General features: G+C 38.2%; 2 protein-coding genes across 3 annotated transcripts; both read right to left on the bottom strand.

Annotated features, from left to right (window-relative positions):
- Positions 1–28,715: 28,715 nt before the first annotated feature.
- On the bottom strand, positions 28,716–36,028 carry KCNRG (potassium channel regulator). Its single transcript, XM_058686181.1, has 2 exons — positions 33,750–36,028; positions 28,716–29,456 (listed from the first exon to the last, which is right to left on the bottom strand). Exons 1-2 carry the CDS (start codon positions 34,328–34,330, stop codon positions 29,216–29,218), a joined length of 822 nt encoding a protein of 273 aa, XP_058542164.1. The 5' UTR covers positions 34,331–36,028; the 3' UTR covers positions 28,716–29,215.
- A 128-nt stretch (positions 36,029–36,156) lies between these two features.
- Positions 36,157–49,786, bottom strand: TRIM13 (tripartite motif containing 13). 2 transcript variants are annotated; one of them, XM_058686167.1, is made up of 3 exons: positions 49,670–49,786; positions 48,957–49,073; positions 36,157–37,758 (listed from the first exon to the last, which is right to left on the bottom strand). In XM_058686167.1, the coding sequence occupies exon 3, from the start codon at positions 37,750–37,752 to the stop codon at positions 36,529–36,531; it is 1,224 nt and encodes a 407-aa protein (XP_058542150.1). In that variant the 5' UTR covers positions 37,753–37,758; positions 48,957–49,073; positions 49,670–49,786; the 3' UTR covers positions 36,157–36,528. The 2 variants fall into 2 exon arrangements, with proteins under 2 accessions (XP_058542150.1, XP_058542155.1); XM_058686172.1 differs by having other exon boundaries at positions 48,957–49,070.
- Between the last annotated feature and the right edge of the window lie 22,303 nt (positions 49,787–72,089).

Genomic DNA, 72,089 nt, shown 5'->3' with positions numbered 1-72,089 from the left:
AAAAAATTTTTTGTATCTTCAGGTGCTAATGTGTGTTTAAAAAACAAAACCTTGGAGTAAAGTAGCAGCACATAATGGTTTGTGGATTTTGAAAAGGTGCAGGCCATATTGTGCTGCCTCAAAAATACAAGGATCTGATCTTCTGAAAAAAAGATATTTCTTTTTATTCATAGCTCTTATGATAGTGATGTCAGCAGTGCCTTAGCAGCACGTAAATATTGGCGTTAAGATTCTAAAATTATCTCCAGTATTAACTGTGCTGCTGAAGTAAGGCTGGCCATGTTCTACAGTCTAATATGTTTTATATTTTAATATGTCTTAATATGTATTAACATCATTGATATATCTTCAGTTTTATTGATAATGTATTTTCAATATTATTGAGAATCTTGTTATCTTTAGTATGATTCTATAAAAATAAGTAGTAACTTTTAAGATGTATTTGTATTAACATGGTTGTGGGGTGCCTGGCTGGCTCAGTCAGTAGAGTGTGTAACGCTTGCTCTCGGAATTGTAAGTTCAAGTACCACATTGCGTGTAGAGATTACTTAAAATCTGTAAAAAAAAATAATAATAATATAAGTGCAATTTAATAATAGTGTTGAATGCCATCAAGAGTTTATTGAAAGAGCTTATACACAACCGAATTTACTTTAATGCATATTTATATTCATTGTAGATACTGAAATTTTTAAATACTCGTTTTTCCTTTGTTTCTCCAGTAAAATGAAGTTTAAAAATATTTGCTTATTTCACAGATAAGTGTGCATTATAAAATATACATTCTGAACAGAACTTACAAGACAATTTTTAGTAATGTTTCTAAATATTTCGTTAGAAGGGGGAAATTTCAAAACGTGTGAATTAAATCCCTGAAATCCTGGGTCTCAAAATGCTCTTAATCATAAACTCAAAGGTAGGAAAGACCTTACAGATGACCAGCCTATTTTTTGGGTGGCTCAGGAAACAAATTCAAATTAGGTAATTTGCCCCACGTGACAGATTAGAATCTGAATCCTATGCCTTCTGACTTTACACTATCATTGTTTTATCTTGTTTCTATTAAATCCTTAGCTGAAGATTTTTGACAAGTTGAAAATGTGACTTTGTTTGCTTTTTTATAGTCAATATTTAACTTCAGAGTAAAAGTAAAAATTTTTTTTTTTTTAATTTTTTTTTTTTTCAACATTTTTTATTTATTTTTGGGACAGAGAGAGACAGAGCATGAACGGGGGAGGGGCAGAGAGAGAGGGAGACACAGAATCGGAAACAGGCTCCAGGCTCCGAGCCATCAGCCCAGAGCCTGACGCGGGGCTCGAACTCACGGACCGCGAGATCGTGACCTGGCTGAAGTCGGACGCTTAACCGACTGCGCCACCCAGGCGCCCCTAAAAATTATTATTATAGTTACTAATTTTATAGATGTAACAGTTGAAATTTTTAATTTAAGATTTAAAGAAAAATGTTTTCTTTACCTTCTGTTTCTTTTTTTTTTTTTTTTTTTTTTAATTTTTTTTTTTTCAACGGTTTTTAATTTATTTTTGGGACAGAGAGAGACAGAGCATGAACGGGGGAGGGGCAGAGAGAGAGGGAGACATAGAATCGGAAACAGGCTCCAGGCTCCGAGCCATCAGCCCAGAGCCTGATGCGGGGCTCGAACTCACGGACCGCGAGATCGTGACCTGGCTGAAGTCGGACGCTTAACCGACTGCGCCACCCAGGCGCCCCTTTACCTTCTGTTTCTTATTTATTGTTTTATTAAGTCATTAAACTAAAAATTAATGTTCAGGACAAGATAGGTGTTTTTGTGTAGCATATCACACTTTTGGTCTTCTTTTCTACAAGGAATAGTTTACCCTTTTCAATTGCAGCCAAGCAGGAAATCTACAAAATAAAAGCACTTCTTAACAAATCATTTCCAATTATTATTGTCTTTTAGAAACCCTAAAAGTATTTCAGATGTAATTTAAGGAATTGTAATCAAGGATCTTCTTTTTAAAGTCTAATGTGAAGGTAAAGAAAATATGTAAGGCAAAGCTCTCATTTTTAAAAACAATTTTTCCCCAGCAAAAAAATTTTTTCCCCAAATTAGGAAGCAGTGTACCATATATACGGTAGCTAGAATTAAATGCCAGCTTTTACATTAAGTACAATTAAGCACTATTGACTTGGTGCTTTGAAAAATCATTCATCAAGCTGTTCACCTCTTTTCCTTTATTTCATTTCAACTATTTTATGAAAGACTAACAAATATAACTTTTGATTCCACTGAAAGTACTCCAAGATTTAACATCTAGATTCTTGGAAATATTTATTAAATGAATCACAAAGTTTGTCCACTATTTTCCAGAATAACTCAGGAATTAGATACCTTTTTTCCTGTTTTTGTTTTTCTAAGTATATTATGTTTAGTCTAATCTGCCTTCTAAATGAAAGAGAGAAAGCCTGGATTTTACATTTACTAGGTGAATTTTTATATCTAGGTCCTCCAGATGTGAAGAAGGAACACTTGGGGCTATTATTGCTAAATGAAAACTTTTCTTGTTTTAATCCTGAGAATAGATTAAAGGAAAATGAAAATATTGGTAAAGTGAGAAACTATAGAAAAACTGTTATAATGAAATTTATCATAACAGCATTCAGCTTCTTTCCAGTCTCTTAAGAGGAAGTAGCCTGTCAGTACCTAATGAAACACACACATTTAGGTAATTCAGCAGAACTGGAAGTTGTATTTGTACGAGTTAATACACTTTCATCTTTGTGTAATTTTGCACACATTAAAAGCAAATAGTAAAATAAAAGTACCTTTTAATGTTAACCTTAATTTGACTATTTTTACAAAGAAAAATAAGTATATACAGGTATGTGTTTTCATTTTTTCCATCATCTTTGGGGAAAAAATGCTCATCTTCTTTCGTTCAGGTTTCTTTTTAAGTTGATGCCAAATAATTTCAATATTGAGCATCTTAAATCTGTTACTTGGAATATGGATTGAGTTTGTTTGGAGCTAACTCAGAGGACTCAGGCAAGTATTCAGGAGGTAGCAAGAGGAATATTGTAATAGTTGAATAACTCAGTTCACATCCTGTATTTAAAGGCAGATCTCTTAAGGTCACACATATTGATATGTGATAGTAAATATGAAAATTTGGCCTTAGACTTAATTCTGTACTCAACAATGAAGATTTTCTTCAATCAATTATATATCCTTTTGGTTGTTAGAGAATTACATGTTGTTTTTAAGCCACTAAGTGTCATTATGGGTATATGCCCAGGTTAGCTGTATTGGATTAGCAAGATTATGCTTGCATAAACTGTGATCTCTGTTAATGATTTATCTATTTAGAAATTGACATTCTAAATCAATTTTTTTTCCTTTTACAGGTGGATATTACTATCCCTTATTCATCGAAAAAGTTTTATTCTCAGTGTTGTTTCTCATTGAGTATTAACAAAAAGAAAAATTAATGTTCCAAACTTTTCAGATAGATTTGGTTCTAGTAAGTATTTAGACATACTATTTGCATAGCTAGAAGAAGAAATGAGACCATCATCATTTCCAGCTAAAATTTTTTATTTTCATCTGTTATCAAAGGATTTCTTATAATTTCTGTCTTATTAATAGCTTGAGCCCCTTTAATGCAGAATTAACTCACACCAGAAATGTGAGAGTATATATTCTTGCCTTATTTATTTATAAATATATCTCACAAATTTCTGAATTTTTTTTAAAGCTATATATGAAGAAAAAAATAATTGACAAAATAAATATTAAGTTTAAACCTCTAATGTTAAAGTTACTGTGTGAGGTGACAAATTATTTGCTTTTTTTTTTTTTTTGTCTTTATTTTACTGAAATTAAATTCAACATTTATAATTTCTATTTGGGTCTATTTCTTGATTACTAATACATTGAATTCATGTAAAAACTTTATGAGTAATATACTGAAATTAGCATACTGATGATTACAGTTCTCCCTTAATTCTGTGGAACTTTGAATAATCTGGTATTACATTCTTGCAATTGAACTTTTGTGTTTTGAAGAAATGTAAACTGCCTGGAAAATGTTATTATTGTTTGTATTTATCATATGCCATAGGATTAGATTTTGTTTGAGAAATTTTTAGCTACCTATTTACACAAAATGCTACTCAATTTGATTAACTTGTTATTCAAAGGTATTCTCTTTGTTTTATAATTTAACCACTTACTACCATGGATTATTCTATTAAGGAATATCTTTAGGAAGTGATAGAAATTCTGAATCACCCTAAAGTTTGCTAATTTCCACATCTCATTATTTTATAATTTTGGGGAATGCTTGTATTATACCATTTCAGGAATATAAGTTTTTATTATACCACTAAAACTATTTCTTTTTGGACTTAATGCATATGATAGTAAATCACAGAATTTTTTTTAAGTTTCCATGTCCTCAATATTAAAAATGCTGTTTTAGCCTGAAGCAAGCAATGAAGAAGGGTATTTATTGTCCTACCGTGTAAGTCAAGAAAGTTGAATAAGTACATGATTTCTTAAGAGAATTTATAAATTTTAACATGGTCAATGCAGACTTTTATGTTAATTTGTTTATATTTTCATGAATGTCTTTTGTGGCAGTGTGGAAATGCAGATATTTGACAGGGAGCATTAAAAATAGATTTGAGGGGTGCCTGGGTGGTTCAGTCGGTTAAGCATCTGACTTCACCTCAAGTCATGATCTCGCAGTTTGTGAGTTCAAGCCCCACATCAGGCTCTGTGCTGACTGCTCAGAGCCTGGAGCCTGCTTCAGATTCTGTGTCTCCCTCTCTCTCTGCCCCTCCCCTGCTCATGCTCTGTCTCTCTCTGTCTCAAAAATAAATAAAACATTAAAAAATTAAAAATAATAATAAAAAAATAAAAATAGATTTGAAACATTTATAAAGAGAAGTACAAATTTATTCTACTCAAATGCTGAGGATCTGTAGAACAAAACAGATAAATTTCTGCCCTCATAGAGTGTATGATCTTGGAAGTGAGATGTGAGTAATAGACTAGACAAAAAAATTGATAGGTACTATATGTGGTGTGTCAGATGGTAGTACTTTGTAGAAAAATAATGCAAAGGAGGTGGAAAGGATGGAATAAAGGTGTTTGGAAGACAGGAGAGAGAAGTTTTTAAATACTGTAGAGAGAAAATGCTTGACAAATGATTATTTAGACAAAGATTTTTAAAACGATGAGCAAATTATTAGGTATCTGGGAAAAGAGCCTTTCGGGCAGGTGAAATAACAACCACAAAGATCTTCAGGCTGAACTACTTTTGGTGTGTACAAGAAACAGCAAGGAGATCTGGTTGGCTGCGATTAAATACACAAGAAGGGGACTCATAATTCATGGGATTGAAGAGTCTGTAAGGGCTAGATCTTATGGCTGTTTTCAGCTTTTAGCTTGTTCTACAGATTTAATTTTTCATACTTCCTTCAGAGAACTTTGACAGCAGTATGCGTCTCAGCCTATTTGACCTTTGTAGGTAGAACAGTATTTTTATAAATCTGACTCAAGGTTACAACCTCCATCAGACACTATTGTTTAAACATTTTATTTATTTTTTTTTAATTTTTTTTTTAACGTTTTATTTATTTTTGAGACAGAGAGAGACACAGCATGAACGGGGGAGGGGCAGAGAGAGAGGGAGACACAGAATGGGAAGCAGGCTCCAGGCTCTGAGCCATCAGCCCAGAGCCCGACGCGGGGCTCGAACTCACGGACCGTGAGATCGTGACCTGAGCCAAAGTCAGACGCCCAACCGACTGAGCCACCCAGGCGCCCCTAAACATTTTAAACAAAATGTTTAAATAGTTGGTTAATAGGTACATGTGTGATGATCAGATTTTTTACAAATTGTGCTTTGATGGCTCTGAATTTGTTTTCCACTTGATCAGTTTAGCTTGTCAAAGCTACCAGCTCCAGGAGACACTAAACTTACTCATGTTTGTCATTTACCCAAACAAATCACCGCCATTTGACGCCTCCATTCTGGAATTGATGTCATAATTAAGTATTTAATGATTTATCACCTGTTCTGTAGCATCTTAGCTGAAACGTTCTTTGCCTGGAATTGTTTCATTCGCTATGGTATATATCCCACTAACTTAATCTTCCTAAAACACTGCTTTTGTTTATAAGGTAAAATTCAAACTTGTTAGCTTTTGCATCATGATATTGCCCCAACTCTTCTTCAAGTGAACTAGTCTTGACCCATCCGTTTTTCTGTTTGCTTTTATTTATGCCATTTCACCACCCCAGCTCTCTGGGGTGCCAGTTCTCTCCCAGCTAATCCCTCCCTGTACGTGGTTAAAAATGAGCCAGACCTCTTGTGTGTGGTAAATGTTTCCTGACTTTAACCATGTGGTATTATCCCTCTTTCTTGTGGTATGAACAATTTATATCTCTAGTTCTTAGCCTTTTTTTTTCCTAACTTAACACACCTGAGGGACATAATACTTCATCATTAATTGTGCCTCATTTATTAATACATATTAACCTTTTAAATGCATTAACCATATGAATAAACATTTAAAATTTTATAAACAAAATGAAGAAAAAAGCAAGTGGACTAAAACACCCAGAACTTGAAAACATCAACCTAAATATCAGGTCCCAAAGTTTAAATACTAATTTTGTGCTGACGTTGATATAGTTGATTTTTTTCCTCAGTTACATGAGAATCTCTTCTCCCTCCCTCCTTCCTTCTGGCCCTCTTTCTCTACTTCCATTTCCTCCTTCCCTCTCTCTTTCTATATCTCATATACAATTGAGTATGAACCATCCATATATATTTTTAGGATTTTAGCACATTTAAAGGAATAAGTCATCATTTTAATTTTTCAATATTGTAAAAGTAATAAATACACTCTTAAGTAATGCATGTGTTTATTATGTTGCTTACAATAATAAAAATTTGTAAGAGTTTTTAAAGTGTCCAATATTAAAAGGCTAATTAAATAACATGCTGAGTGGAATACTGTGCAGCTACTTAAAATAATGTAATGAATATTTGATCAGCTAGAAAATTGTTCATGATAAATGTCAGACAGTATGAACAGACTCCTTAGAAGAATACATTTGCTGAACTGTTAATCACTGGTTTACTACAGGCGTGAGACAAATCTTATTAAGATGAGGAAGGTGGATCTTACTTTCATGATTATAAGTAAGCTTTATGGTTTTTGTGACTTGGGGAAAGTTTGTTTTTGAAAAGGAGAGAGAAAAATCCTTAAAAAATAAAAACAAATATTTGAAGCACCACCACATAATCATAACCCTTTTGGAAATTTTGCTGGGTTCAGGAAATTTAGAAGTGATAAAAATTAACTATCAGGGAAGAACTGAACAGGTAACTTCAAAAATCAGATAATTTAAAAATCAGCTGTAGGGGAGCAATCTCTGTGTTCTCAAAGGAGGGTTGAAAGGAATTCAAAAATCACATCTTGAATTCATTGTTGAGTGCTTTTGCTGTCATTTCCCCACTCTTCAAAACTTCAAAAGGTAAGTATAAAAGTGATAAATCTATTTTAATTTTGAAACTGCATTAATAAACTATGTAAAGAAAAACAAATCCAGTTTATTTTATAGTTACAGATAGCTTAACAGCAATGAAACTGACTTTCAGATCTAAAAATTAAGAATTTTCCTGCTTGGGGCACCTGGCTGGCTCAGTCGGTAGATTATGTGACTCTTGTTCTTGGGGTCATGAGTTCAAGTTCCACTTTGGGTGTAGAGCTTGCTTTAAAAAAATTTGAGGAGGGGGGAGGCACCTGGATGGCTCAGTTAAGCCTCCGACTTCAGCTCAGGTCATAATCTCACAGTTTGTGAGTTCGAGCCCCGCATCGGGCTCTGTACTGACAGCTCAGCCTGGAGCCTGCTTCAGATTCTGTGTCTCCCTATCTCTCTGCCCCTCCCCTTCTCATGCTCTGTCTCTCTCTCTCAAAAATAAACTTTAAAAAATACATAAATAAACTTTTTAATAGAAAAAATAATTTTCCTTGAAAAGATTTAATCTCTCCTAGCATAAAAGGAATACATAGGCATAGAAACCTTTGGAAAAGGCAAAAAATTCTATTTAAAAATCCTATTTTTACTATCCAGTAGCAACAATTATTAGCTTTATATTATTCCCTTCTAGTTGCATAGTTGAATTAACAAATTTTATTTCTTAATCCAATTCATAACTATTCCAGGGATCAAAATCTAGAACATCTCCCTCTAGAGAAGAGAGAGGGGATATGCTTTTAGCTAAGAAAATTTTTTCTTTACATTTATCTAAAGTATACCTTAAACTATTGTCTTTATAATTTGTTGCATAATATTTTACTGTAAAAATGCTTAAATTCTATTAACTTTTTTTCCTCAAGATTAGTAAATCTGAGTTTATGGGAAGATGCATCTTGTTTACCCATTGGCTTCTTCTACCACGCCTGCATGCCAGCCTCAACGGTACCTTTCCATTGTGTGAGAAGCATTCTGAGGCAAGGGAAGTCATTGAAGGTTTTTTAGCAGGAAAGAAAAAGAACTACTGAAATATGTATACTGGCCCAAGATTTGCTCAGAGAGAAATCTAAGACCGGTGTACTAAGTTATGAATTTGTTTCTTTTGTATCCCCATAACCACATCAAATTTACCAAAAACCTGAGCTGTTCTAAAATTGTGGAATTCATATTTGATATTCAAAAAACATTAATATGGACATTTCGTGCAAAACATGACTAAACTTACCAATATGTAAACCTAACACAAATGTATGAGTTCTAGTGTATGACCTTTCTGTTACTGTGACCCATTTAGAATGTAAGCAAAATATGGTATGTCTCAACTTGGTTTTTTCACATGCAAATATTTTATAATTTGAAACTCTTAAGAACAGTGGTAGTTTAATTTAGAAAAGCAGGTTTAGAACCTGAAAACACGTTGGCTAATACGGTAAAGAAAATACATTTGGGGGGAATCTAAAAATCTTTACCTGTGGAGAGGAATATTTGTCACCAGGACAGGCCTGTGGTGCAGATTTCAAGTCAGACCCTGTTGTGCCACTAGGGTCTGCATTTTAGTGGTTTATTGCATCCTCTGGGAAAAAAAAAAAAAAAAAAACCCAAAAGTAAAGCCTCTGGTTGATAATAAGCTATTGTACTGTTTTTTAAATTAGTAATTCTTAGATGTGTTTACCTCTAAAACTCAAGGTATTTGGACCTTTAAAAATTGATGACTTACTCATTTTAGAAAGTTTACATAGTCACACTCTTCAGGAAAATTTGTGATGGTTTTACTGTATTTCCCATATTGATTAAGGAACTAAATACCCCCTCACCCAAAAAAGAATTTCTTCTGTGTACTTACCCCCCCCCCCCAACAATACTAGGTAGCCTTGGTTTCTGGATAGCCAAGTTGGATTATTTAATTTGGAATTTAGGTAAACTTTGGACACATTTCAAAACTAGCATGAAAATTGATTTATTTAGGTTAACCTATTACATGCTAATAAACACTTGTTCCCCCAAACCATTGTTGATTGGAAGTCTTGGTATGTATGACTCATGTCAGGACACATGTAGAATATGGATGTGAACCAACTGGAGTGCGTTCAGAAAATTGAAAAATATGAGGTGCTCAGATCTCACAAGGAATGGTTGAAGGTATTGAGGAGCTTCCAAGCTTCCTTGAAAAAGAGAAGTAACAATCTGAGGCTTGTGCATTTTGTTTTCACCTGGAGGGCAAAACCGGGGAGATCGAGTTTCAGGGATGTGCAAGGGCTTTCTGCTGACTTTGGGTGCATTAGGGAAGTGGACTGCTTTGCCAAGACCCTCAAAAGTGATGAAATGGGGTTGGGGTAGTTAGTAAGATTTAAAGATACTGTTTGGAATGAAGAAAATGAGTACACATCTTCTTAAGTCCTTGCCTTTAAAATGTAAGACCATTTGTGCCAACAGGACAACTTTTGACTAAAGGAAATCATAGGGAAACATGGATTTTGTTTTGCTTTTGGACAGTTTTTACTGATAATGATCATTGTTTTAACAGACCTGGCAGCATCTAAGGAAGGTACTCTAAGAAGTTCAAGATCAAGGTTTCCAGAAACATATCACTTGTCCAAGAACTATGAAATAAAAATGTTAACTTACTTTCATTAAATACTGGAGTTAGAACATAATTTTTAAATATTAAAAGCTTTTATAAATTGGCATTTGTTTTCAAGAAGGATTACTTTTTGAAGGCTATTAGACAAATCCAGAATAGAAATGGATCATTAACTTTTCATTTTCCTCCTAAGACTTAACAGGAGAGTAAGGTTGAAAATATTAGATAAACAGGAAGGAATCCATTCTATAGAAATTTTTAATCTGTAGTTCTGATTTGAGATTTTAGTTATAGTGTCAGTACAGCATTCTTTGATGTTTATATTCTGTGGTGCTGGATGTTCATAAGACTGCAGGACAATAGCTTGGGCTTAGAATCACCACTCTTGGAATTCTTTCTGTAATTACATATAGGGGAATCCAGCTTCAGTTGGAACTTTTTCTATCTTGCCAGGCACATAGTAGGTGCTCAGTTACTTATTAAATGGAGTGTGCCCGGGAGGATCAATATCACTCTGGAATTGGCAGTGGAGTGTAGTTGATTCTGGCATCAGATGTGCAGGAAATAATAATTTTGTAGTATCTTTGCCAGTTCTTTTGAGGCCAAATCATTGTTGAGACAAACAATATTATGGCTTGGCTAAGAAAATAATTTTTATGACATCTTTTAAGGCAGGCTTCTTAGTTTTTACAGCTAAGTACTTTTTCAAACACTCTGGTTCTCTTCCAAGTTAGATACGAGATTATGGATAGGAGATAATAGTAAATATAATAATGGAACATCAGCTGCGGCACATTTTTTAGGTTTATTTGCCCCTCTGGGAGATAAGCCAGTAATTTTTTTATTGTTTGGTAATTTTAGTGAAAATGACCTAAATCAAAGTATTTTAATATCTACTAGGGTTGATTTAAGTGCATATAGAAACCACTCAAGCTTTAGGTGCTGCTTTTAGTGATAGAAATAACTGCTAACACATTGTCTTTTGCTAGAAACTGACATGTAATAAACCATTTAAGTCTCAACCTCCTTGTGAGGGAAGTATATCATTACCCCTGTGATACAGGTAAAGAAATGGAGTTGAAATAGTATGCCTAATGCCACATAACTAATAAGGGGGGGGGGGGGGGGGAAGGGTGAAATCACTATTCAAGCCCGGGTGGTTTGACTGCAGATCTGCTGTTAGTAATTAATATTTACAACCTCTGTCCTATAACTAATCAGAGGTAGAGGAGACAAAATACTAAACCTAAAACTGCTAAAAATAATACTGATACCTTAAAGATAGGTGTGTATGTGGAAGTATTCTATCAAACCAAATTCTCAAATATTCCATGATGGTACTATTGTCCTACCGCAAGGAGACCTGCTCTTAGAAGTGTGTTTTGGTAACATTTGTCATGGGATGTGTTTATGTGTCCATGACCTTCTGTATATTTATTTGCATGGTCCATGGATGTACATGCAGATATATGAATTGAGTCATCTTCATTGTGATAGCAACGTGATAGAGGACATTGAGAAAGCTGCACCCCCCCCCCCAACTGTCCAGAGTAAGTCTACACAATCAATAGGTCATACTTGGTTGTATTGTTTTTAAAGCATCAAACATCATTGTCCTCCCACTTAAGCATACTGTGTCTCTTTGAAAGCTCATCAAAATCCAAGAAAAATAGACCTTTTGTAACTGCAGACAAACTATACAAATTGTGACTTTTTTTGGATACTATCCCTAAGCTATCAGACATACCATTTTTCTTAGTAGTTCATATCAATTTAAGGAATTAAACTTCTGGCAGGGCTTAATTAGTATTAAACATTCTGTCTCATCAATTCCAGGCAGTGTAAAAAATCCTCACTCAGCACTTAGAAATGTTCTCAGGTATTACCTCAGAAGGGCAACCTCCTCTCAGCCTGTCCACATACACAGAAGATCACTCCCTTTCTGTACTATCATCCTTAACAATAGTTTCATTATTGCTTATGTTACATCATACTGTGATGATTTTTTTTTTCCTTCTTTTCTGTTGGCCTATAAGCCCAGAGACTGTATCTTAACAGCTCATTTGTGACTAATGTAGTAAGTAGAGCTGATGACCCCACAGCACTAAGTAGTATGTTAAGTTTTTTTTCCTTATTACATGATCTATTGATACCAGTATTAATATGGTTGCCCAAGACAACTCACTAGTCATTTAGCCAGAAATTATATCTTAACTTTACAGTGGAATTCTCCAGGCTCAGGTCAAATTTATTTATAGATCACCAGTATCGCAATTTCACCAAAGGATCAGAAGGAAAGAGAAATTAGAAAAGTGAAATAGTGTTTGCCAGTTAATACAGTTTTGTACGTGAAAGTCTTTGTAAGTGTTCATTTCTCATTGAGATGATGTACTAGTTAGGAATAAAGAATTTCACACAGCATATTTTATCCCCTAGGTAACCTAGACAAAAACTTTGACAATGTATCTGATGTAAGTCTTAAGAAAAATTGTCTCTAGCAGGCTGAAATGCATTCCCAGATGTTCTCAAATTTTACAAGAAAGCACTATGGAGGTCAGGAATTTCAGTTAACTTCTACTATCTTAAGATTCAGAGTTTTAAAAGTATTAAGTACTTTAAAAGGTATTAAAATTATTTAACAGCTTTTTTCCCCCACTTCGTCAGTCGTGTGATTGACCCAATAGTTGATTGCTTAAGACAGCTTTAAAATCCAAGTCAACCTTGCTTAGGCCAATGAATTCATACAAGCTTGTAAGAATCCAACCAAAGCAGCTCTTTGTAACTACTTTCTGTTTCTACCTCATCAAGAAATAGATGCTTTTTTCACTTGCATCTTTCCCTGATCCGGTTGTGACTCCTTTACCTAGCATTCCGTTTGTGATCTTGCTGACCTCCCAAACCCTGCATGCCTAAATCCGCAGTATCCAGCCTCTGAATCCTGTCTGCCTAAACCCAGGATATTCAGATGCTTTGCTCTGCATTGGGAAATCTGGCTTCTGGGCTCTACTTTTGGAGGGGGACCTAAGTATATTCCCAAATTAACTGAAGCTCTTAATACCCTGCTTACTGTATGTAGCCTCTTGGATAGATTTCACATGGTAGCCTCTGTTGCTCTTTGTAGTTAAGTCCTCCCAACTAGACATAACCTTACCTTGTCAAATATTTGGGTGTTTTATAGTTAACAAATGATTGATAATTTACCTGACACATTTGCTACTCTAAAATTCATTTTATTTTCTTTTAATTATTGATTTATTTTTTGAGAGAGAGAGCACAAGTTGGGTAGGGGCAGAGGGAGACAGAATCCCAAGCAGGCTCCTCACTGTCAGTACAGAGCCCAATGCAAGGCTCAATCTCGTGAACCGTGAGATCCTGACCTGGGTCAAAATGAGTCAGTTACTTAACCAACTGAGCCACCCTGGCACCTGAAAATTGCCTTTTATTTTTAATAACTTTTCTAAAATTAACTGCTCACTGCCATAGAATACTCCATATCCTCATTTTTAGACAAGAAAAAGCCTGAGATACCATTGCATTACAATAGGGTTCTGATATCAAGACATGACAGTGTTAACAGCTTGAGGTAGATAATTGCTCAATAGAATTACCAGAGACCTGTGAAAGGAAGCGTAAGAACCTCATCTTCAAAATGTATCCATACAATAGTCCTCCCCCCCCCTTATCTGTGAGGGATATGTTCCAAGATCCCCACTGGATGCCTGAAACTGCAGGTGGTACTGAACCCTGTATATACTGTGTTCTTCCTATACATATATGCCCATGGTAAAGTTTAATTTGTAAATGAAGCACAGTAAGAGATTTACAATAGCTAATAATAAAATGGAACTATTATAACAATATACTATTATAAAAGTTATGTGAACGTGCTCTCTCAAAATACCTTGTACTCAACTTTCTTGTGATGGTATGAGATGATAACGTTGCTGTGTCATGAGATTAAATGGAGTAAATGACGTAGGCATTGTGACGTAGCAGTAGGCTACTGTAGACCTTCTGACTATTCATCAGAAGGGAGTCATCTGCTTCCAGACTGTGGTTGACAGCAGTAACTGAAACCATGGGAAGTGAAACCAATGATAAGGGGGACTACTGTAATTATTAGCCATGGAGAAGTCTAAAGTGGTTGGAAATTACTTTTTCTAAGTTTACTTTTTATCCTGTTTCCTGTCAATATAATCTTTTTATGTGAAATTGTGCTGTTTACATTTTCATAGTTTTAATTTATTAATGTGTGGAATGTATAGTTCTACAATTTATGATATCTGATGTTATTTCAAGTAATACAGTTTCCTTACACATGTAAGGACATTAAAACGTATTTCACATGGTAGATAGTAAGCATTTAAATTAAAGTTGAATGAATAAATCTGATTTATTTAACATGGGGGTTTTAAAAGGTAAGTCAGATTTTTAGGATTCTGTTACCAGCAAATAATCTCATAAATTTAGAACTTTCTCTTTGTTTCCAACATGTTTACTTTTAGTAGTCAGTATTTTTGTGTGTAATTTCTCATAATTGAAAAGATGAAATTTCTCATAGAAATAGTAAAATTAATATTTTAGCTTAATTTTTTTAGACTATGCTTTTGGTTCTGTTACTTGCTTCTATGGAAAATAATATAAGCATCCCTAAATAAATAACTTAGTATTCACTCAAGAATTCAGGGGTGTCTGGGTGACTCGACTGAGCATCTGACTCTTGATTTCGGCTTGGGTCTTACTCTCACAGTTCATGGGATTGAGCTCTATGTTGGTCCAGGGCTGGCAGCAAGGAGCCTGCTTGGGATTCTCTCTCTCCCTCTCTTTCTGTCCCTCCCCTGCTTTGCATCTTGAACACATGCTTGCTCACTCACTCGCTGTCTCTCAAACTTTTAAAAAAGAATTCATACAAAATTAGGAATAACGCAGAAAATCAGGTAATACAAATTAGAAGTAAAAATGTTCATTAGATTAATTTGATGATTCTAGACGCACAAATCTGTAAATTATTTTCTGTGGTTTTGTCCTTTTAAGGTCTCAAACAATGAAACTTCCATCACTTCATTCTCATTCAGTAATGTGTGTACGGCTATTCATTCATCCAACAAGTCACTTTGTTCAAGGTACTTGCCTCAGATACCATTCTCTTCACTGTCATCAAGATGCCTCCTTTTTTTCTTTTTTTGAGATAGAAAAACAGAGTGTGAGCAGGGGAGAGGCAGAGGGAGGGAGACACAATCTGAAGCAGGCTCAAGGCTCCAAGCTGTTGGCGCAGAGTCCTACTCAGGACTCGAACTCTTGGACTGTGAGATCATGACCTGAGCTGAAGTCAGATGCTTAACCAACTGAGCCACCCAGGCGCCCCAAGATGCCATTTTATTAAGATACCAGTTGAGCATGTGAAAGAAGCTAACGGTTTCTCACTGGTTTAGATGACCATGAAATGAAGGAGAACAAAAGGTTATAATGCAGTATAATAAATTCATATTTGTGAACATTAGGCTAAAGAAGTGTTTAGGTAGGTTGTTACTTTGCCAGAGGAATGACAATGTAAACAGAAGCTTAAACTGTACTTAGAGAAGTTAAGTGTGGTGATACTCAAATACTTAAAATTGGCTCTGCGATTAGTTGTGTGACCTTAAGCAAGTTGCTATCTCTCTCCAAACCTCAGTTTAAAATTTAAAAGATTGAATTTGTCTCTGTCTTCTCCCAAATTTTTAAAAGCCTAAACAAAGTCAGCCTCCAATATATCCATTTTGCAAATACTTCTTTTTTTAAAATGCTTATTTATTTATTTTTGAGAGAGAGAGTGCATGTGAGCGGAGGAGGGGCAGAGAGAGAAAGACAGAGGGTCTGAAGCTGGCTCTGCACTGACAGCAGAGAGCCCAATGGGGCACTTGAACTCACGAACCACAAGATCATGACCTGAGCCGAAGTCAGAGGCTTACCTGACTGAGCCACCCAGGCACCCTGCAAATAATTCTTTATACTGACATATTACAAAAGCAAAGGAAAAAGTTAAATAATCTTGTAGATTTATGGGAGACTTTAATATCACCTTAGAATTTTGGAAATTACATGTTTAACTTTGCCATTATAGACAAAAAGATTTATTTTTCCTACCCTTTGTCAGACCAACACCTTGTCTGTAAGAGACACAGTCAAAACAAGAGAGAGAGGAAAAAAACAAAAAAAAAACCTGGAACCTAGAGAAGGAGAAACACTTGTAAATTTAAAATAATAAAATTTCGGAAAAAAATCAAATTTGGGGGATCCCTAGGCAGCTCAGTCGGTTAAGCATCCAGGTTGACTTCGGCTCAAGTCCTGATCTCACAGTCATGAGGTAGAGCCCCATGTTAGGCTCTGCACTGACAGCACAGAGCTTTCTTGGAATTGTCTCTCTCTGCCCCTATCTGTCCCCCCACACACATAAAAAAAAATAATTTTTTTAAGTTTATCACATAAAGCATTTAATTGAATTAATGGAACAGTATGGAGTACTAGATGATTTAGTTAACTGAAGTTTATAGTAATCCTAAACTTTTGAGTATTTTCTAAAACCTAAAAATTACAGTATGTCAGTATATTGTCATGTCTCAAAGCATGCTGAATATCACCAAACTTTATGAGTAAGGAATCTTACTATCAAGTAGTATAAAGTAATATGTAATTATAGGTATAGAAATTTTAAGAATTGTGTTCAATGTGTTTCATATAACCCAAAGAGTATTTGATTATAATTTTTTTCTTGAGGTAGAGCACAAGAGACTCATTCAGATTAAGGATTTGATTTGAAGAATTCCAATTGCCTTTAAGCAAAGTTTCGCTTTATTTCAAGCTGAGCATTAGTGTATTCATGATTTGATAATACACTTAAAGATGTACACTCTAAAGAATTTGAGTTACAAAACGCTCAGTTATAATCTGTTGGTTGTAAACAAGGCCAGTTACTTGTAGAAATTGGATCAGAAGGAATTGGATTATCACAAATGGCCACTGGTTTTCATCATGGTTATGTTATGTACATGTGATAGAGTAGGACAGTTTATTCATAATGCAAATTTATTTTGAACGGTGTGAAAATCTGAGTTGGTTGTAATTTGAGGCCTCAAATTCTATAACAAGAGTGAATATCATTTTATGTCATCAAAGATGGTTATTAAAAAACTACTTTAAAATTCTTTCACAATTTGGGATGCCTGGCTGGCTCAGTCAATACAGCATGCAAATGTTGGCCTCAGAGTCATGAGTTCAAACCCCATGTGTGGCATACAGTTTACTTAAAAAAATTTTTTTTAAGTTTTCTTTGCATTTTTCAAGTGAGCTTTAAGGGCCTATTCTATGTCTAGTACTTACTATAGTCCAAAAAGATGGTCACTGTCAGCAAAGAACTTTTAGCCATAATAGAAATATACTAACATACAAGAAACAACTAGAAAATAGTGGAGAGTAAATTTTGCCTTGTGGACTTGAAGTTTAGTAGAAGATCAAAGAAAATGTAGACTTAGACTCACCAAAAAAGACTTCTTAGGGGAGGTGGAAGGTGAGCTGGGCTTAAAGAAGAATAGGTAGAATTAATTCTTGGAAATGGGGGCGCCTGGGTGGCTCAGTCGGTTAAGCGTCCGACTTCAGCTCAGGTCACGATCTCATGGTCCGTGAGTTCGAGCCCCACGTCGGGCTCTGGGCCGATGGCTCGGAGCCTGGAGCCTGCTTCCGATTCTGTGTCTCCCTCTCTCTCTGCCCCTCCCCCGTTCATGCTCTCTCTCTGTCTCAAAAATATATAAATGTTAAAAAAAAAAAAAAAAAGTTTAATTCTTGGAAATGAAGATATTGGAGGCTTTCAAGTACAGGAAACATGAATCAAAGTATCAAGTTGGAAGGAGTAAAACAGATACACTAGATTGAAAATAGAGCAATAGGGAAATGAATGTAACCGTATTTGAGATTGCTTTGCTTTGCTTAAGGGGCCCTAATTTCTAATAGAAGAAAACGAGGATTTGGATTGCCTGCAACCCTTTTGAGAGCCAAAAAACAGTTGAAGAAAAAAAAAAAAGGGAAGGAAATCTAGGATTATATCAGACAAGTTTATTACCCTAAATATTAGGGAACCTATGGATTTTAGCTCAGCAAATCAAGTGAGAAATCTTTTTTTAATAATTTGTGTTTTTATGTTTTTATCGGAATTGAATTTTGTATATGAAGTTCTCAACACTGAACCTAACATTGTTTACTTAATAGCACATAACAGTTGCTGTACTTGCTCAGACTTGACACTTTTTAAAAAAAAATGTATTTTGAGAGAGAGTGTGAGCAGGGGAGAGGCAGAGAGAGGGAGACAGAAAATCCCAAGCAGGCTCCACACTGTCAGTGCCAAGCCCAACCAGGCACTCCTACTCACAAACTGTGAGATCACGACCTGAGCTGAAACCAAGAGTTGGATGCTTAATTAATTGAGCCACACAGGCACCCCTCAAGTGAGAAATCTTGAGAGGAAAGGGTTGCATAGCCAAAATTCTATCAGGCATATTTTTTGTTCTCCATAACATTGATCTTAACACTATGGGAATGATGGTGAATTAATACCAAAGTAATGTTGTTATGCCAAATAGAAATACTCCTTTTCCAAACCCCTCTCTAATTTGCATCTAAGTCTTAGCTCAAGTTATTTACTCTTAGAATATCCTTTCCCTCATCTTCACCTGTCTAAATCCTCCTAGGCTATCTACCTCTTGCATTAAATTTTACCAGTTCATTTTTCCTTCTCACCCAGAAATTCTCTCTTTTGAGCTCATATACATGGCTTAGAACAATTAATGTACCCTGCCTTATGGACAGGGATTATCTTACTCTTTATTATATACTCTGCAAGCTTAACAGAGTGGGTGCTTAGCAATTAAATGGTAATTAATTGCTGAAAATCAATAATACCTTTATGATAAATGTTTTCTGGAAAGGCTGAATACCAGCTAGATAAATACAGAAATGCCCGGGGTCTTTTCTGGTAATTTAAGAATTTTTCCACTTTTACTACTTTTATAGGGCTTCTTTGATTCTCTACTACCTATTAACATTCATGTCTCAAGTCTTATTTATCTTAAAATGTCCTTTAAAAAAAATTTCAGGGGTGCCTGGGTGGCTCAGTTGGTTGGGCGTCCGACTTCAGCCTAGGTCGTGATCTCACAGTTCTTGAGTTCGAGCCCTGCGTCTGGCTCTTTGCTGATGGCTTGGAACCTGGAACCTGCTTCGGATTCTGTGTGTGTCTCTCTCTCTGCCTCTCCCCTACTCATGCTCAGTCTCTCTCTCTCTCTCTCTCAAAAATAAAATAAACATTAAAAAAAAATTTTTTTAAGTCAAAACCTGTGGGTAGGTTTGTGAACAGTTAGAAGGTCTGTGAAATTTCAATATCCCTTTGGGAGGGCCATGAGTAATCCAACTGATAATCCTAAGCTTTTCAATGAAGTATAATTTAACTATTTTTTGTCAACCTTCCATCTGAGGAGATGGAAGATGATAGAATGAAAAGTACTTACGTTAAAAAATACTTTTTAAGAAACACCATTACCGTAATCATAAAAAACAAATGTACTGAGCACTGTTGAAGTTCTTTATACATCTCTAAAGTTAATGGTATGCTACTGGGGCACCTGGGTGGCTCAGTCGGTTAAGTATCTGACTCTTCGTTTCCACTCAGGTCATAATCTCGCATTTCGTGGGTTTGAGACCCACATCAGGCTCCACGCTGACACTTCAGAGCCTACTTGGGATTTCCTCTCTCTCTCTCTCTCTCTCTCTCTCTCTCTCTCTCTCTCTCTCCCCCCTTCCCTGCTCCCTCCGTCTCAAAATGAATAAATAAGATTTTTAATAAAGTTAATGGTATGCTTCTGAATCCCTCTGCTTACTGGAGCTACCTTGTTGAATGAAATTGGTTTTCTAACAAATTTTCTTGGACTATTGTATAAGAGACTATGCAAGTCACACCAAAGAAAGTTTTTTTTTTTAAAAGTAAGCTCTACACCCATTGTGCAGCTTGAACTGAGACCCCAAGATCAAGAGTCACATGCTCTACCGACTGAGCCAGCCAGGCACCCCAGAGAAAGCTTTTAGAAATCTAAGAAGACAAAATTGTGACACAAATATGTAGCATTTGTTTTCTGCTAGGACATTTAAGTCATAAGGATTTATTTTATGTACCCTTAGAGCTTTTATATAAAATCTATATGACATTTATGTTTGTTTTTCAGAACCTGTATATAAATTACATTTTTTAAAACATCTGTTGTTACTATTGGGTTTGGTTGGCTTTGAGGGTGGTTGACTTGTTATATTTTACATTTAACCAAAAATCAGGATTTCAGCCAGCAATTAAATAATGGTTTATAGGGCAAAGCAGTTTCCCCTTTGTAATGATTTTCTTTATGACCTGTTTTCTAGGCATGTATTTTGATAGCACTACTACGTCCCCTCCAAAAGGTGAGAACTGACTCTTCCATCTGTACCTGGATCATGTGGAGAAAGGACTGAGAATGGAAGCAGAAAACAGACATTGTCCATGTAGAGCAGACTGCCTGACAACAGCTCACTCTAATAAAGGGCAATAAATGCCACACGAGATGATCCTCTCATCACAAAACTGTAAGTAATTTTGGGGAATTACAGGGGAATTAGTTGTCTCTGCTGACTCAATAAAAAAAGGTCTTCATTTTGTAATTTGTGGCCTGTATGCTGTAAATTAAGATGCACTGAACTGTTAAACAGTGGACTTTCCTGGCTTGTGGGTGAGAATTTAAGGCAAAATAAAATACAGTATTCCCCACAAAGTAAACTTGGGACCTTTGCTCTAAGACCTGAGGCAAAGGTTACATGAATTTGGATAACTGGGTTAAAACTAAGTAATTGGGGTTTGCCTGGAAAACAAGCTTGAGAACTTAAGTCTTTTTTTTTTTTTTCAATGTTTATCTTTTGAGAGAAAGAGAGATGACAGAGCACAAGCTGGGGAGAGGCACAGAGAGAGGGAGACACAGAATCTGCAGCAGGCTCCAGGCTCTGAGCTGTCAGCACAGAGCCCAGCATGGGGCTCAAACTCACCAGCCATGAGATCATGACCTGAACTGAAGTCGGATGTTTAACTGACTGAGCCACCCAGGTGCCCTGGAGAACTTTAGTCTTGATATAGCATGGAATAGGGAGGCCATATGGCCTCTTGAAACAAAATAACGGAAGTTGACAAAGTAATAGAATTTTTGGAAATTAAATCTAGCAATACCATAGATAGATAGATAGATAGACAGACAGACAGACAGACAGACAGACAGACAGACTGGGGTGGGGGGGGGTGCGGCATAGCAGGCTGTATAGAGAAGGATTCTAAGATACAAAGTATGGTGAAAAAGAAACTGCGCATGTGACCATTGTAGTAATCTAGGAGTAAAGAAAACCTGAACAAAATAATGGCATTGAGAATGGAGATGAAATAATAAATTGAAGATATTTAAAAAAAAAAAATCGTAGAACATCATGATGAGTTGGATAAAAAGGGAGTTGTCAAAATTATATATTTTCTGTACTGGAAGGAAACAGTGATATCACTGCAAGAGGATGGTTAAGAGAAGCTAGTGTGAGAAAGATGTTGTATCCTATTTTTGTAATATTGCATTTAAGAAATCTAGGCATTCCATTTGAAATCCTTTAAAGATCACTGAATATACAGAAGGAGAATTCTCTGTAAAAGGCTAGAGAGGTAAAAATGTCAGTTATCCTCATAAAGCTGATAAGAATAGACAAGCTAACAAAAACTATTAAGGACAATAGACTTTCCTTTAAAAACAAATATGTAGGGGCGCCTGGGTGGCGCAGTCAGTTGAGCGTCCGACTTCAGCCAGGTCACGATCTCACGGTCCGTGAGTTCGAGCCCCGCGTCAGGCTCTGGGCTGATGGCTCGGAGCCTGGAGCCTGTTTCCGATTCTGTGGCTCCCTCTCTCTCTGCCCCTCCCCCGTTCATGCTCTGTCTCTCTCTGTCCCAAAAATAAATAAAAAACGTTGAAAAAAAAATTTTTTTTAAATAAAATAAAATTAAAAAAAAATGTGTAACATAAATTTATATAAATTAATTAGGTATATAATCTTAAATAAACATTTCCAAAATAAAAAACTATTTTCCTCAGAATGTCATGTCTCAAGCTTACACCTGTAAGAAAATCCCTATACTTATATTAGTTGTGAGAGTCAATGACTAATATGTGTTAATATTCTTGAACTTATCTTCGTGTCTATTAATAAAACAAAGACCTTTCCCCATATTAGATTGAGGGAATGAAATTGAGAACTTAAAGTTCACATGATTCAACCAGTTAAAACTTTATAAAATTGACATGGCTTTAATTTCTCAAATGGAAAGGCAGGTAATTGAATTGTGGGAAATGTGCTGGTCTCCAGTTTCAAGAAACAGTACAGCACAAAGACCTGGCATTCTGGCTGAAGAGCTGTAATAATAAACAAAAATTTGAAAACCAGGAAGCCAAATCTTCCAAATGTACAACTGTGGCATTTCAAAGGAGATATAACAAGAGATTCCAGAAGATGGTAAAAAATAGGTTTAGATAATTGAGATTCCTTATATGAATACTTGTGTTTGATGGAGAAACACTGTTAAGCAGAAATGAAGGTTCTAAGAAGCTGTGACTTTCTCCTTCTCACCCTAAATTAGGCTTGCTTCTGAGAAAAAAGTGTTAGCCCAAAAAATTCAAACAGGGATTCAATAAATTTTAGCCAGGAATTTAAACAGTGACCAAAGGGGCAGGGCCAGAATTTCATTGAAAGCAAATATTTTGGTTTTCTAGGAGCTAAACCTTGTTTTGTAGGATTCCTATTTAGAATGTCAAAGTATCTTGCTCTATTTACCTGGTCACTACTTGCTGTGGAAAACTGCCACCTTCATCAGACAGAAATCCCATATCATTCTACACCTTGAATTGTTATTTTAATATACTATTCCATTTTAATGATATGTAAGGAAACCTAAAATGTCAATCTGTGCTTCCAAAATAGCATTTAAAACACTCAGTAATATATCTTCTGGATATACCACATCTTTTGGACCATACTCAATCCTTAAACTGTTTGATTAAGCCAAGTTCAGTGAACCTATGACTTCAAATCAGGTTATCCAGAACTGCTAACATTTTTTTCTGTATTTCTGTCCTAGTTACATCTGACTTATATGCCTGGTCTGATAACTTCTATCTTTTTATGACTCCTAAATTGTGGAGGTAAGTCAAGATTTAATATCAGTTATAGTCATGTAAAGTTCATTCTGAATTTGTATTCCCTTAACCTTTATTTAATTACTAAGCATTCTTGTAGCATTGCATTTTTATTAGCAAATTATATACTATATTCCAACTTTGGCTGGGCTATTTTACTCTGATTAAATGTGTAATTTTCTGTAACTTTCAACTAGTTAGTATTCCTATAGGCATCTAATATTTTCGTCACACTTGGTATGTGATTACCCAAGTAAACTTCTAATGGAAAAATACCATGGGATTTTTTTTTCTGTAGTCTTTAGCTTAAATCACTTCTTTCAGACTCTGTACATAAAGTATCATCCATCTCTGATCTACTATAATTCTTGTTTATCCAAGTGCCTATTCACCGAGACTATAGTGTTCTAAATTTTTCAGTTCAGTTCAGTTGAGACCATTAGACATCCAGTACTATCGGGGAATATAAAGATCAGTATTAAACACAATCCCATTCCTCATCTTAAAAGATTTCATGGAAGCTCAGACATTTGCAGCCTGACTTTCTTGGGGTCTCTTATTACAAGGAGACCAAGACAAATCTCTCCTATTTGGCTTCCAAGTTGGGAACCCAAAGAAATTCAGATGCTTACCAGAGTGAGAAATAATGGATAGTAACATGAAATAGAAACACTTGTTTTGGGGTATGTTCTACTCCACTGATAAGAGTAAAAAGCCACTTTAAAACAATGATTCTGGATTTGAGGTGCTGGTGTGAAATTTGAAGGTGCAGAATGCTGCCTACCTAGAAGTTTGTATAATTAGACATGTCTTAAGCACATTTTAGTTTGGGAAGCAAAGTCCTATTTATTTTGCTGAATGTTTGTTGCTCTTTTATTCTGTGCCATGTAAGGTGTTAACTTTTTATCCTTTAAAAGATTTTTGTAGTTGGATCTCATAGTTTAGATAAATATTAAGGCATTTTATTTTCTAAGCTTAATAATTATGATATAATGAATTTTTTGTGAAATTTTTACATAAATTTTCATCTCTAATAGGTCTGATAGGCCTTATAATCCTTTTTTTTTTAAGTTTATTTATTTATTTTGAGACAGAGAGCACAAGCATGAGCCTGGGAGGGGCAGAGAGAAAGGGAGAGAGAGAATCCCAAGCAGGCTCTGGGCTGATGTGGGGCTCAAACTCACAAACCGTGAGATCATGACCTGGGCCGAAATCAAGAATTGGATGCTTAAACCAACTGAGCCACCCAGGTGCCTGGAAGGCCTAATAATTCTTGAAGTGCAGTTCTGTGGCAAAGCTGGTAAGTAATGATGGCTTTTACTAGGTCATTGGTATTCCAGAAATCTAAGTATTTTAGTAATATGTTTTCACATTAACTCTTTATTTCTTGAACTTTGTTTGAAATACTAAGTTTGATGTCACATTGTTCTCTTCCATGAGTTCTTTGGCTCTCTCTAAGTAACAAAATGTCCTAAATTTATTTTTAAAAATTTCCTCATAGTGGCTCTTCTGCATTGCTAAACTTACTGTTAACAGAGTCAACTTCCCCTGCACAGAGGAAAAATAACAGTAGAATATGGGAGATTTGGAGTGCTCTAATAAATATTTTGTCATCCCAACAAGGTTTCTGGTGATGTGACTATTTCTATTATTTGTGATAGAGAACCAGTACAAAAACTTATAAAGCAAAACTGAAGTTTGTCAGATGTAAACAATATAGAAGACAAATTAGAAATAGCTTATGATTCCCTAAACCATATATTATTTCTCTAGCTCCTTTCCCATGACCATTTTATGTTATTTGGGGCTCCTGATTTCAGATATATTTTCAAAGCAGCCCAAATCAATTCCAATTTTACCATGCCTAAGAACTCTTTATAGTTATGACTTGTATATTAAATTCAAGAGTAAAATTCAACATTTTACTCTTCAGAAAATTTTTTTAGGGACAACTTCCAATCACTTATAAGGCAAATTACTGAGTTTCAAGAATAAGGTCTTTAGTGCCTTGTCAGAAATGAAACTGTGGGTGGAAAAATAAAACACACATAACAGAATCGGGAGAACAGGGAAGGCGCAAGTCATTAAGAATGACAGACCTTGAGGCACCTGGATGGCTCAGTTGATTAAGCATTCAACTTCAGCTCAAGTCACGATCTCCCCGTTTGTGAGTTCAAGCCCTGCGTTCGAGCCCCCAGAGCCTATTCGATTTCTGTGTGTCCCTCTCTCTCTGCCCCTCCCCACCTTCTCAAAAATAAAAAATAAACATTAAAAAAAAAGAATGACAGACCTTAATGTGTCATTGTGATGATTCATCTTTGTATATATGAGATGGATTGATAGGTGTATATGATTTAATAGAACAAGGTTTTCAGCATGGTTGGCCAAGACCAGCTTCTGCCATTATTTTCTCATAATTTAAAATGGCCTGGGTGGCTCAGTTGGTTGAGCAGCTGACTTTGGCTCAGGTCATGATCTTAACGGTGTGTGAGCTCAAGCCCTATATCAGGCCCTCTGCTGTCAACACAGAGCCTGCTTTAGATCCTCTGTCCCCTTCTCTCTCTGCCCCTCCCCCACTCGTGCTCTCTCAAAATAAATAAACATTAAAAAAATTTTTTTAAATAAAACTGACAAATCCATTCAGTCCAGAAGAGTTAAGTGGTGTACCCATATGAAAATGTTAAAGCTTTTTTTTTTCTAAAGCAGGCAAGAGTTTTTAATTTGCATTGCATCTAATATATCCCTGTTTTCTTCAAACTACAGTTGCCTTGTCCCCCTTTCTGAAACAAGACTCAATGTTTTGCATGTCTTGACAACTTGATAGAGTTGTCCCACTCTATTTTAGAGTGAATACGAGAGGCTTACTGAGATGATCTTGACAGATACATCTCCAGATGAGATAATCTCTAAAGTATTTACTAAAATAAGAAACTCCGTCTACTCTGAAACTACACTTTCCTTAATAATATATATTTTTTTAATTGTGGTAATCTTTCTCCTTCCACAAACCTCTGCATCGTGAACTCATAACTTTTGAGAAACTATTTAATAAAAAGCTTGTCTTTCTAATTAAACCATCTGTCAATATTATGAATTGTTTTTGTAAAAAGTTCTAGGAGGGAAGGCATTATTTGTTCTCTGCAGTATCTCCAATGTCTAAAATAGTATTTGGCACACAGTAGATGTCACTAAAGATTTATTGAATGAATGAATGAAGGAACGAATGTCATATATATCTCCATTGGTAATATGTTTCTATTAGCACATTTTATTTCTCAATTCAAAGTAGTTTCCTGCAAATATGAATGACTAAGAACATATTAAACAGTAGTTTTAACATTTCCTGTCTTACTATTTGCCAACCTGTTACAATATTTTTTGTTTTAATGTTTTTAACCAGTTATCAGTTTTTAATAATCTTATCAACAAAGCAGTGTTGAGCAGTGTTGCATATATAACCATGTCAGCTATATCCAACAAGTTAAATCACATAAATGTCAAAAACTTAGCAGAATAGAAATATTGTGTCCTAGAATATGATAGTAGCAAGGGAAGCAAACACATCATCCCGAAAATTAAGTTGATATGCTAAAACAACTAAATTGGCTTTTCTGCAGAAAAGAGGGGATAACTGCCACCAAAAACAAAACACTTATTCATAGGGCTTTTTCTCTTATTTGGGTCATTACTTTCAAATACTAACCTTGACATTACTAATCTTGAAGTATTTTGCACTTCTACATTATACATAACCTTTGAAGTACTGTTAGAAAATTTTAAAAATATGTATTTCTTCCCTACAACCTAGTCCACAAATTTGTAATTACTAGAAGTTTCTGGATGCCAACTCTTTACTAAGTGGAGGGCCTTCACAGGAAAGGTGGTAAAGTAACATTTGTATCAGTGTAAGATAATAAGCCATACTTTGCCATAATAGTCCCCCTAACACTCATCTAACACCCATATCTTTGTTGAAAATTCCATGCATGGGGCGCCTGGGTGGCGCAGTCGGTTACGCGTCCGACTTCAGCCAGGTCATGATCTCGCGGTCTGTGAGTTCGAGCCCCGCGTCAGGCTCTGGGCTGATGGCTCGGAGCCTGGAGCCTGTTTCCGATTCTGTGGCTCCCTCTCTCTCTGCCCCTCCCCCGTTCATGCTCTGTCTCTCTCTGTCCCAAAAATAAATAAAAAACGTTGAAAAAAAAAAATTAAAAAAAAAAAAATTCCATGCATGTATAAGAAAATGAGTATGTTTCCACAATGGATATGGAGATATATATATATAGATAGATATATAGATATATAGATATATAGATATAGATATATATAGATATAGATATATATAGTGATATATATATCTATATATCTATAGATATATCACTATATATATAGATATCTATATATATAGATATAGATATATCTATAGATCTATAGATCGATCTATAGATTTATAGATATATCTATATCTATATATATAGTGGAAGTATTTTCACACTTTATATGTTGTTCTACACCTTGCTTTTTTTCCACTTAGAAATATTTGACATTCTTTCCCTAGTTTATAAACTCTTGCCCCATCCTTAAGGACTACATAGTATTTCACTGTATGAACCATAATTTACCCATCCCCTGTTGATCAGCTTTGAGTTTATTTCTCAGCTTTTGCTGTTACCATGATGTCCTTTCTCCCTTGAATGTGAGCTGAGAATAAGGATTTTTGTCTTACTCATTTTTTAATCTTAATAACTTAGTATGGTGTCTAACAAATGTTTAATATATGTTTTTGAATGAATTAATTGTACTTTTTAAAATGATACTTAACTGCTTCCAGGCAGGTTTTAACCCTACTGTGTGCTTGATACTCTTTGATTTAATGTTTCCTCTTCTAGATGTTTATCCTAGTGTGCAAAATGACACATATAAATGAGGAATTCCTACAAAAGGAATCACCAAACCAAAGTATATGTGTATTTTAAATGTTAGTAGAGGTTTTCAGAAGCTTTTCACCAAATGTAGGTGTTAATTAATAGCAAAGTTATTATTCCTCTCACCATATGTTTGTCAGTGCTTTACACATAGTAGTGTTAAAATTGTTGAGTGATTGAGCTCACATTCAAGTGGAAAAAAAATTGGGTTTTATGATGGCATAGAAGTCTATACAGAGGAAAAGACTGATCAATATGCCTGGGAAAGGAGGGAAACAAGGCCACAGAGAAGAGGTACAATTGAAAGTGGGCCACCAATCATCTTCTCCTGCCTCCTCCCTCCCTTCTTCCTCCTCCTCTTCCTTCTTCTTCTTCTTCTTCTTCTTCTTCTTCTTCTTCTTCTTCTTCTTCACCTTCACCATCACCATCACCAACAGTGACTTGGTGCCCACCAGGTACCAGGAGATGTGTTGAATACGTTATTTCCTTTTATTTTCACATATCCTACAAGGGAGATATATTATCCCCATGTGATAAAGAAGTTGAGGCACAGACAACTTAAATAACTTGCCCAAATTGTATAGCTAGTAATTGATTGAGTTGGGATTAGAAATCAAGCATTCTGATTCCAGAATGCACTCTTGAAAGCTGTGTAAGTGTTCATGAAGAAAAGAAAGGGAAAGAGACATTGAAGGTAGAAGAAACATGTGCCAAAGGACCAAGTGCATGTTGTTACTTAGAGAGCAAGCAGTTAGTATGGCCTAAACACGATTGAGGTATGGTTGCCAGAGAAGGCATGCTAGGAGACAAGGCCACAAGTTAAGTGGAGTACATATTTGACTAACATATATGCCATAAATACAGAATTTCCAAACAAGAAAATGGCAATTCTCTTCACTCTAAAAGAGAATAGAGAATCTCACTTTTTTTTCTGAGATTGCTCTGATATGATGGTAGTCTCTGGTTTCAGTGTTTTGTTCATGGTGAAAGTTTCAGGCCTTTTTATCCTTTCAAAGCTATAGCATTCAGTTTTGTCTTCAGAAGATAATGTTCTAGCACTGACTAGATGGAAGCCTTCCATTAATAAAGTGTCGATTAGTAAGCCGAGGACGTTAGTTCCATTGGCCAATTTTCGATCATCAGGTTTTATAGAAACATACCTAGGACACACAACAAATGTTTGGTTATAAAGGATCCTTTTAATAACTAGCAAAACTAAACACATAAATTTGGCTTATAATCTCAGACAAAGGCATCATACCATTTTGATCAGAATTTTTTTTGAGATTTCATTTATAAATCCAAATCAATAGCTTTTTGTCAGGGTACTGAAAATAGAGACTTTCCTGTGATCTCCACAGTCATTTTAATTCTACATTTAGGAATATAACCAACATTGATGAATTTTCATTGAGAAATTATTTTCTGGAGCAAGCAATTTGATCAAAAAAATTAGCTTAATTTTTTATATATGTAATTTATTTCCACTTCTTTTTCAAATTACTAAATATTGTTTTAATCAGCTTAACTAAATTAATTGATTCAATCATTTAAAAAAAATTTTTTTAGAGGAGCCCGGGTGACTCAGTTGGTTAAGCGTCTGTGACTTCAGCTCTGGTCATGATCTCAGTTGTGAGTTTGGGCCCCGCGTCGGGCTTCGTGCTGACAGCTCAGAGCCTGAAACCTGCTTCAGATTCTGTGTCTCTTCTCTTTCTCTCTACATCTTCCCCGCTCACATTCTGTCTCTCTCAAACATTAAAAAAATTTTTTTTTAATTTTTTTTTTATTTAAGAGATTGAGGGGGCAGTGAGAGAGGGAGAGAGAGAGAGTCTTAAGCAGTCTCCATGTTCAGCACAGAGGCCGCCATGAGGCTTGATCCCACAATCCTGGGATCATGACCCTAGCCAAAAACAAGAGTCAGATGCTCAAGTGACTAAGCCACCCAGGTGCCCCTAATTCAATCATTTTAATGAACATTTTATGCATTTACAGCTTTCCTCCTAAATCTAATTCTACCCATTATTAGCACTGACATTACAAATGTTTTTTTTTGTGACTTATTTCTGTCAAAAGTATTTTCTGAGGTACAATTTTGCATATAAAAAATGTCAATATTTAATCATCAATTTTTACTCAATAACTATCCATTATTAAAGAGCAAAGCACAGGATCAAAAGGCTATATACAATCTGGAATCAAAATGACAAAACTCTATTTCCTGGGATACTTGATAGAACCAATACACATAGTTCAAGAGAAATATACCTCAATTTTTCAGACTGACTATAAATTGGCTTTAATAATGTCAACATAACATGTCCACATAGATACAGCTATATTACTCCTTTATCTACTATCAAGGATATTTTTATGTCTTTGAGTCCTCTCACCATTTGTTTATGAGATGTGAAGAAAAGCCTAACTTAAATTACTTCCACACATTAGTGGAAGTTTCTCTGTCATTTTATACCATAAAAAGAGCCTTTAGGACATCCTTAGCCTCCTTTAATTATGATTAAAATTGAGTGGTTACTGTAACTCACATTTAGAAATCAATTCTAGGCAAAGAAAATAATAAAATGTAAGATTTATAAAAGCACAAAATACAGACCAAAAAATGTTTATTATGTTTGATATACCAGATTTTTAACATCGGGAAATCATTCCATCTACTCCAAAGACCCAGATTTTGATTATGTAGCCTAGAAACACTTGTCAAAGAGAAGAAAAGCTATAGCACATCTCAAAAAATTAAGACACAAATAGTATATAGTAAGTGATAACAAACACTTGGAAGAAATCACTGAGCCACAGTACTTGATTCCCTACGAGGTCAAATTAAGAAATGAAAGATTATAAAGCAGAAGAAAAGGATAGAAGAACCCACTGAGAAATAGAAAATCAAAACTTATTTTAAAAACTTAAAAGGCAGCTATATTTTCCCATTTGATCCAGTTTAAAAAGGAAAGGTCAGATAGAATAAAGGCTACCAAAGAGACTCTAGAATCCTGTGACCATAACTTGAGCTTAATAATGTGGTATCATATGAATGGCCTTCTGCAAGATGCAAGCCAAGTATTTCTCATACTATGAACTTGAGAGATAATAACTGAGCAATCTGCTAGGTTAATAGGATCGCAGAGTAGTAAATCATAGTCGTGGAACATCCTAAACAGCCGCATGGTACAGCAGACTCTTAGGAGCCGTCCAGGCTTACTCCTCCACTTTCCACCTCCAAAAAACATCTGAATGAACAGCTCAGAACAGGAAGTGAACAAGAAATAAAAATGATTGCTAGCCAGGCAGTTATATACCTAAGGTGGGCCTTTCAGGGCCAGAGTTTTCATCCAATCCCCTGAAATCCCAATAATGCCCCCTTACTAGGTTACCCATCCCTACTTTGAAACTGGCATGACAGAAAAAAAATCACAAACACTTACTGGGTGGAAAAAAATTCTGAACTTCAGGCAACTGAACAAAAATACTGTTTGGTGATGAAAATTTTAATTATTAAAATAGCTTCTGGTTTTGGAATTCTCTATTTGGGAAGTTTAAATATAATGCCATTCTTATATTAAGATGAAAAATTTTTGTACCGTTTCTGAACACAAACAACAAAGGTAAAGTCACTTGGCACTGTACATACAAGAATATTCCAACTTTAGTTTTTAATCTTGTTTTAATTTTAAAATGCATAGGTTTTAAAGTGTTCAGTTTACTTTGCATATTTCTTCTTAAAATTACACCATTTTACCTTAGGTTTCTAACATTTTTTTAATTTATTTTTTTATTTTTTAAAAAAAATTTTTAAGGTTTATTTATTCTTGAGAGAAAGACAGAGTGCAAGCAGGGGAGAGGCAGAGAGAGGAGACACAGAATCCCGAGAAGGCTCCAGGCACCAAGCTGTCAGCACAGAGCCCGATGTAGGGCTTGAACTCACAAACCGTAAGATCATGACTTGAGCCGAAGTCAGACGCTCAACCAGCTGAGCCACCCAGGCGCCCCTGTTTTTTTTAAAAAGGGATCCTCAAAGATCTTAATCATTGGGGTGCCTGGGTGGCTCGGTTGAGCGTCCGACTTTGGCTCAAGTCATGATCTCACGGTTCGTGAGTTCGAGCCCCACATCGGGCTCTGTGCTGACAGCTCGGAGCCTGGAGCCTTCTTGGGAGTCTGTGTTTCCTTCTCTCTCTGCCCTTCCCCCGCTCTCTCTCTTGCTCTCTCTCTCTCTCAAAAACAAATAAACATTAAAAAAGATTTTTTTTAAGTTGTTAATTATTAGATCAAATTTAGAAAACAAAAAGCTGGTAGTTTTCCCTTCTATCCATGTTGGTGCTCCACCAGTGAAAAGAGAGTTGGACACAGAGACACCTTAAAATGCTTCGAGCTAAAGATAGGGTCTTATGTTCTCCTCATAATCAGCCTATTAATCTAATTGGCCCTCTTTTCCCAAAACGACATTTCAGTTTTTCTAGGAGGTCAGGAAATTATTAAGTGTAAAAAGTTAAGAGTTGTCGTATTGTCCAGTGTTCTCCAGTTAGTAAGTAGGACCACGGGGTGTACTGTGGGAGAGGCAAACATTGATAGTTCCCAATGGCTACTGCTGAAGAAAATATCCCAAATTATGTCTACCTTTTCTCCCCACAAAAAAAAAAAAAAAAACTTAGTTATCAGTAAAGAACATATACAGACTACTTTTTTTCCTCCTGAAAATTAAAGCCAGCTTTCACAGTTAGTAAAATAATGGTGGGACAGCATTAAGACATTTTTAAGGAGAAAAAAAATGTGTCCCTGACAGCAGAGTGGAAATCAGCCTTAGTGCCCAGCCAAGAACAACAAGGAGAGAAAGTGAATAATTGACTCAGAAGCAACTATCCTTAACATACTGACAGCCTATCCCAATATTTTGAGTTGTCTAAGAGTGCCAAAGATGTAATAGGATACCAAATTTGCTCTGGGATATATCTGCCTTAATGGTGTTTAAAAATAAAGTGGGGTGGAGGAAAATCAGTAGTCAGATCATAAGGACTGAAAGAACAAATATACATAGACTGTAAGGAAATCAGGAGAAACTGAAACTTTACCATATGCCAGCCACTAAAAGAATCTCTTGGGGGGAAAAAAAGCCTTCTCGGTCCTAAGCCAAATTAATGATCATTAGCAATGGAACATAATGTATAAAATTATTTCCTCTTAGAACTTAAATGACCAAAGTCCCAGTTTTCCCTGGACAGTCTTGGTTTATTCCTTTTGTCCCACATTGTAACAATGCCTCCTTTCACTCTGAAAAGTAGCCCAGTTTGGACAATTATCTGATCACTCTACCCAACTCTACCAGTTACCCCAAAACATTTGAGTAATCATTTTTTCTAAGAAAAGTTTCAGGCGTGAGAAACTTTCAGTTTGAGGGGGAAAGGAACTAGTATAGAAGAGAGATGCTTCAAAATACAAAATACCTGACTCCAGTTTGGTTATCAGTAGTGCTGTCAGAGCCACACTGGAAAACCAGGTCGTGGTAAGAAGGTCTTTGTGGAGGCAGTGGAAGTAAAGTCATCTGAGGAGGGAAAGAGTTACTACTCCAGGTTATTGCTGAAGGTTGCTCTATAAACACTGTAATCCTCCCAGTTAGCATCTCAATTGTTTTGCTGCAAGAGCCAAATACCCTGAAAAAAGCTTGAGTGTTTCGGCTTAGGAAATGCACCTCCAAAAAAGCAGGTCTTGGCTGTAGCAAGTGTTCTTGGTTTAAGAGATCAATCAGAGGATCCAGTTCATAGAAAAGAGCCTCTCTCTGAAGCCTATGGTAGTCTGAAAAGTCAGTGGGTAATAAAAGCTGGTGAGTTCTCAAAAAATCTAAGATGAAACTAAATAAAACACCATCTCTGTCCACAAAAATCTGGCCACCAACCATCTTGAATTCTTGGTCTCTGCCATCTATCATTCTTGTCAACCGAGAGGCAGGAAACTGCTTTATGGTAGAAAATCTTGTTGTGAATATCTTCCCTCCCACATTCAAAGTGACTAGTTCCTGACTACTCATTCTTTTCTTGCTTCAAACTAGAGGCTACAAACCATCAGCCACAGACTTAGAAACTTGTAAATCAACTTCTAACCATAAGTGTTGCTAGTTATATATGATCAAGAAATGGAGGGGAGGGGAAAATAACAAAAAAACAGAGACCTAGATTCCCAGGTAACTACTGTAAAGCAAATATTGTATCCATAGCTGTGTTTGCAAATTTGAGTTGCTTGGGAACTTGCAGTATACAAAATGAAAAAGCAGCAGTTGAGGTACTGAATTGTTTAAGAAAAACTGCCTTGGGGAGCGTGGTTGGCTCAGTCAGTTAAGTGTCCAACTTTGGCTCAGGTCACAATCTCACAGTTCATGAGTTCAAACCCCACATCGGGCTCTGTGCTGACAGCTTGGAGCCTGGAGCCTGCTTCGGATTGTGTCTCCTTCTCTCTCTGCCCCTCCCCCCACTTGCACTCTGTCTCTCTCTCTCAAAAATAAACATTAAAAAAAATTTTTTTAAACTGCCAATATTTCCAAGGTTAGATGTCAAATGGATCCTGTTCCTGTATTGCATAAAAAATTCTCCATGAAAACCTGTTGTAAATCTCTATTTAAACACACACACACACACACACACACACACACACACATACATATACACATACATACATACACACATATATACACTGGGAGCAGAAAAGCAACCCCTGCCGGGTTCCCCAGACCACTTATCTATGATGAGTCCTCATAGCAGAGGTAAGATTTACAGTGAAACATTTTTATAATTTATGAACCCTTTAGCAATTTTGGCTAAATCATGAATTGTCAGTTATGGTTGAGGCAGCCATTACCTCAACCAGCAGCTTAATTTGACTCTTTTTCTCATAGCTGGATTCTTCTGTACTTTCAAGTTAGTTGGCCCTTTTTTTTTTTTTCTTGTCCCCACTTGTGTTACCTTCTCTCAACCAAATTAAAAGACAGGGTAGGGGTGCCTCGGTGGCTCGGTCAGTTAAGCATCCAACTCTTTATTTCGGCTCAGGTCATGATCTCATGGTTTCATAGGATGGAACCTCATGTTGGGCTGACAACACAGAGCCTGCTTGGGATTCCCTCTCCCCCTCTCTCTCTACCCCTCCCCTGCATGCACACTCTTTCTCTCTCAAAAAATAAACTTAAAAAAATAAAAGGGTAAAGACACTCTGCTTTCCAAAGAATGTTGTTTCATGACAGAAATAAGGTAGACTCGAGAGCAGTTCTAAGTTGAGTTCTAAGATGAGCAGTTCTTGTCTTCATCTGAATCGTAAGCAAGAGGAGAAAATTAAGTATTTTTATTCTGTGGGAGATAGGGCATCTTTATCTCATGTAAGCAGATAGGGCAAAATTAGTGTTTAGCTGATTACTTTGCACTTTATAATAGCTGACAGACTCTTCCATCTATTGGCAAATTAATCTTACTACTCTTCAAAAAGATACTAAGCAAGTGGATTGGTTTAGTTGTCCTGTTGCCATGATACTTGGGAACAACAACACAACACTTGGCTGCCAGTAAAAAGGCTTTCCCATTTCCTGTTCTTGCCATGTGTTAGACTTTTTTTTGTACCTACCACAGCCACCTAACACTTATGTAGTTTATCACCAAAGGAATTTACAAAACCTAAGGAGAACAAGGCAAGCTGAAATCATCACCCTCCTAAAAACGTAAACTGATCCCAAGAAAATGCCACCTTTTGTTTACCTGAGATTTACATTTTAGCAAAAAACTAAAATTTAGAAATCCAAATCTAGAAAAATTTGGAAATCCAATCCACTCATATCTTTTCCTTTTTTAAAAGAATGTTCAGTCTCAAAAAGAGTTGCTTTACACGAGTAGTCTTTATTACATGCTTAAATGAACAATCACTGTTATACTACCTCATTAATACAACATTAGATCATGCGCTTTCACCTCCCCTTTTTCCACAGCATAAACACAACTGATAATGGAGGTAGGAGGTGTATTTCAAAAGCACTCTTTAAAAAGGAAGGAGGGTTCAGGACTGTACTATTAAATTTCACATTTACCTTTATGCTAACTCATTTGAACAACATATATAGGACATTATTTTTGAAAGGAATACTTTGGGCAGGGCAATTCTTCATTGAAATCTTGACCAAGTCTGAACTATCACTCAGCTCTTTAACAAATTTCTAACAAAAGACAGAGAACTAAATACTTGCAACAGATTTTATAATAGTTTATATTTGCACACAAATTCTGCCACATTGTTCAGCACCACCAAAGTAAAATTCTTAAATCTTTCACTGAAAATGAAAAATCCATCTGTCACCTGTTCCCAATAAAACACTGATTGTTCTACAAAATCAGCTGATTTAGCCAGATAGGAATTGAAGTTGGAGAGGTAGTCTTTCCAAGTTGTGAATTCATCAAATAAAGACCCTTCTAGGAATATGGTGGGACCAAAGAAAATGAGAAGGCTGAGCAGAATGACTACCACAAATAACTGAGAAAAGCTCCAGGGAATCTTACTAACGAACGTGCCAGCATCTTGAGGCAAAGAAAGTTTATCCACATCTACTAGTTTTATGTCTTCCCACTGACTGGTATCAAAGTTCTTCATTAAAGGGCTTGTGGGCAAATTCGAGGGAGGTAAAGGAGTTTCTTTGATTACTTTTATTTTCTCCCTGAACTCCTGCATCTGTTGCAGAAATATGATGGGTTCTGACACGTCTTTGAAAGCCTCAGCAATGTTAAAGGCCATTCGTTGTTCCTGCAAGATGGTGTTGAGTTTGTTGATCTCTGGGTCATAGGCTTGCATAACTGCCAGTTTCATGGTCTCAAAGTCAGACAGGATTTCATTCTTCTTTTGATCTAATGTATGTTGTAACTTCTCAAAAAACTCCTTCACTTTATCTGAATCTTTAGTCAGTAACTGTAGAGATTTCCTTTTGCTAGTTTCCAAGGTATCCAAGCGAGAAAGAGCATCTCCCCGACGCCAGGTCTCAAAGCTCTGGAAGAGGGACTCAAAGGCATCTCTTTCCTGAGCATAGGCATCTTCAATAGAACAGAAGACATGCTTGGTGTGGTCACCACGAGTAGCACAGATCCCACAAATCAGTTGCATATCAGTCAGGCAGAAAATGTTGAGGGGTTGCCCCAAGTGTCCTTTGCACACAGGCATTTTGGGAGAGATCTTGATCTTGTTATACTTTTCCACAATACCCTTCAGGGAGTAATTGACCTGCAGGCTATTAACTCCAGTAGCTGAAGTTTCCTTACGGCATGTAGGGCACTTGAATGGAGATGATCTCCACAACGAATTCCGCACGGTCCCCTCTAAGATCCCTTCTAAGCATTTTTTGCAAAAGTTATGCGAGCAAGGCAAAACTCGAGGATCATCAAACAGACTGCAACAAATTGGGCACGTGAGATCTTCTTCAAGCAGCTCCATCACATCCTACCATAAAGAAAGAAACATTTTACTCCAGTAATCCCCTCCATTCAGACTATCTACTAATCAGAAATTATCTTTACAGGCATTAAAAATGATCTCTCACTGAAATAACCAGGCAAACAAAGGAAATAAGTGAGAAATTTGGGAAGGGAATGCACACCAAAGCAGATTTAATCTGCTGGGACTAGAACACACTCCTTATTAGCAGGGCTCCCTGTACACAAGGCCTTTGTGTGGACTTTCCAACAACAGTCTTTGGCTGAGATAGGGTTAGGTCTAGGACAACTGCAAGTTGAGCCAGCAGGACCCAACTGATTGTTTTAAAACAGAGAGCTGACTACTAGCTGTCGGAAACAAAGCTACTCAGTGTCTGAATAGAATGAGCTCTTTAGTCTGGGCCCACAATTATAAAATGGTATGCTATTCAAAAGAAAGAAGCACAGAAATACAAATTCAAGCATGCACTCTCGTGCAGGCTTTTATTAAAAACTAGCATATTTTTCTATTTCAAATGCAAGATTACAATTATTAAAATCCTAAGTAAAAGCATAAGACAAGAGTTGCAATTAATTCTTCAGAAAATTAAATGAGTTTTTTTTTTTAAACCACCAGAACCATCTAGAGCATCAATTCTCAAAATGTAGACAGAAATCTGATGTCCCTAAGACTCCTTCAAGTCATTCAAGAAGGTCAATACTTTATTCACAATAATATTGAGAACATATTTGCTTTGGGCACCATGTTGACAAATGCACCGTAAAAGCAATGGTGAGGAGACACTGCTAAAGCCTCAGCAGGAATCAAACAAGGCAAAAGGTACAAGTTACTAAATCCTTCATTACCACACACCCACAGTCTAAGTGGGGGTAGCCAATTTCATTTAAGAATGTTTTTTATGAAGCAGCAACAATTATTCATTTTATTAAATCTTGATCCTTGTGTATGTGCTTCTTTAATATTTTGGGTGACAAAATAGGAAGTAAAGAATTTCTGCTGCATCCAACAGATACTGTCTGGAGAAAAAGCAGTTAGTTACATGATTGAGTCACAATCTGAACCAGCTGCTTTTTTTGTGGAACACCATTTTTACTTGAAAGAATGAATGGCAAACTGGCTATTTAGACTTAGGTAAAAGCAGACATTTTCTTGAAAATGAACAAAATAAGCCCTTCAAGAAAAATAAATGATAGTATTTCTTGCCAATGATAAAAATTAAGTTTTTGAGTGAAAATTAGAATTTTGGAAAACATTTTTGCCACTTAAGAGCTTGACAGCTTCCCATTAATTAAAGACTTTGTAATGAAATGGTGATTTTAATGAATGTTGGCTTTTATCTTTTTTAGTGGGGAGATTATTGTATAATGAAATATGTTTGGAGATCTGCATAATACAATAAACTAATTTGTTCAAATGACTAATGCATGTTATAAATCGTGCTTGGATAAAAGATCAAAAGACCAATACGTTGAAAAATATGATTTCAGATTCCATATTGCAACATTTAAGAAACTACCAGTTGTTGAGCTTTAGCAAAGTATCAAAGAAGATCCATAATTATCAGAAAAGGCTATTAAAATATTCTTCCCTTCACCAACTACGTATCTGTGCAAGGTCAGATTATGATCTTTGTATATTTCAAACAAAAAAGAAAAAACCCATAACTTATTCTAACAGGTGTAATGAAGGGACAGATACAAGACTTTATTTGTAATCTATTAAACAGCAGTTCATTCAAGGGATCTATAAATATGTAGGGGCACCTGGGTGGCTCAGTCGGTTGAGTGTCGGATTCGGCTCAGGTCATGATCTCACAGTTTGAGCCCGTGTCGGGATCTGTGCTGAGAGCTCAAAGCCTGGAGCCTGTTTCAGATTCTGCGTCTCCCTCTCTCTCTGCCCCTCCCCAGCTCATGTTCTCTCTCTTTCAAAAATAAATAAACACTAAAAACAATTTTTTTAATTAAAAAAAGATTATAAATATGTAAAGCAATGCCAATTTTCTCACAACTTATTTAGAAAATGTTATTTTTCACAAATTATGTTAACATATAACAGGTTTATGATTGTTATTTTAAATGAGTATCTTAAAATTTTTGTTTTAATTTCCAATACAATAAATGGCTATATAAAGTACATATGTAAACAAAAGCTCCTGGGATCCTCAGTTTTTAAGACTGTAAAGTGGGGTCCTGAAAATAAAAAATTTCGAGATCCCTGGTCTAGAGAATACCATTTCTCAGTTCAAGTTTTATTATTTTAAAATGGACATCTTAAAACTTCTATCCCTAAAGTTTTATTTTTTATTTTTTTTTTTTAATTTTTTTTTTTCAACGTTTTTTATTTATTTTTGGGACAGAGAGAGACAGAGCATGAACGGGGGAGGGGCAGAGAGAGAGGGAGACACAGAATCGGAAACAGGCTCCAGGCTCCGAGCCATCAGCCCAGAGCCTGACGCGGGGCTCGAACTCACGGACCGCGAGATCGTGACCTGGCTGAAGTCGGACGCGTAACCGACTGCGCCACCCAGGCGCCCCTATCCCTAAAGTTTTAAAACCAAATACAGTGCTAAATATGTCCTCGTTCAGCTTACTGAGGAACACATATATATGTCAGATTACCACCAAACTAATAAACAGAATAGGGCCTAATAATAATCCTTATAATAAATAATTAAATAATTTTTAACAGTAATTTTAAGAGTCACAATCGGAGGGGCGCCTGGGTGATTCAGTCGGTTAAGCGTCTGACTCATGGTTTTGGTGTGGTTCTGTAGTTCAAGCCCCGCATCAGGCTCCATGCTGACCATAAAGAGCCTACTTGGGATTCTCTCTCTCTGTCTCTCTCTCTCTGCCCCTCTTGTTAGCTCTCACACTCTCTCTCAAAACAAATAAACTTTAAAAAAAGGGGGGGTGGGGCAGGGAGCCTTGGTGGCTCAGTAGGTTGAGCATCAGACTTCACCTCAGGTCATGATCTCACAGCTTGTGGGTTCGAGCCCTGTGTCGGGCTCTATGCAGACAGCTCGGGGCCTGGAGCCTGCTTGGGATTCTGTGTCTCCCTATGTCTCTGCCCCTCCCCCACTTGTTCTCTCTCTCTCTCTCTCTCTCTCTCTCTCTCTCTCTCTCTCTCTCTCTCAAAAGTAAACATTAAAAAAAGTTTAATATAAAAAAAAGTCACAATTGGTGCTATAATATAGAAGATAAATAATATTTTTTTAATATTTGGGGGGCAAGGAGAGCACAGACAGAGGGAGCCAGAGGATCTGAAGCAGGCTCTGCACTGACAGGCTGAGAGCAGTGAGCCAGGTATGGGGCTTGAACTCATGAACCGTGAGGTCAAGACCTGAGCTGAAGTTGGGACCCTCAACCAACTGAGCCACCCAGGTGCCCTGAAGATAAAGAGTATTTAAAAGATAAGCTGAGTTTGCAAGTCTAATAATTCATAGTTTTAAGTTGTGAGAGATATATGTATTATAGATTATAATACAATTTTATGTGGAATTAAAGCAAAGGTTATTTCTGTCAAATTTAATGTCATATGGCAAAAATATGTGATGAGCTGATTTTTCTGAACAATCTTTTGTGACATGAGAAGTCATAAAACCTTTGAAAAGTATGGGGAAGAGAACAGCTACAGAGACTGGGGTTGGTGTGAAGTAACTGTAAAAATTCTGACTCTAGAACAGAGAAGGAAAACTTTTTATGGTCCTCCTACCTTAGTCCTGCTATTTTATCATCTGCACCGCTCTTTGTCATATTTCAGTTAAAAATTCTATGCTAAAACTAGATTTTGGAGAAGGCAGTAGAAACAGGAAAGCGGGGGGGGGGGGGGCAGCATTCAATAAAGTAAACCTAATTTACTCATTCTTGAAGGTTAATATTTCCAGAGAATCCTATCCAAGTATATTAAATAAATAAGAAGAAAAACAATATCAACTATTTGGGATGCAGAGGAAAAAGGGCACCCAAAGCAAAGAGAAACTTTGAGGAAAATGGAGAAAGGCAATCTAGTATCATCAAAAATAAACAGGAAAATGTCACACGCAGGAAAATTTTGTAATAAACAGTCATCCCAAAGCCATAATCACATTATAGCTCTGAAAACGAACCAGGGGAAAAAACTATTTGAGAAGTTTCTTTTTAAAAATATGCATCAAAATTATGGTGGATCCTGTTGTTCCATTTTTAGTGATGCAGCTTATAAATTTTGGTTTATGATTTAACGATTCTTATTTCTGTTCATAAAAGCTCAACATTTTCACTTCTTTTAACTTTATACTCAGAACTTCCCCTACTACCAAATTAATGTGACCACTTCCACAGCTGACTTTTAGGGAAAACTGAGACAGCCTAATCCAAGAAACCATGGCAAGTCTGTTGCCTCAAAAGTTTTAAAGGAAGATGAGTAAGGTTTTTAGTTTAAGTGAAGGAACTTCTAGTTCCTTTTCTTAAAGTGTGGCTAACACAGAAAAATCGGAAGAAATCAATAAAACTTACTCCTTTGCAGGAAAATACATACCCCCTCGTTTCTATGGCTAATTTTTTTTTACCAATATAGATGTCAAAAACCTGTATGTGAACAAAATTTTTGCTCTCCAGTCATAAAATTTCAACTTAACCACTGTCAAATTCAGCGTAGAACAGCAAACACATATCCAAGATTCATTTTTGCCTTCAAATGTGTTCTGAATACCAAGAAAGTCTTAAATTTTGAAGCACAAAAATCTTTTTTTCCCAACAATTAAAAATTTCCCAAGTTTTATACCAACAAAGCAAGTAGCCAAATCTGTACCTAGTTGTCTACCACCTCTCATTTTCAACCTCATTTTCCTGCCTTATTTGTTTTTGTTTTGTTTTAGGTTTTTTTCCTTTGGAGAGAGAACACATGCAGGCCAGGGGAGGGGGGGGGGAGAGAGAGAGAGAGAGAAAATCTTAAGCAGGCTCCACACACAGCATGGAGCCTTATATAGGGCTCAATCTCATGACCCTGAGACCATGACCTAAACCAGTATCAAGAGTCAGACACTTAGGGGCGCCTGGGTGGCGCAGTCGGTTAAGCGTCCGACTTCAGCCAGGTCACGATCTCACGGTCCGTGAGTTCGAGCCCCGCGTCAGGCTCTGGGCTGATGGCTCAGAGCCTGGAGCCTGTTTCCGATTCTGTGTCTCCCTCTCTCTCTGCCCCTCCCCTGTTCATGCTCTGTCTCTCTCTGTCCCAAAAATAAATAAAAAACGTTGGAAAAAAAAAAATTTAAAAAAAAAAAAAAAAAAGAGTCAGACACTTAACTAACTTAGCCACTCAGGAGCCTCTGTATTTTTTTTAATACTTTTAATTTATATACAATAAAATTCACTCTTTCTGGTATACAATTCTGAGTTTTGACAAATAGTCATAGTTGTGTACCACCACCATAGATATATTTTTAAGCAAATATTTATGATATCTGCACTCAGTGTAGACTATGAAAACTGCTTTATCCTACCTTGAGTGGATATATAGCAACAAGTCTGTACAAATGAAAACTGAAAAATGACAACCAGAATATTAAAAATGGAAAAGCCAATACTTAAAAGGAAAGTAGTCATAAAACAGAAACAATACCTAAAATATGTGTATTAGACTTCTCCCTCCTAGAAATACTTTATTTTTAAATGATCAACTCAAACTGAGTAGTGCCTAGGTGGCTCAGTCAGTTAAGCATCCAACTCTTGATTTTGACTCAGGTTATGATTTCACAGTTGGTGAGATCGAGCCCCTCGTCAGGCTCTGAACTGACAGCATGGAGCCTGCTTGGGATTCTCTCTCCCTCTCTCTGTGCATCTCCCCACTCATGCTGTCACACTCTCTTGCTTGTTCTCAAAAAAATAACAATAAATGATAACTCAAAATGATAATGCAAAAGGTGCTCATTTATTCATTCTTAAACTGGTTAATTTTAATAAACCATTCAAAGAGACTTTCCTATTAAACCTTTTAATCGATAGGAATATAAAGTTGTTCAAGATACTACTCATAATCTCTTTCCAAATCCCATTAGAAAACAAAAAGAAAAATTAATACTTTGTGTCTTAGGGTTAAATCAAATTTCCATCCTGTTTTGAGGCATCTTTGAATTCAGGAATTCCAAAGTAAATACCTAATAAGTAACTAAACAGCAAATATTGAAACTCACTTCACAGACAAAGCTAAATTATGCAAACCTCTACTAAACTGAGAGCCATCAATCTTAGCTGGAACAGTGCTTGGAATAAAAAGGATCACCTTTTTTTTTTTAATTACTTCTTCTCAGCATATTAGTTAATCTTATTTTCAAGTAGTATACTATATTCAATGTTAGTATGAGATCTAATAATGTTTTCTTGAAACTTAGGGTCTAGTTACTGAATCTAGTTAGAGGATGGAAGAATATTTATTGTAGTATTTTTTAAATCTTCTGTGTATTTGAAATTTTTCACAATAAAAAGTTAGGGAAAAAACTAAAAAGGGGACCAATTATAAGAAAACCATATTGAACTTAAAAAGCAAAACTTCAGAAGCATTAGCTAAGGTATGATAAGCTTTACAAGAGCTTGATCTGCTTTAGTACTGTTTTATCTTTTATAAAATAAAAAATGTATTATTGAGAATCTCTGTGATCCAGGCCTGTGAGGAGGCTGACGTAAGTCTGGGTCTTAATCTATGGCCTTTGACAAACCACTTAACATATATTGCAGTTTCTCTCCTCGCTGTACAACTGTTTTGAAAGGTATCTAATAACATATGAAAAATATTTTCAAAGTATTTAAGTACTCTATGTCAATGCCTTATTATACTTTATTCTGGCTTTTAGAGACTGCTCCATAACTTATATGATCAAAACAGTTTAAGAAAAAACAAGATTTCTGATATCTGAAAAAAAGGAATATTAAAAATATTAAAAATATGTCACATATAGTGTCTAAAATAGCTTGTCTAATTGTTAGGTGGCTCCAAGTTTCCTATGTCTCCATATAAGACAGTAAGAAACTTCCCTTTTCTGCCATTATTCTAGAATTAGTTAAAATTTCCCCCAAGACATTTCTAATAGGATTCCTGATAAGTAGGGCAAAATGAAGCTAGAACAAAAGGTCCATCAGCTTGGAAGAACCACCTACTCAGCAATTTCACAGAGTTTTTGGACTATGGTAACATTCCCAGAAACTTAAAAACCAAATCGTTACCCTTACTAGTCCAGACCACTCAGAAAAACTGGGTGTTTTCCTTTCCTTCATTCTCTCCTCCATACCACTGTTTCATCTTGACTCTTTCCTTTGTTTATTCTTTTAACTCATACGCCCCATGTTTCAAGGTGTACACTCTTTTGATTTCCTCCTATTCTTATCCCCCACCTGCCTCTTTACCTTATTTTTCTTTCCCTTTTATCTTTTCCCTGTGTCACTTGATAATCACCCCAGCCATTATTCCATAATCCTGTAAATCCACAGCATTATATCAATAGGGTTTTAGGATACCAGCTAGATCAAATATCCCTATCCTACTTCTGTATAACTATCCAGAAATCTGTGGGGGTGGGGGGACACCTGGCTGGCTCGGTCAGTATACCATGAGACTCTTGATCTCAGGGTCATGCGTTTGAGCCCCACGCTAGGCATAGAGATTACTTTAAAAAAATTATTTTTAATTTAACAGTAACAACAACAACACCCAGAAATCTGTGTGGACTCCGAATGGTATTGAAGCCTAATCTCTCTCACCCAGATGAAATCAATTTGAATGAGTGTCTGAATTTGAGGGAAACATACATATAGACTAAATTATTCACCTATTGTGGTACCAACCAAATTCAGATATTTATCTTTACCTGTTAAGAGTTCCAATTAAGTTGGAACTAATGACTTCCAGAAAGGTTTGATGAACCAGAAATGTCTGGTTTCTTTTCTCCCAAATAAATATAAGTGGGTCTAAATGAAGATGGAAAACTTTTACCCATAAAACAACTTGTCTTCTTTTACAACCATAAATTTGGCAATTGTTATTGGTTGGTATCTATTAATAAATTTCCATCATCTAAATCTGTATTTGAGGTTAATGCCAGCTTCCAGAAAGTAGTGTCAAAGTCTAGCATTCAGTAAGTGGCTAGCTGGATTTAGCTAGGTAAGTGAGGTTACTTAGGTCGTATATAATACTGTACCAAGTGAAAACAGGCATTTTGTAAATAACTGATAAGCACTACCTATCAACTAACAACTTATTTGGAAATGTAATTAGTGCCATTGGAAATGTAATTAGTACAAACAAGGTTCCTTTTGCTAGGTGTAGAATTAGGTACACACGATATCTCATTCTAAAGTAAACCTGATCTACAGAATATATCAAGTAGAACACCAATTATGCTAAGCTTTAAGCAGTTTTTAGTTTGGCTATGTTATGGTGTACACTATGTTGGCACTCCTCACTCATATTCAATACCACAAATATGCAGGGGGGAAAAAAGAAGAAAGAGCTCCTCTGGGAGTTACAATGAGGAGCCAGGCTGTTGCCAAGTACGATATCCTTGTGGCACTTATGCCACAGGAAAGACAAGAATTTAAACTATCAGCAAAAATTTTCAATTCAACTTTTCTTTACTAATACACCTAAATCTATAATGCAAATGAATTTTTTTTTACAGTTCATGTTACAGGAATTTACTTTATAGAAGGCTTAACTGCAATATAACTATTCCGTATATCAAAGGATGCCTGTATTCGGTTAACTGTTACAAACAGGAGACCTAGCACCCTATTCTTTTAGTACCATTCTAGTATCCAGAGTTCCAGGCCAAGGTAATGAAGATGGCAGTGTCTCCCATGAATAACGAAAATGAATAATCCAGTGTCCTAATGATATTTAAAAAGGTGAAATATAAGCCAAAGTCAATTCTTGCCCTAGATTCAGAAATACAGCACATTTACAAAGATACTGTTACTCTAAAAGGTATGATAAATGCCTTATAAAAAGAACATAGAGGGGCACCTGGCGGTTCAGTCATTTGAGCGTCTGACTCTTGATTTGGGCTCAGGTCATGATCTCACAGTTCATGAGACTGAGCCCTATATTGGGCTCTGCACTGATAGCACACAGGCTGCTTGGGTTCTCTCTCCCTCTCTGTCCCTCCCCGGCTCACTCGCTCTCCCAAAATAAATAAGCATTAAAAAAAAAAAAAAAAAAAAAGAACATAGAAAGTTGACACCATACTAAAGTTGGAAAGGTTATCCAAGCAGTTAGCTTTTATGTTTTTGTTAATATAGAAGTAATTTGTGGGTATAGAAAATTCAGAAAATACAAGGAAGAAATCACCCATAATTATACTGGCAAGGAATAATCACTTATTATTTTGTTATATTTCTTCCAATCGTGTATGTGCACAGATACGTATTGTAACAAAACTGGTAACATCATACAATTTTATATCTACTTTTTTTCACTTTTTTTATCACATGTATTTCCCTTATTTTTATATATTCTTCTAAAATGTTATAGTGCATCTTACAGATATGCTAACACTGGCTATATGTCTTTTTGGTAATAGAACATTTAAATGAACATCTTGTAGAAGAGTCTTAGTCCACGGTTCTAATTATTTCCTTAGTTCCTATAAGTGTACTGTTAGGTGGGTCAAAGAGTAGAAACACTTTTAAGGACCTTTGAAACACTGACAGGTTTCCCGCTAGAAGGGGTGTACCACTTTATGAACTCTAACCAATGATGTATGAGTGCCCCACTTCTCCATGCGGTCCCTGGCCTTACAAGAGAACTGTACTTTTATAGTTTAGTAAAACAAAAAAAAAAAAACAAAAACAAAAACAAAAAACCAATAAGGCATACATTTTGATCATACCTACCCAAATTTAAAATATAAAATAATTTAAGGCAGTTAACATTAGTATGCATTTAGGATTACCAGTATGTATAAGGAATATATGGTAATAAAAGTTATGGGGTAGGAATAAAATAGAAGTACAAACATCTTAGACATCATCTAGAAAACACCTAACTGTTTAACTGAAAAAACTGAGCACCCCCCGCCAAAATGGAGCTTTCTCAATCATACACAGCAATCTAGGCATAGGACCCGAATTTCCCAATTCTTAGACTTCAGCTCTATCTAGAAAGTGGGTCAAGAATTCAGTGTTCTCATTCATAAAATGGATTAAGTTTAATCATGGCTCTCTAAATCCCTTCTAAAGTTTTATGATTTTTACACATTAGGCTGTAACAGGCTGTCTGGTAGAGAGAACAGAGCACTGAACCTGTCTCTGGATACCTGGGTTCAAGCAGGAGTGTCTAAGTCATGGTTTTGGAAAGATTAGGTAGTGTGTGCCAGTTTTGTATATTGCTAAACTATATAAATGTAAGGTGGTTTAATTAATCTGTGTACAAATACTGTGAAAAATGTAAATACACATTTAAAGTATTATGTTAAAGTATGAGTATATTAACCAGGAAAGGTCCTGAAAGAGAGCTGGACTCTCTTGAACTCTAATTTCATGAAAAGGTAAAGCAAGTATTACACAGGATAGCAGGTATAAAGCACTTTCATGGAAATGGGCATATCTGAACAAAAGCTGTGGTACAAGTAGGACCAGGTAACCAACCAGTCATAAATATACAGAATGAAAAGAATAGCCTAGTGTTATGGAAGGACTTACCAGGGAGATTTAGTATCTCAGCTAGTGTAAAATAGATGGTGTTAGTAAGGAAAGGAGAGCCTGAAAAAATGTATCTTCTCATTGTATAAGGTGGAAGTAAACCAGTTAATCAACAGCTCCAGTTAATCAAGTTCTACCAGAAGGAGTGGCTATGAAAAGGAAATTCTGCTTTTAAAATACCTATTGTATAAAAGTCTCTAGAGTCAGAAAACTCAAACATTGTCTGTACAAACCCTAGCAAAAAGACATGGGAGAAGGGCGGGGGGGGGGGACCATGAAAAAAAGATGCTACTAAGACCTCTCTTTTTCTTTACAATATAACTCTTTAGCTTGTAACACATTTCAAATAATTGTTACATAAACATTTTCCAAATATAGAATCTATTTTTCTGAGTTTTGACAAAATATGAAAACAGAACACTGATGAGGATGGGAACACATTCTACACATAGTTCAATTTTGCATGGTTCTGGGCCTAAAAAAAAAAAAAGAAAACTGAGTGCTTTGTTTCTTAATGTAGGGAGAAGTATTGTAGTTTACCTCTGTCCCCTGCGAGCGAGCAGGTGCAGGTGTATTCGTCAGGGTTACTATTTTTCAGGACAAAGCTATCAGGGGTTTTTTTCCCCTCACGTTGTGATGGACAATCAAACGAAGCTACTGCAAAGAAAGAACAAAGAGAGTATTATGCATTTATTTGCAGAGGATCCTTAGCCTTGATCCTCAGTGTTTTCCTTCCCTTCCCTCCCCCCCCCCCCCCCCCAAAATAAAGCCTGTGCGCTAGGACCTGGTGAAAAAGCCAGGAGCATGGCTTTTTTTTGGGTATCTTTGTGCCTTTACTAATGAGCTTCCCGGTTAGGGCGCCCTCCCCAGGCGCCAGGCACTTCCTCAGTTTCAGTGCCAGAGAGTGGTTGCCGGGCTCCGACTTCTGGTTCATGGTCGCCTTTTCTTTCCTAGGCGATACCGAGGCACTGGCACTGAAGCCGGGCATAATCTGTAGCGGAGCAGGGTTTCTGGAGCACAGACACGCTGCCTGGGCCCCGCGGATGCCCACCGCACGCCGCTCCACCCCACTCCCGTTTGTTCCAGTGCCGCGCTGGTTTTCGCTGTGCAGCTGGGGCTGGAGCTCAAACTGAGCTCTCTGGAGCCCCCCACCCACGCAGGTCGCTGTCCTGCCAGGGCAAATCCTCACCCTTGCAGCAGGCCCAAGGACCACCCCCCTTCCTAGAGTGACCGGGTGGGTACTTATCTCGGACCTCGGGGGCCGCGGGCAGGCTCCTGTCCTCCAGCCGCGGGGACCTCGCGTTACCTGCTGGGCACGGCGGCAAAATGGACTCGCAGCGCCAACGGGCCCGCCCCCTGCCCTCCTCTTCCAGCACCTCGATCCGCCTCCCGGGCCTCGGCGTTGCCTTTGTTCCGTCTCCCGGGTCTCGCCTTTCCCCGGGGCGGGGGGTGGGGAGTGGGTGAGGTGAGGCGGGAGTCCTTCCGGTGTCGACAACCAGCAGCAATAACTGCCACCGTCCGCGGTGCACCTAGGGGCGGGGAGGGTCCGGGACCGCTCGCTTCTCTCCCTTCCAGAGTGGCTGCGCGCGCCACGGAGCACCCTGCCAGAGCGGGCCGAGCCCGCGCGCGCTGGGAAGCAGACGGCGACAGCTAAGACGCGTAGGCTGGGCCTATGGAGCTCTGGCGACCGGAGGTGGAGCCACCCTGGAAGAAAGCTGGCGCGCAACAAGATGGTTGGGTTTGGATTGTTGTACTTTTTTTTTTGTTCGTTGCATTTTTAGGAACAAAAAAAAAAGCCCAACCCTTCACACCACTTCATCTGCATCTCTCAAGACCAGAAGCCCAGCCACAGTGGCTTGGGGGACGGAGACAACTGTCTGCATTGCACCCCAAACTCGGGTTGGGTGGGATGGTCACTCTTGTTGGGACCAACGCCAGGGCTCTAGCCATGGGCTCCAACCAGAGCACCACCAAAATAAGGTTAATTACCGTCCTCCCCACCCTTGCACCTATTTCTTCGCAGGCTTTAGGCTGAATACTAGAGACCCAATTCTACGTAAGATTTTCTTTTAGGAAAAACACTGTTTTCCTTTGGAGAGAAGGAAAAACTTAAAATTGGCTTTAACTTAAACGCTGCTAATGGCTATTCAGATGCTAACCTGACTCACCATTCTGTATAAGGACTTTGTCTAATACCAAACACATTAAGCACTTATACCAACCAATGATCTGTTTGGTTCCAAGAATACAAAGGTGGAGGAATGGCTTCTCCAAAATTTACAGTCTTAGGGGAAGTGTAACAAAAAAATCACAGGATATGTCCGGGAGTTGAGTTCGCCCCGAGTAGGGAAGTCTGGTCTTTGGAAGTAGAATTTCAGGGAAAGGTATTATAGACCTACTATAAATAGTACTTGGGCTCCTTGACTAATAATGCTTAGCTCAAACTCCATAAAAAGCTCCTCCCCCCTCCCTTCGGAGACGTCGAGTTCCTTGCCAATGCCCTGTCCCTGAAACCCAATTTTGCCCTTGCAGAACAACAGTTCCTATATTTATGCCATATACTCGTCATAAAAACACCATGGGATGAAAAGAAAAAATATATTTATTTATTTATTTATTTATATTTCATTTTTTTAAAGAAAAACGGGTGCCTGGGTGGCTCAGTAGGTTAAGTGTCCAACTTCATCTCAGGTCATGATCTCACAGTTCATGAGTTCAAGCCCCACATCAGGCTCTGTGCTGACAGCTCAGAGCCTGGAGCCTGCTTCAGATTCATTCTCTCTCTCTCTCTCTCTCTCTCTCTCCTCCTCCTCCTCCTCCTCCTCCTCCTCCTCCTCCTCCTCTCCTACTTGTGCTCTTACTCTCAAAAATAAACATCAAAAAAAAAAAAAAAAAAGCACCGTGAGACACTATGATTCTCATCCTGTAGTTGAAGAAATGGATGAAGTGATTTCTCAAGATAAAAATCAAGAGGCAGAGCCAAGATTCTCAAGTTAGAGTCCAGCCAGGTATAGGTTCTTTCTATAGCATCATAACTGCCAATGCCATTGAAAACTACACCCCGGTCTCCTACTAAATTAGTGTTGTTTTTTAAAACACACACACAAAATCTGATTTATAAAAGCATCTTAAATACCCTAATGTTAAAATGAAACAAGAGTGAAAGGTTATTGACTCATAAGTCACAAATTATCCTTAATGCAATTATATACATATTTATATAGTTAGATCTGTTTGGTGGTAAATACTAATTAATAAACCTCTGCCCAACTAAATGTAAAATATTGGTTACATCAGCACAGAAGTCTTAAGACTGTTACATTGCTCAGAGAACATTATGTATTAAACTCTGAAGTGTAGAAAAATAGGGAAGGAAAAATAGCCTCTCTCCTCCCACGGTACTAATAAAACAGCACTGGGAATCCCCACATATAGTGTGACTAGAGTAAGAGCGAAACCGCCAGATTGAAATGAACATACACAGCTACATCCTTCCCAGAAGATCACAATGTAACTAGATCCTGTTAGAGATAACACTGAGGGATTGTCAAAATTCTTGTCACACTGGAATTTCCTTCTATTGACTGTTCTTCACATAAGTAAACTAACAGCTGAAGACTGGAATTCATATGTCAGCACAACAATAAGACTATAGAGTCTTATTTAAATTTGTCTTTTGTGATATATTATTACAGGTAGAATTTTTTTTAAGATTTTGTTTTAAAGTAATCTCTGTGCCCAATGTGGGGCTCAAACTCACACCCCAAGGTCAAGAGTCTCAGGCTCTACCAACTGAACCAGCCAGGCGCCCCTACAGGGAGAATTTCTAATACGAAATATATGTATGTATTCTTATTGTTGTATTGATTTTATTCTACTGATTTTGTTTTGAGCCTTGACAAGGGTCAAAACTGCCAGGTGTCCTTCCATCTACCAAGACATGTGATCAGACGTTCCATAACAAAGGGGACATATAAATAAAACAAAGGGGACACATAAAAAGGGGGCAATATAAATTGCCAGTGTGGGGAGCATCTAATATCTAAGACTGAAGCAACTCTGTGCAGGAGAGGACTGCCGGATAATACAATAATAATAATAATAATAATAATAATATAATTTTATTATTATTCTGTTCTCTCAATAGCTGCCAAGTTCATGAGTGCAAGCCCCAATAGTCCTGAAAGAGAATTCCTGGCAATACAAGGCACTGACATTGCAAGGTGTAGTGAAAAGAGCAGAGGCTTTGAAATCAATTCTGCATCCAAATTCTCACTCTACCACTTACTAGCTGTTCAAGTTACTTAGCAGCTCTAAGTAACCTCAGTTTTCTCTTCTGTAAAACAGGAATCATGATTCACTCATTTATGAAAATTAGGTGACATGTAAAGCAATCAACATTGTGTCTGACATATAGGAGGTGCATAATAAATGGTCCCTACTGCTATTGGGCAAAAGAGAACCATACTGGTTTTGGATTACGGTTTTCTTGGATTTGTAGATTTGACGCCCAAGCACAACAGTCTTAAGCAGAGCTAAGCTGCCTATGTAGTAGAGGAAGCTAGGACTGTAAGTTTTGCTTTTCTACACCCAGCCCAGGGTGGCCTTTTAAAAAACATATAGCCTTCTCCTTCTATACCTCCTTCTCTGTGCTTAGGGTAAGTAGAGAAAAAAGGAAAAAACATCACACTCAGTGAAAGGAAAACTCTGCAGTTATTTTAAAGCTCTATAATTTCAGAAAAATTGAACATCTAAAACATTCCATTAAAAGGGAAAAAATCTACCTGTAAATATACATTTATCACAAAAGACAGAAACTTACCTAAGACTTGGTGAAATTAAAAGTCCCTGGTTTGAAGAAAGTTCCAGATTCCATATGTTTCATTTGCACAGAGAAGTTCATGCATTAAATGAAGCCAATAGTAAGATCAGCTGGCTTTTGAAGAGAATGAGAGACACTGCAGCAACAATGAACTTGGCCTTTAGCTGGGCTGTTTCTGTAGTTGGAAGGAAAAATGGTAAGAATGAAGTAAAGGGTCAGAGGTAATTAAGGTGGTACTAGCATGTGCTTAGCATTAAATACTCAGCATTGTGCTAGGCACCAAAGGCACTAATCAAGGAATTTCCCATGTGGTTGAAGAGACAAGTCTTAAAAACAGGAACTAGTTTAGTAACAGTACGTGGCCCAGTTAAAAGCCAACATGAGTGTTAAAGACAAGAAAGGAGGAAGGCATCAGAAGCATCAGGGAAAATTCCCAAGGGAGGTGGGAGTCAAATGGAATAATTGAAGATCAGAGGATTCGGGGCACCTGGCTGGCTCAGGCAGTAGAGCATGTAACTCTTCATCTCAGGTTTGTGAGTTCAAGCCCAACGTTGGGTGTGGAGCCTACTTGAAAAAATGAAAATAATAGATAAAGATCGTAGGACTTGAAGATGAGAAAGAGGAGCATTGGAGGTGAGGAGCACAAGCTCAGGGTCAGAATGAACTTTGCTGGTACTGAGTCAGTGAAGAGCATGGCCTGGTTTGAAAATAAAGTTTGAGGGGCGCCTGGGTGGCTCAGTCGGTTGAGCGTCCGACTTCAGCTCAGGTCACGATCTCGCGGTCCGTGAGTTCGAGCCCCGCGTCGGGCTCTGGGCTGATGGCTCAGAGCCTGGAGCCTGCTTCCGATTCTGTGTCTCCCTCTCTCTCTGCCCCTCCCCCGTTCATGCTCTGTCTCTCTCTGTCCCAAAAATAAATAAACGTTAAAAAAAAAAATTAAAAAAAAAAAAAAAAGAAAATAAAGTTTGAGGCCAAAGCATGGAATGGAGGTCAGAATAAAGAGTTGAACTTCATTCTGTAGGAAATGGGAATTCACTGAATAATGATTCACGTGGCACTAACAAGATGAAAGCAGAATTTTAGAAAGATTAATCTGATTACAAGATCCAAGATTTAAGGGAGAAGAAATGTCCTTTATTTTTATTAAATGATTGATTGACTGATGTTTTTATTTATTTTTGAGACAAAAAGAAAGCACGATCTGGGGAGGGGCAGAGAAAGAGGGAGACAGGAACTGAAGCAGACTCTACGCTGATAGCAGAGAGCCTGATGTGGGGCTTGAACTCATGAGCTGTGAGATCATGACCTGAGCTGAAGTTGGACACAGCCACTGAGCCACCCAGGTGCCCTAGAAATTTCCTTGGCTTTAATATTTTTGAGGTTTGTTGTTGAAAATTATAGATTTTTTTAAATGCAATAAGGTATATAAAAGTATAGCATTTAATACCAAATAATTGTTGATTAGAGTTCTCAATTTATAAATAAAATACAATATAGAATTAACTATGACACATATTCTCCTAAAATCCAACAAGAGGAAATTATATGAATATATATACTTATATATTAGTTATATATATAATTTATTTTACTATAATGATTTTAACTACATCATGTGACTAATACATTAAAACATTGCTTAGCTACATTTTAAATTATGCCTCATTAGAGCTTTAAAAATCACTACATATATACACTTTGAAATTTACTGCTCTGTTTTGATATTTTAATGATTAATTACGTTCAATTATGTTAACTGATTTTTTTCTGAATTCCCATATGTGTAGAATTTTATTCTTGATGAACAATAACTTTAGGAGGGCCTTGAGAATTATTCATTCAGATTAAGACTAATAAATACTGTATATTTACAGTTGTTTAAGAGAATTAAATTTGTAGAAACTATTTTGGAATCCTTCTGTTAAGTTCATTAATCATTATGTGCTCTACTTTTATCTTGAAAAATGTCAGTTTTGATAATAAAGTCTTATAATTTCAATTCGGAAAATGACTTTCATCCTGTTCTATGGAACATTTTTTAGAATATTTCTTCTACAAATAAAGACACAATAGGGGTGGGGTTCTGCAGTTTTCAGTAGCTGGTAGATTCTTATACCTTCAATATACTCTGTTAAATAAAGGCAATAGTACATTTCATAGAGCTTTATTCTGAAGATCTCGATTAACCAGATACCTATCTGTACAGCATTGCACAAGAAATACATGCTTCATGGTGTTTTATGTGAACCTGCTTGAGTCTGTCCGATATTAAAACATGTGGTAATAAATACCTTGTCAAAAGTGTGTTTATCTTATAATGGTCTTATTTATAACACCATGCTGGTTGTTGCTAGAATGAGGCGGGGTCTCTAGAAGCTTGTGCTGGGTCTGACCTAGCCACACCCCCTCCAAGTCAGGCATAAGACACAGACAATTCAGGAGACACATGAGACTCATTACACAATGTCAGCACAGTCTAGGCATTTTGTGAAGGTCACTGACCTCTGGGTTATGAAATTCAAAGGACATTTTTTCGGTTCTCATTTTCCTTGATCTCTTAGCAGCACTCACTGCCTCCTCCTTGAAAGGCCTTCTTTCCCTGGCCTTTAATAAGATCATCCTCACTCCCTGATTTTCTTTTCCCAACTCCAGAACTCCACCCTATTCTATCCAGCATTCAAATTCTGGAATTCTTTGAACGCTCAGTTTCGGGACATTTTCAGGACCTCAGTCATTGTTTAATGAGTCTCATATTCCCCATAAAGCAGGGATCACAAACTGATAGCTTGTAGTCCTACCATTTATTTTTTTTAATTTATTTTTATTTTTATTTTTATTTTAGAGTGACAGAGAGAACGTGCAACTGGGGGAGAAGGGCAGAGGGAGAGAGAGAGAAAATCTCAAGCAGGTGCCACACTCAACCAGAGCTGGACACAGGGTGAGGCTCAATCTCACAATCCTGGGATCATGACCTGAGCCGAAATCAAGAGTCAGATGCTCAACCTACTGAGCCACCCAGGTGCCCCTATTTTTTAATTTTTTAAAGACTTTGGTTTTTTTTTTTTTTTTAGTTTATTTATTCATTTTGAGAGAGAGAGAGAGAGGGAGCAGGGGAAGGGCAGAGAGAGAGAATGCCAAGCAGGCTCTGTGCTGTCAGTCCAGAGCCCGACATGGGGCTCAGTCCCACAAATTGTGAGATCATGACCTGAGCCAAATTCAAGAGTCCAACACTAAACTGAGTAAGCCACCCAGGCACCCCAAAGATTTTATTTTGTTTTTTAATTTTTTAACGTTTATTTATTATTGAGAGACAGAGACAGAGCTGTAGCAGGGGAGGGGCAGAGAGAGGAGGAGACACAGAATCTGAACCAGGCTCCAGGCTCAGAGCTGTCAGCACAGAGCCTGATGTGGGGCTCACAAACCGTGAGATCATGACCTGAACTGAAGTCAGACGCTTAACCGACTGAGCCACCCAGGAACCCCCCCTAAAGATTTTATTTTCAATCTCTACACCCAACATGGGGCTCAAGCTGACAACCCCAAGATCGAGTTGCACACCCTCCCGACTGAGCCAGCCAGGCACCCCAGTCATACCACTTTTAGATGATAAAAACCTTTTGAATTTAAAACTTTAGCAGAGGCATGCTCCTTCCTGTCCCATAGCCTTTCCTCCTTGTGGGCATTTGAGCTAGCTCTTGTGTTGCCCAAGGCTTGAACCCCTTCCAGCTTCTGGGCTCCTACCCTTGTAGCTCCTTCTCTCCCTAATGCACCCTTTTCTTGCCACCAAACCTCCCCTCCCCACTCTGGTCCCCCAATCGCAGCACAGCTGACACATCCCAGGTTGGCTTTCCAAAATGTTCCAGGCCAGGGATGGATCCCTCTGAGTCATCTCACTCTGCCCTGTACTCTTCTTCCTTTGCACACACTGCAATTTGTTCTTACATATTTGCTTGTATAATTACTTGAACAATGCTTGTCTCCACTTGACTGTACACCCTGTAAGAGCAGGGATTGTGTGTGTTGTGTGCATGTGTGTGTCTTGTGTTTCCTCATCAATCCATCGCCAGCACCTAACCCAATGACTATAAATTTTTTTATGAATGTTTCAGGGAAGTAAGAACTCTCTCTTTCAAAGACTATTGATGCATTTCAACCTTCTAGAAATTAGCTCTTGAGACCAGATGAAATGGTAATGTACTCCGAACTTTATTCACTTAAAATAAGGACTTTACTATACTTTATTTGATCAAAACATTATCTCCACCCCACCCCCCCCACCCCCCCGTATTTGCAAAGCAGTTTTTCAGACTCCTTATAGAATTTACAAGATGTGTCAACAGTCTGCACTCTTTCACGGCATAGCTTGTCTTGGAAAATGAAGATAATTTCTTGAATAGTCCATCAGAGTATTCTCATAAAAATTTGAAAACCTTCTTCCACTGCATAAAAGTTAAGCAATATGCCACAAAAAAGACGTAATGATATAACTCAATAAAAATGTAAAATTGTTCATGTTTAAAGCACAATATAGTCGTGATAGCACACAACTATTAAAAGGAAGACAGGTGTCTGGGTGGCTCAGCTCATGATCTCGAAGTTCCTGAGTTCAAACTCAGGGATTAGCTTCGGATCCTCTGTCCCCCTCTCTCTGCCCCTCCCTGCTCATGCTCTCTCAAAAATAAAATTAAAAACATTAAAAAAAGAAAAGATAAAGCTATATGTATTGACAATGGCATATATATAAGATATAATAAGTAAATTGGAGGTGCCTGGATGGCTCAGTCGGTTAAGCATCTAACTTCGGCTCAGGTCATGATCTCATGACTTGTGGGTTCGAGCCCCGTGTCAGGCTCTGTGCTGACAGCTTAGAGCCTGGAACCTGCTTCAGACTCTGTGTCTCCCTCACTCTCTGCCCCTCCCCCACTCGTGCTCTGTCTCTCTCAAAAATAAATAAACATTAAAAAAACTATTTAAAAAAAAGACAGTAAGTGAAAAATCAAGTTAAAAACAACATGTGTACCATGATTCCAATTTTGAAAAGAAATGTAATTGGTAGAATATGGATAGGAAAAAACATTTGGAGGAATATACACCAAACTGTCAGTTGGAGAGGGTGAAATTTGGAATTTTTCAGTATTTATGTTTTATATTATTATAATTCTTTTATATTTTTACACTAAACATCTATTACTTTTGTAATGTATTAAAAAAAAGGAAAGAGAAAAGTTTGTAAAAGAAAAAGACACTCAACTGGAACTCTTCCAAATGAATAATAAGGCAACACCTAGACAGAAAAACAGGCCAAATACATGAAAAACAGGACATTAGAAAAGGAAATACAAATGATCAATAAGCAGGAGAAAAAATGTTCATTCTTAATGAGAATCAAAGAAATACCAAGCAAAATGTTATTACAGCCTGTTTTAGTTCATTAAATTGGCAGAGATTTAAACCATTATAATGACCAATAGGTCAGCAATGAGTGACACAGGCCATCTTGTTAGTTGATGGAAACTAACATAGATGGATACAACCTTTCAGAGGACAGTCTGGTAATCTGTATTAAAAAACCTGAAAATACATATACTTAATTCAATTTCTAGGAATTTATCCTACAAAAGTAGTCATAAACACCACAATTTATATGCCAAGAATATTTGTACAGAGCTATCAGAGGAAAATTAGAAATATTGTTATTATCTATCAAAACAATATGAGTTAAATTAATCCTGGTACCTTCATACAAAATAATAATATGTAGCCATTTTTTAAAGTTTATTTATTTTGAGAGAGAGAGAGAGAGAGAGAGCGAGAGAGAGAGAGAGAAAGAGCAGGGGAGAGGCAGAGAGAAAGAATCCCAAGCAGACTCCAGTACAGAGCCTGATACAGGGCTCTATCCCATGAGTCATTAGATCATGACCTGAGCTGAAGTCAAGAGTTGGACGCCTAACTGACTGAGCCAACCAAGCGCCCCAATATGTAGCCATTTACAAAATGATTTAGAAGACTATTTAACAACTTGAAAAATTAATGTCTCTTACAAGTGGAGAAAAGCAAATTTCAAAAGGTGTATACATAGCATAACACAGATTGTGTGTGCACGCATACATATGCACATATTAAAAAGACTGACTGATCACGATGTCAACAATTGTTATCCATAGTAGTATAAAGTGGAAATAACCTTTATTTTGTCCTGATTCTTCACTGGATTTTTCAAAGTTTCTCTAATGGTTATATAATGTATATCTTTATAGTCCTAAAAAAAAGTTCTTTTAAAAGTTGCCGGCCTATGCTTTGGAAAAAAACTTGGCAGTTCCTCTAAAAATTAAACAGAGTTAAGTATATGATCTGACATGTCTGCTCCTAGATATATTCCCAAGAGAATTGAAAGCATATGTACAGAGACACCTGGGTATCTCAGTCAATTAAGTGACCAACTCTTGGTTTCAGCTCAGGTCATAATCTCATGGTTTGTGAGATTGAGCCCCACATTAGGCTCTGTGCTAGATTAGGATTCTGTGCTAGAAAGGGTTCTCTCCCTCTGTCTCTGCCCCTTCTCTGCTTGTGCGCTCTCTCTCTCTCTCAAAATAAATAAACATTTAAAAAATTAATTAAAAAAAAGAAAGCATATGTACAAACAATAACATATATGAATGTTCATAGCAGCATTATGTAAAATACTCCCCTCCCCAAATAGAAGTAACCCAAATGCTCATGAACTGATGGATGAATATGCAAAAGGTGGTATGTCTATTCAAAGGAATAGTATTCAGCTGTGTAAAGGAATGATCCTGATTCATGCTACAGCATGGATTTTAACGACTACATTATACTGAAAGTGAAAGAAGCTTGTCAAAAGGCCATATATTGATATATTGCAGGAGTCCATTCAGATGAATTGTCCAGAAAAAGCATATAAAAATCATATAAATAGAAAGTTGATGAGTGGTTGCCAGGGACAGGGGAGAAGGAAGAATGATGAGTGGCCGCTAATGAATACAGGGTTTCTTCTGGGGGTAATGAAATAATTCTGGAATTAGATAGTGGTGATGGTTGCACACAACCTTGTGAATATGCTAAAGCCCACTGAATTTTAACAATTCAAAGAGGGAGAATTCTATGGTATATGAATTATAGCTCAATTTTTAAATGTGGGAAAATTTTCCTAGAAAAGAATAACAGCATTTTAAAAGTATATATTACTTTATAAACATAACCTACAGAGTGATAACTGCTGTGGTAGAGGGTGGGAACATACAGGGAAAACATCTAACAGTACCTGGGGGCAGAGGAGGCCTCCATTAAAACAGAGACTCTCAAACATTTCGAAAATAATAAATAAAAAGACACTTATTTTAAGTTTATTTTTGGGAGAGAAGAGAGCACATGAGCATGAGCAGGGGAGGGTCAGAGAGAGAGGAGGACAGAGGATCTGAAGCAGGTTCTGCGCTGACAGCAGAGAGCCCAACGTGGGGCTTGAACTCACGAACCATGAGATCATGACCCGAGCCGAAGTGGGATGCTTAACCAACTAAGCCCCCCAGGTGCCCCAAAATAAACTTTATTTATTAATTCATCTAAAAATAACAATAATAATCCATTGTATCACTCAGTTCTCTCAATGATGACATCTTATGTAATTGCAGGACATTTTCAAAACCAGGAACCTGATGTTACACAATACAGCTGACTACAGACATTGTTCAGGCTTTACCAGATTTTGCATGAACTCCTTTCTAAAAAACAATTTTTTAACTGAAAAGACAATATAACAACAACACTTAAAAATTTTAAATAAATGGGGGCGCCTGGGTGGCTCGGTCGGTTAAGCGGCCGACTTCGGCTCGGGTCATGATCTCGCGGTCCGTGAGTTCAAGCCCCACGTCGGGCTCTGTGCTGACAGCTCAGAGCCTGGAGCCTGTTTCGGATTCTGTGTCTCCCTCTCTCTGTGACCCTCCCCCCGTTCATGCTCTGTCTCTCTCTGTCTCAAAAATAAATAAACGTTAAAAAAAAATTTTTTTTTTAATTTTTTTTAAATAAATGGTTACAACTACCCATAATGTTACTATAAAACCAGCCTTGGGGCGCCTGGGTGGCGCAGTCGGTTAAGCGTCCGACTTCAGCCAGGTCACGATCTCGCGGTCCGTGAGTTCGAGCCCCGCGTCGGGCTCTGGGCTGATGGCTCGGAGCCTGGAGCCTGTTTCCGATTCTGTGTCTCCCTCTCTCTTTGCCCCTCCCCCGTTCATGCTCTGTCTCTCTCTGTCCCAAAAATAAATAAAAAAAAAAACGTTGAAAAAAAAATTAAAAAAAAAAATAAAACCAGCCTGATTACCTTATTCAGAAATATATTAAAATTTTATCATAAGATAGTTTAAATACACAAAAAAGTTATATAAAAATTAGCTATGTGCCCACATTATCTCCATGTATGTTTTTACACCTTTACTACATATGTAAATATCCGTGAAAATAAATAGTATTATTTTACACAACTAAAAACCTTATATAATAATCGTGTCATAATACACAAGGATGTGTATTTTAAGAATAGATGTTTCTATCATAGTAACACACACTGTCGGTTGCTGGTTGAGGAGGGAACTTTGCCACCCTCTCTGCCCACCAAGGCGTTATCATGGAGGTCAGAGCTGAGGCTCTAGTGAGGACTTGCCTGGATTGGAATCCAGGGTTGTTTTCTTCTTCTTCTTCTTCTTTCTTCTTCTTCTTCTTCTTCTTCTTCTTCTTCTTCTTCTTCTTCTTCTTCTTCTTCTTCTTCTTCTTTTTATAGAATTTTTTTCATTCTTTTTATTAATTATTCTGAGAGAGAAAGAGAACACATGGAAGTCGGGGAGGGGCAGAAAGAAAGGTCAGATCCTGACCTGAGCCAAAATCTAGTGTGGGACACTTAAACAACTGAGCCACCCAGGCACCCCTGGAATCCAGAATCTTCTATTCACCAACAGTGTAACATGAGACAAATTACTTACTCTCTGATTCACAGTGTTCTCATCTGTAAAACAGAGGTAATGACAGTTCCTATTTCATAAAGTGATGAGTAGAAATTAAGGTTATGCATGGGAAATGCTTGGTACGGTGAAACACAGTACCTAGAAGTGTCAATAGGTGTTACTATCATTGTCATCTTTATCATTGCAGATACGAACTCAGACATGGAATCTAACATTCTTCCCACAATGAAACAGAATGTTGCGTTTGATACCCAGAGCCAACTCAGAGTAAGAGAGTATTTCGTGCTTTCTGCCTTCTCCCTGTGAGGTGCTGCTAGTTAACATTCAGCTTTGGCAAAGGTCAGGGATGGGAAGCCGTGCTTTATAGTGTTTACCAATTTCTATGGTGTAAAAATACTCCCACCCTGGTAGATTTCAACCTGAAGTTCACTGAATGCAGAGGCAGAAAGAGATGATCACAATCTTCTCTCTCAAGCTCAAGGAGCCCGCCCCGGCACACCCAAGAGGTAATCTCTCTTCTCTTTTGCAGTCCCTTTGTTCCCTGATGAAACCAGATCTCTTCCCTCTCAGGCGGAGGACCTGTATGTCTACCTGCTGTCCTCCTGCAGAGGTAAGAGGCTGTGCCTGGAAGTTAGAGGAAGTCTTCAGGCCTGAACCTCAAAGCGGTGCTCAGGCCCAGCTCACCAGACTGTCCATAGCAAACGGTACTTTAATTCTCATTTGCTAGTGTTCCCTACATGTCTACTGCCCTCGGGGGATCTTGGCTGTGGCTATGGCTGTGACTTGGGTAAGACTGTTATCTTTGGATCACATCAACATAATGCCTTCTTAAGACCAAAAGCTCCTTACCTATTTTTAACATGTAGCATTTATATATGGCACTATTTTTGCTTAGGAAGTTAAAGTAATCATTTTTGTGTCTTTCAAAATGATACTTTTTGATAACTACATAATTCCATTAATACACTTAAAATAAGGTGTCTGTAAAGGAAAAAGAACCAGGGGGCAAACACTGGGGAAAGAATAAGAATTTCAAGAACTGAGTATAGTCTTGAATATTAATAAGAGAAGTAAAGTGAACCATTGAATCTTCCAATTAGGTCACTAATGATTTTAGGAAGAGAAAGTTAATCTCTGTCCTGGGGGCAGAAGTAGGCAAAGACAGTGAAGGAATTTTTTTTTTTTTTTTTTTTGACAGTGAAGGAATTAAGATCACATATTTGCCGAGTACCAGGGACTATGGTAGATGCTTTTCTTGCATGACCTCATGTGGAAGTTACAGCGAAGAAACCGAGGCTTGGAGTCATTCGCTAACCGGCCCAGGGTTGCCCAGATCAGTCTTCATTTTATTGCAGTCAGGAGTGAATGAGAATGAAGACAGTAGAGACAGGAAGTATGAATAATTCTTTCTGGAATCATGATGGGGAAAGAAGAGAAAGCCAGGTGTAAGGACATGGAATCACTGCTTTTATAATAAAAACAAAGCTCAGTTCCTCCAAGGTTGACACTGAAAAAGAGCCCTCACGTGACTGCAAGGCCAGAAGCAGAGACCGCCAAACCCTAAACCCTGTCCCGGAGATTCATCTCTCTTCTGGGAATCTTGGCCTCATTATCTTTGCTCCAGCAAAGCCTGCTCAGATCTTTCTTCCTTTCCTATCTGAGACGCCAGCACAAGGTAACAAAAGGCATTTTTTAAAATTGAAGTATGGTTGACACAATGTTACACATAAAAGGCATTTCCTAACATCCCATGGCAAAACCAAATCAAAGCTAGAAAGTTTAAATGAAAGGGTAATGTTTCCTAACCTTGGCTGGTCATAGAAACTGCCCTGAATGTCAGGAGATTTGGATTCAGAAGGTCTATAGTGGCGGCCTGGCAACGGGTGTCTTAAAGTAATTCCAGTTTATCCTTAAATTCCTGCATGTTTGGGTATCACTGCACTGGCAAGTAACAGAGCAATAAACATAGTAACATACATCCGTGTGGTCTGGCTCCCAAGACAAAGCGTGCTTACAACCGTGTTGAGGTCCTCCCCCTCATCTCATGGGTTTGATGCTACATTGGCACATGCCAGCTTCTTTAAACTCCGATCTGGGCCCAACAGAGGGAAGCCCTTGGCCAAATCCCAAGGTGGCAAGGAAGGAGGGAAAGAGGGCTTCTTCCATTCTTAACACTTCCCAAAGACTGGGTCATTAGTTCCTAACCAGCTTACCAAAACAGGCAAGGCCTGTCCCCTTCTTTCCTGTCCCCTTCTTTCCTGTCCCCTTCTTTCCTGTCATCGCTCCAGCAGGAGGAATGGTGGCAGCCTGATGGCAGCCCGCTCTCTGCCACCCGATCCTCAGTCTCACCACAAGTGAGTCTTAGGGAGGGTGACCAGACATCCAGGCTTGCCCGGGGTTAGTCCTGACCTACCACTCCCAAGAGCCCAGAGTCCTGTCTGGCTCGCTGTACTCTTTCATTCTCAGAAGGGTCCCAGTTGGGATGATAAATTATATAGTCACGCTGTCTATGGACAACGAGCTAGAACAAAAACAGGAGTGCACAAAAGCAAGTAGTAGTCTGCCAGCAATTTACATAATGACTTCCATTTATCAAGCAAATGACTCTGTGACACCACACACATCACTTCAATTAACCCTCACAGCAACCCCGGGAGGGACAAGGATTTTGCAAATGAGGGAAGTACCAGGGTCAAGCGCCTTGACCAGAGCCATCCAACTATGAGGAGCAGAACTGGATTCAAACATCCATCTGCGTGACCCCAACTTCTGCCCTGAAAGGGGCCTGGCTGACTCTTCAGGGCATGTGGACACCGCCTGCCGCCCCCCCCCCCCCGCCCCGCCCCCTGCCCCAGTCTCTGACCCTGTGAAGAAACAACTTTACCAAGAAAGCCGGTCACTTTCCACACTAAAGGAAAACTCTCAATATTCACATTTTCATCTCACATTTGAGAGTAGAAATCTGCTTCTGCAGCTGTTGTCGCTTGCTTGTTTCTGTAACCTGATTTGAAAGAACACTCCCAAGAAAAGCAACCAAGTCTGCAGAAGCACAGTTTGACTCAAATGGATCCAACCCGTTCGCAAATGGAAAATAACACTGAGGAATCAGTTTTGCATCACATGCATTGCCGCTTTGAGTTGTTCCTAATGGCACTGAGGACTTAAATGTAACCCAGAGAATGGATTAAAATCCTTGCTTTGTATTTGCCTGATTTAATCTTCTAAACCTATTGCTCTCCCGGTAGAGGTGACTTTAAATTTTAGCTTTCACAGGTGCACCTGGGTGGTTCAGTTGGTTAGGCTTCCGGCTTCGACTCAGGTCGTGATCTTGTGCTTTGTGAGTTCAAGCCCCACGTAGGGCTCTGTGCTGACAGCTCAGAGCCTGGAGCCTACTTAGGATTCTGTGTCTCCTGCTCTCTCTGTCCCTCCCTGGCTTGTGATCTGTTTCTGTCTCTTAGAGATAAATAAACATTAAAAAAAATATTTTTAAAATTTTAAACTTTACTTTCATCACCAGATTGTCTGCAGCTTCCATCCCCCCCCCCTTATAAGACAAATGGGTATTTTTTTGCATTTTAATTTTTTATTCCAAAAGCACTCCCTTAATGCATTCTCTTTGACACACACACACACACACACACACACACACATCACACATAGGCTTAAGTGACCTTTGATCAATTACTCCAGTCTCAGACCTGTACACTGTTACTGATTTGGTTTTTTGTCCTTCTAGATATTTTTCTACTCAGGAAATTATTTTCTTCTACTTTCTGCCTTTTGCAATAAAGCTTCCAATATAACTGCTTTTCCCTTCCTCCCCTCAAACTCCGTCATGAGGAAGCAACTAAAATCTCAGAGGTTGAAATCTCCTGGGGAGTTGTGGCGGCCCCCTTCTCTCTGTCTAGTCTGTCCTTCACCCTGTTGAGTGCTTAAGAGAAAAAGCTCCAGAGTCAGACTTCTGGGCGTGAATCGTGGCTCCATCACTTACTACCTGAGTGACCTTGGGCAGGTTCATTCATTCACTGTTTGTTCAGTAAATATTTATTGAGCGCCCATTAAGTGTTAGGGATATAATGGTGCACAAGACAATATTCTGACCCTTACAGAGCTTGTATTCTAGTGGGAAACACAGAATATAAGCTTATGAATGAATAGAGCATAATTCTAGGATGCAATAAATGCCATGAAGGAAAATGAAACAGAGTCAGGGGACAGATACCACCTTTTTCAATGTTGGTGATCAGAGAAAACTTCCCTGAGGACATGACGTTAGAGCAGAGAGCTAAGTAAAGTCAGAGAACAAGCCATGAAAAGTTGTGAAGGGAATGGCAAGTACAAAGGCCCTGAGGCAGAAACCAACTTCAGACGTTGGAGGAACAGCAGGAAGGCAAGTGAGCTGAAACGGTGTAGGAGAGAGAATGTTGGTGCATGAAGCATTCTGCTTTTCACCACCATCCCTGTCTTCTTACCCCCGTTGTACCCAAACCCCCAAACTTCTGCGTATCCCTGTAGTACCCCAACTCCAGCTCTGTGGGTCCGACAGCCTACTGTTTTCCTACCTTTTTATCGCTCCTCCCCTCTCTCATATCCTCACTTCCCTCCTTAACCAGCTTGGTTCCAAAGTCCAGTATAGTAACTTCTCCCTTGCATAAACACTCAACTCCTCAGCTGCCCATCATCTTTCTTTCCTCAGACTTGTAACACTTCCTCCCCCAATCCTCGTCTTCGCTGACAGACTTCCTGTTTCGCCGAGAAAATAGAAGCAAGCCAGAGAGGGCTCCATAAGCTCCCACCTGCACTTGTGCCCCATCCCTGCCTTCCGTCCTGTGGGTGCCAGGGAGGAAGGCCCTCCTGCAGGTGCACACACTCCATCCCTCCAGCCTTCTCTGGTGAGTGTCCTTCTTTCTCCTTCGTGGTGCCATCAGCAGGACTTTCCTGCACTGTCACAAGGCCACCTCCTGATGACCCACCTGCCCCTGCAGCCACCACCTCATGTTTCTGACCGTCTCTACAGCACAACCACTTTTGCTCACCACCTTCACTTTCTTTTTCTGTATCCCCTCTAAACCCTTGCCAGCCTGCTGTGTCCCACTGTCCCACTGAAACTCCTCGTTTGCTAAGCCTTCCACGTTGGCAGACCCAATGCTTGATCCTCATTTCCCAGACCTGTGGCAGCATGGGAGCCCTCTTCCTGTGCTGTCCTGACCTCCATTATTGTTCCTGTTTCTGACTCCAAGCAAGGCTCCCTGCAACCACTCCTGCCCATCTTCACAGGCACATCTCTGACCTGCTCATATTCCTCCCCTGCTGCACACCCACTCAGTGTCCAAGTCCTGGGTGGGGCAGGGAACTCCAAGTTCCTACATGGCCTGCCCTCTCCCCAAACCACCCCCAGGACCTCTCTGACCTCTGCTTACTGCCATACCTTACTCTCTGTGCTCTAGACACGTCTGCCTCATTGCTGTTCCACAAACACGCCAAGCACACTCTTCCACAGGGCCTTTGCACTTGCTGTTCCCTCTGTCTAGAATGTTCTTCCTCCAAAATCCACTTGGCTCACTCCTTTGTCACCTTCATGTTTCTGCTCTAGTGTCACTTTCTTGAGAAGACCTTCCTGGCCATCCCCTCAGCCATCCTGGTGGCCCCTCACTGCCACTCAGCACTCCCTAGTCTCCTTTTCTTTCTTTTTTTTTTAAGTTTTTTTTTTTTTTTATTAATCTCTACATTGTGGGGCACAAACTCATGACCCCGAGGTCAGGAGTCACATGCTCTACCGAATGGGTCACCCAGGCTCCCTCCTATTCTCCTTTTCTACTTCATTTTTCTCCATAGAACTTACTACTATCTGATAGCCTACATTTTTTTTTTAATTACTGTTTCCTCCCACTAGAATGTAAGCTCTATGAGTTAAAATTTAAAAAGACCACTCTTGCGGGGGGTGGGGGGGGGGGGTTGCGCCTTGGTGGCTCAGTTGGGTGAGCGTCCAACTCTTGATTTTGGCTCAGGTAGTATCTCACAGTTCATGAGTTCAAGCCCCACATCAGGCTCTGTGCCCTGACATTGTGGAGCCTGCTCGGGATCCTGCCTCTCCCTCTGTCTACCTCTCCCCCACTTGCTCTCTATCTCTCTCTCAAAATAAACTTCGAAAACCTTAAAAAAATAAAAAAATTAAAAGACCACTCTGGGGAGATACAGGCGTCCAGTTACAGAATGAATTCAGCATGGGGATGAAAGTTATGGCAGAGGGAATATAGTCAGCGACATTTTTTTTTTTAATTTTTTTTAATGTTTATTTATTTTTGACAGAGAGACACAGAGCATGAGCGGGGGTGGGGGGCAGAGAGAGAGGGAGACACAGAATCTGAAACAGGCTCCAGGCTCTGAGCTGTCACCAAAGAGTCCGACGCGGGGCTTGAACCCACAAACCGTGAGATCATGACCTGAGCCAAAGTCAGATGCTCAACCGACCGAGCCACCCAGGCGCCCCTAGTCAGCGACATTTTAATAGTGCTGCATGGTGACAGATGATGGTTACACCGTAGTGAGCACAACATCAAGTTTTGTACACCTCAACTGTCTTGTACACCTAAAACCAATGTAACACTGTGTCAACTATACTCAAATAAACACATTTTTAAAAAAGAAAAAAGAAAAAGGCCACTCTGGCTGCTGTGTGTAGGGAAGACTGTACTGGGCTGGGGGCGGGGTGGCAGTTGAAGGGTAAGGCAAAATCCAAGCAAGATAGATAATGAGGCCCTGAGCTAAGGTGGAAAAAGGTTAGGGGCTCCTGGGTGGCTCGGTTGGCTAAGCGTCTGACTTTGGCTCAGGTCATAATCTCACAGTTCATGAGTTTGAGCCCCACATCGTGCTCTCTGCGGTCAGTGCAGAGCCTGCTTCAGATCCTCTGCCCCTCTCTCTCTCACTGCCCCTTCCCTGCTCCTGCTCTCTCTCTCTCTCTCCCTCTGTCTTTTTCTCTCTCAAAAATAAATACACATTAAAAAATATATATGAAAAAAAAGGTCACCGTTTTGGATATATTTTGGAATTATCACAGACAGACAGAACTTGTTATAAATTGGATGAGGGGTCTGAGAGAAAAGAGGAATTTGGTTTGGGGCCTCGGTGCTTTCTGAGATGGTTTCCCTAACTGTAAAATGGGGACAATTAGAATGTCCCCCTTGTGGAACTGTGGCAGAATGGGATAGAAGACATCCAGTGTCACACAGCATTGGGCACGTAGTAAACGCTCAGTAAACGTTGGCACTTATTACTGCCCCAAAGATGACCGTGTTTCCCTGCTTCCTGGGTAAATAGGATTACAGAAATAGCCACCCCACAGAGACTGAGGAAACAAAACACTTTTTGTCGAGTGCACCCTCCCCTCCTGAGGGATAGGCTTTTACTTTATTTAACAGAATACTTAACATTAGTGTTGGAACAGTTTACTTGCACACAGATACATAAAAGGATTCCTCACATTTCAAAAGAATCCTAAATCGCCTTTAAGTAGTGTTTGTCCATTCGATACTTAGCAGAAAGAGTAACTAAACGCTGAAATTACAAACCTCTGCCGATTAAAAATCAATCCAAATGTAAGAAAAGTACATCTGAAATAATAATGATTTTTCAGGTATTTGCTGCATTTTAATACACTAGATGCTAAAATACCACACTGTCTGGTTCAATACCTGGCAACACTCTTTGTCAGTGTAACTCAGCTTTCTGCAAAGGCAACACCCAGCCCTTTTTGGCTGCCTTGGCCTGTCCTCATTTCCCCCTGGAAAACTGTTTTAAACCTAGTACAGATAACATTCTGCCTGTCTTACAATTAGCAGCTTCTCTCAATGGGTCAGCTGGTTTCACAAGTGCTTCTGTGGGCTAGCCCTGTATCTTCTTTCAAAACCTCTCAAAGGCAGCCTCCAGGTTGCCTGTGAAAAGCTGCCTGTGGGGAATTTAGGGGCTGCTCTGGGACCTTCAGGGACTTTCCTGCTAGCATCTCTGTCCCACCAGATCTCCCTGATTATTATCTCCATGATTATTATTCCCCCCACTCAAAGGTAGACCAGCTATTCTTCTTCTTAGCCGCCAGGCACCCTGGGAGATTGGTGAGGAGTCCCAAAATCTGAGGCGCCTTTCCCTCCCTGCCCCATAACTGAACTTCTCCTTAAATGCTTATGCTACCTGGGAACCTGAAAAAACAACCTTAATTTTGAACTGGAGCTGAAAGAATTTGCCCAGTGGTTGGGTCTCTGCTCCATGACCTCCAGACTCAACTGGAAAAGACTCTTGCTTCTGAAAGTAGGGTCTTAGATGGACCAGCAGGCTCACCAAGAAACTTGTTAGAAATACAGAATCAGAGGTGGCATTCTGGGCCTGTTGAATCAGAATCTGAGTTTTAACACGACGCCCAGGTAATTCCCACACATCTTCAAGTTTGAGAAGCCAGAGAAGTGCTCTGGCCCCTCCCTTCCTGCTTGCTACGGAGAATTCTTGTGTTCTGTTTAAGGGACTTTAAGCCCAAGCCTACTACATTGTGCTCACTTTCCTTCCTTCTTCCCTTCCTCCCTTCCTCCCTCCCTCCCTTCCTTCCTTCCTTCCTTCCTTCCTTCCTTCCTTCCTTCCTTCCTTCCTTCCTTCCTTTTCTCCCTCCCTTCATTCCTTTCTTCCTTTCTTTCTTTCTTGATCTCTATACCCAATGTGGGATTCAGGGTTGCATGCTCTATCAACTGAACCAGCCAGGCACCTCGTTTTCACTTTTCACTGAATCCGGAGCCCAGGACTTCCCATACCTACTCTGCCCTTCTCCCTCACAGTCTTTGTTTGTTTATTTGTTTGTTTGTTTGTTTGTTTGTTTGTTTTTATGGACCCCTTTCCCTTCTACAGCCCTGTTCCCCCACTCAAGGCTCCGTTCCTGGGGCATTCCCTGGAAGGCAGATTTTTCTGCTGTGCTTCTCCCAAAGTAGAGCCTGTGATACCAATCCGAGGGTCCCCTCTTCTGCATCTCTTAGAGCTGCCTTAACCTGTCCAGTGACAGTCCCTTAAAGCTGGGCCACACTGCCCCCCGCCCTGGTCTTTGGATGGATGTGAGAGGTCTCACGCAGAGCAGGGGACTTGCCAAGGCTTACTCTGAAGTTGAGACCTCCCAGCCTTCCCCCACTGCATAGACATACTGTTCCTTTTCCCTGCCAGCTAGTCCGTACAGCCTCAACAGAGAAGCAGAACACAAGTAAAGGCTACCTTCAAGTGGAGACACCCAGGGAAGGAGGGGGATGTGGACCAACAACCAGCTTCAACCAGCTTCGGAAAAAGAGTCAGGACTCCTTGGAAACTAGCCAGCAGGAGGGGCAGGTACATTTAAAATGCTCCAAGCACTTGATTCTTTGAAGATTTGAGGATTTGAGTTTAGGGTTGTTTTTAAGCTTTCCAAATGAGAAAAAAAAATTATCAGAAACCTTTTCTGGATGTTGGAAACTAGAGGCTCTCCTAAAATACTAACGTAAGGCTTCTTGGCTCTCAATCTAGTGGTCAGGTTATTTAACCACACATTCTTTCCCACACCTTTATCTTTATTATGCAACCGATTCCCATCCCAAAACGTATATTAAAAGCCAACTTCCAATCTTTTAAAAAAGTGCCTTTGGAATGTTATCCTCATTATTAAAATAGTGTCTTTCCAAATTTTTATTCAGCAGACAATTATTACAGGACTTTTTATGTACCAAGCACTGTCCTAGGAGGTTTACAAAAATTAGCTCATTGGATCCTTAAAATAATCTAATAAAATATGTACTGTTATTAACTACGTTTATAGATGAGGAAATTAAGTCACAAAGAGGTTAAGTAACCTGCTTATGGTCACACAGTTAATAAGGACAGAAC

This window comes from Neofelis nebulosa, chromosome 1 (assembly GCF_028018385.1).
Source record: "Neofelis nebulosa isolate mNeoNeb1 chromosome 1, mNeoNeb1.pri, whole genome shotgun sequence".
In the NCBI taxonomy this organism is placed as follows: Eukaryota; Metazoa; Chordata; class Mammalia; order Carnivora; family Felidae; genus Neofelis; species Neofelis nebulosa.
Note: the sequence above shows the minus strand (reverse complement) of the source record. Positions and strands in the feature narration are given on the sequence as shown.

Coding starts and splice junctions, on each gene's coding strand:
- KCNRG (XM_058686181.1), bottom strand. CDS start 34,330: ATGAGTAGTCAGGAACTAGTCACTTTGAATGTGGGAGGGAAGATATTC. Junction 29,457..33,749: donor GATAACCAAACTGGAGTCAG/GTATTTTGTATT, acceptor TGTGTGTCCTAG/GTATGTTTCTATAAAACCTG.
- TRIM13 (XM_058686167.1), bottom strand. CDS start 37,752: ATGGAGCTGCTTGAAGAAGATCTCACGTGCCCAATTTGTTGCAGTCTG.